At 35.5% G+C, this 68,798-nt stretch overlaps 1 protein-coding gene, 1 long non-coding RNA gene and 1 pseudogene across 2 annotated transcripts; 1 reads left to right on the top strand and 2 right to left on the bottom strand.

Moving 5' to 3' along the window:
• Positions 1–8,910: 8,910 nt before the first annotated feature.
• On the bottom strand, positions 8,911–9,393 carry LOC132062374 (chaperone protein dnaJ 20, chloroplastic-like). Its single transcript, XM_059454954.1, has one exon. The coding sequence runs from the start codon at positions 9,391–9,393 to the stop codon at positions 8,911–8,913; it is 483 nt and encodes a 160-aa protein (XP_059310937.1).
• Positions 9,394–15,971: 6,578 nt separating this feature from the next.
• On the top strand, positions 15,972–52,470 carry LOC132062372 (patatin-like protein 2; annotated as a pseudogene).
• Positions 25,019–28,333, bottom strand: LOC132065742 (uncharacterized). The gene is made up of 2 exons (XR_009416776.1): positions 27,983–28,333; positions 25,019–25,945 (listed from the first exon to the last, which is right to left on the bottom strand). It is a non-coding gene; the product is annotated as an uncharacterized LOC132065742 (long non-coding RNA).
• Positions 52,471–68,798: the final 16,328 nt, after the last annotated feature.

Raw genomic sequence — 68,798 nt, 5'->3', positions numbered from 1 at the left:
CACGTCGCGTTTTCAACTTTTTTTTTTTTCTTTTTTACCACCGGAGGGACCGTTCGGCGGAACCCGATGGGTTTCTGTGGATCATATAGCGTAACATTTCATCGCGCTATAGGTGAGAGAAAGATTTCTATAGCGCAGTAAAATACTTCTAAAGCACTTAGCGGGGCCGTTCACGCTTTAAGTGCTAAAGCGCATTTTTCGTGCTAGAGGTACTTTTGTAACTCTTTTTTTGTTGGGGTATTTTGATTCAAAATGATTTTTTTGGGGGCATTTTGGTTCCGGACTCCTTGGAGATCAAATACATCAAGAAGGCCATCCTACGTTCGAGAAATACTCTACTAACGACCCTCGAATTACGGAGAAAATCTAAGAGAGAAGAATTAAGGGAATAAACAGATCTATACCCGCTTCATCAATAAAATATATGTTTCTTCATATTTTATTTGTGATTGCAATTTATTTTCCGTATAATTTGTTGCAAACAATCTTAATTACTTTCTTCACATTATGTATGTTAAATTAATTACACATCTTTACTTATATAGTGTAGTACTACTAATGACTAGGCACTAGCTACTTATAGAAGCTCATTTTTCATATAATTATAATAGTTATTATTATTTCAACGATTATATCGATGGATTTTCTGGGTTATATTTTCAATCAAGTCGTATTTATGTTTGTTTTATTTATATTCACTAGCATAACAATTTAGCCATCAATTGATCATGTAAGCTTCGAGAACTAAAGCTAATCAAGACTTAATGGGCCGGATTTTGAATGGGCTATTAGCCTTAGATGGACTGTTTGTTTACCCTAAAAAAGAGTACAATTAAATTTATTTGAGGTCTAAATGATACGTGAATTGATTTGTTATAAACAATGAATAATAAAGCCAATAATGACTAGAGAATTGAATAAATTAGTAAAGTAATTGTAAAGCAATAATGAATTAAATTAGCCTGAGCTTTGTTGATCCTTGGAGAGAAACCTTTGATAGGCTTTCCTCTGGTGGAACAGCTGTTTGCTTCGGCTTTGCTAAATTAATGGTAATTCGGTACAAAAGAATGATAAAATAAACTTAATTGGTAGAAATTGGATAGTATGAATGTGTGTAAGTTGCTATTATTCGATGATCCTTTTGAGAGGCCTTCAGGCTCCTTTTATAGTACAAATACATCAGCACTTAAGTTGTGATTAAATTCTAATAATGAGCAATAATAGACAATAAATGTTGTTTTAATTCTAAATCGTAACATCTGCTTCGAGCCCGGACCGGTCACACAACGTTTATCTTAATTAATGACCCGAAACAATTGACTCGGCAAGTTTGCTCCGGGGATAACCGGGGTCTCTCTTTTCCCATCAAGTTAAACGACTAAACGTGTGTTTTCGTCTTCAAATGCCATGTGTTCCTTTCTCGTCATGCCATGTGTCAAGCTATATTTTATCATGTATACAAATAGTTCCCCCCTCCCCCCCCCTCCCCCACTCTTCGGTGGAGGGTAATGACACCGGGGAGTGGATTTAAAACGACACCGGGCCTATCTCCACTTAATGCGGGAAAATGAATCGTCCCGTCGGTTCATTCAAAAAAGAAAACCATTGAACTTTGAATTCAATGCTTGTGTAGCGAAGCGCCGGCAACTTTTCAATCACGATGATTGACATAAAGCTACCGTTTGAATCCTTCATAAATGCTGATATAATCCCCAAAGTTCGAGAGGACTTTCCCCTTCAACTTCACTTTAAGAAGTTTTCTTATCTTCGTCATTTCCTTCTTTTGCTGTTAACTGCGAAGCCGGGATGAACCATCACTTCGAAAGTTTCTCCATGGTTCACACCTATCCCTTTGCGATAGATTTTAATCTCCAATTCCCAAACCATTGAAGACACTTTGCCGATACCGAGTTTGTATCGGCCAAGCTTGCTCCTCAAATTTTGCCGCCGGTATCGGTCCGTATTCAAATTCTAGCAAACCAGCCTGGTATTGCATTCACTCTAGACCACTTGATGCATTTGTACGCTCCCCGGGTGTTCCGTAGAGGGTTGGTTCATTTAAATCCTCGTGAAAGACGTTGTTTGGTCAACCCGAAGGATCATTTTGACAGGGGATGGCTTCATAGGTTCGCAATGATCCAGACTTGTCATCTTCATCATTTTTGGAGGCATGGAATAACACTCGTAAGCCTTTTGTTTACTATTTTTACCTTTCTTCTTCCTACACCATCGTTTTTCCCTTTACTTAATCCCTTTTTTCGTATGCTATTTCATAGTGGTTCCTATAGAGCCTGAACTCCTAGTCGAGATTTTCGAGTGGGTCGTTGCATTGTTGCATGCTACTCCCAACATAACTAGATCTTGGAGAAGCATGACCTCCGATTGGTAGAGGAGAAAAAGCCACGGTATGCTAGCTCTTTTTAATATGGTTTCACACCTCCTCTTTTTGCCTTTTTCTTTCTTATTAATCCTCTCCTTGCAGGTCTTCCTGTGAGGCAGACCACTTCTCGAAGAGTCCCTACTCAAAAAACTGCCTTGTCCAATATTGTCAATGTTGCTTCTTCCATCCGAAAGCATAAGCCAAAGGATGCGTCAACATCTCCGACAGAAATTGATTCTAAAGTGCGGACCCGATGCCGGCTCATGGAAGTGTGGTGCAAAGCATAACGGGACGCACAGCCCGAGGTGGTTTTGATTAATGATAATGACGAGTGGCCTCAAGTTGGCAATCCCCAGGACCCTTTGCATGATGATTCCAGCAAAGCATCTGTGGAACCAAAGGTTTTCCCTTCTGAATTACGTCCAGGAAATCCTGCTGCTCCAGTCTGTGAACCATCATAAAGAAGCTTCATTCCATGGGTTGAAGCTGGAACCTCGGGCTCATCTCCTCATCCAAAACCTCCGGTGATCAGTTTGGAATCCTCCTTGGCTCACCAGGCTAATCTGTTTCTTCATGTGCCTATTTTGTCTTCCTCGTAAATTCACCTGCAAGTCCATGGTATTTCCAGTTGACACTCTTATTTTTCCTCTATCAGGGTCATGTGGCTGCCACATCTACTGCTGTATTTGCACGATCAATTGCTCCCTCCGGTGGAGAAGTTAAGCTCCAAGAAGATAATGATCGTCTAAGGAATGAAGTTAAGAGGCTGCAGGCTGAGATTCGAGACTTGAATTCTCTCCAGGCTTCCCTGAGAATGCGCTTGGAAGATGCGGCTAATTCACTAAGGGACTAGGAGAATTCTCTTCAGATTCTGACTTCCTCTTATGTAGGTCTTCAGAATAAGGCTGCCAGGTTTGAGGAGGATTTGAGCAACATCTGGGGCCAACTTTTCAGTATGGAGGTTTCCCGGGACCGCCTTCGAGCTCGATGCAAAAAATTACGACTTCTTCGTGATCTAGCCATCTTAAAAACTCGGAGGGACACAACGAAAAGTAAGTGCTCATGATTTTGATCTTCCTACGTCACTGCTTGAAGCTGAAATCGATTTGGAGGCTGCGGAGATGGCTCTCAAGGATATCTAGGATCCATAAGTGGACAGACCAGGAGTGAAGATTAAGTCACCTAACTTGCCGAGTCGCCCGAACTCTTAGCTCTCGTACTTGCTCTAAGCTTTAAATTTGGTATTTCCATTCCTTTTTTTTTTCCTTTACGATTATTAATTTTTTATGGAATTTTCCAAGTCTTATTTATAAGCCTAAGCAAGCCATGAGACCGGCCTTTTTTGTGGGTCTGTAACATAGCCTACGGGCACATTTCTTTCTTTTGATAACCACTTGCTTTCATTAATCAAATGTCCACTTTTACTTCCGGTACTTTGTACAATCACCTATTCCATTTTTTCACAGTTGCCACTTCTATTCTTCAGGCTTTTTCTCAACAGAACACGAAAGCGAGGTTACTGGGCAACAATCAAAGAAGAGAACATTTAAGAAGTTTAGCTTCTTGATGCTCTTCTTGACATGTCTACTGATGATCTTGCAAAGTTGTTCCCGGCTTATCCTCGAAGAATGTTCTAGAGAGGTTTGAAGAAGAAGCTCGTAGGCTATCTTCACCGTAATCATATGGGAAGAATTTTCACTATAAGGAGAATTTTTGCTGTGGTGTTACTCACTCTTCAAGTTTTATTCCATTGAAATGATTCAGCCAGAGCTTGTCTTTATGTCTTCTAGTAATACCGACACTTCATTTTTACTGCAATTTTGATGAGAACAATGGATGTTTTGATCGATGTTTAGTTTGAGACTTAGCAACTTGCTGATATATTGTAGCCCTTTCAGCTTTTATACTTGCCTTGGGCTTTTTGTCATATCTTTTCAATTTCCCAACATGTATTTATAAATCTTAATAAACACAATTCTTCACCTTGCTGCATTGTTATAATTCAAACAACTATACCTTATTCTAATGCAAAAGTAAAGATACGCAAATAATCTAACCTTACACGGATGCATTGTACCGGAATTAGCTTTTAATCTTCTGTTCACCCGGACTCCTTTTCTCTTTGAGGCAAATGGACTCTTCCATTTTATTTTGGAAACAACATATAAGTGCAAATTATGCTCACCTTTAGTGCATTTGGATAAATAACTTCCTCGTTTTTTTTTTCTTCTCTGTATTTTATAATCATCCGGATTAAATCGCTCCAAATGGATAATAATCTCATCATGCTTAAACATTGTTGTGCTAAACTTTCTTGGGTTTTAACACCTCCGAATTTGTATTTATTGGGCTTATATATCCTTCAAATTTGTTTTCCTCGGGTTCATATACCCTTAAATTTGATTTTCTCGGCCAAGAATGATACTTCCGACTCCATTTTCTTCTCATGTATAAGGTCTTATAACTATGCTTATGAATTAGACGTCTCTAATTCATTTGGCTATTATTTGCTGAAATGCAAACTTATAATTTGTGTATAATTCAAGTATGCATAACTCTCAATGACAATTTTTTCTTTTTGAAGAGAAAAAGTCTATTTGACTGATACATTTCTCTATTATTGCAACATCAAACTTTTAGGAAATAAATCCATCAAACTTGGACAGTTTTTTGACTGGCCGACTTATAGCTTGGCTAACAACCACCTAAGAAAACTGTATCACACTTTTGTTTTAAAAGCTTTGACTTCCTATGACATTTTCTTCGTCAGTCTCTAGTATCTTGTCTTGCTTCCTCCTTTCAAAAACCTTTTGAATCATTCTTGATTTCCTGTGGCCTCTGACGTTAGAACGATCCAATTTATTTGAGGTAACACGTTTGTTGTTGCCTCATTAAAAACCTTACCGGAAAAACCCTTTGCTTGTTTACAGGGATAAAAACCGGTCGAAGGGTAAAAGAGTACAACACGTGCTTTCTAAGTTCTATTAGTAATCTTGTAATCTTCCGTTGCCTCCGAACTCATTTCTTGCTGGAATCCGCTTTTCCTTTTGATCTTGTAATAAGTGTTGAATTTTCCTTAGAAAAAGCATTCAAAAAATAATAATTAAACTTACCTCGAATGATTTTGACATTGTATGAATTTCTTCCCTGTAATCTTATCTGATCAAATACTCATTCGCTTATTCCTTTTGCTTATTTTTCCATCTTCACCGTTCTTTTTTATTTTTTTTTTTATTTTTTTTACTCTCCTTGCCTAAGCTGCTACCAGACATTCCATTCGTCGAAGCTTTTCGTCGGGACAAACTTTACTCCCTCTGACGTTTGAAATTCTAACCGTCTGAATGGAGCTGCCATCACAGCATTCGTATCTTGAATCCAAGGTCTTCCCAAGATAACCCTGAAATCCGTGCCTCCATTTACTACTTGAAACTTTGTATTCCGCTCTCCGCCTCGGTGATAACTAATAACTCTATAAATCATTTCTCAACTCCTCCAGGTAACACTATTTCACCCATCACTGCTAACTGTTCTATGACTCCCCACTGAATAATGTTCACTGCACTTCTCGAAACAACTGCGACTTCGGAAACTACGCAACTATTAATCAAAGGAGAAATCACCAAATCACTAGGTCGAGATGAAATTTCCTCTTCACTTATGTCGCCAATCGACAAAGCTTTCTTTTGTTTATGATCAAGGGTTCCACAAACTCCTGTCACCTCATCATTTCTATTCGGAGGATTTTCTTGGTTTTTTAGAGCTCGTCAATTATCATGTTGATAATGTGACGTGGTTCGGTCTGAAACTCTTGCTTGACAAAATCCCTATTCTTTCTGTAGTTATCTTTGGCCCTGTCACTTAAGAATTCTCTTAAGTGACCATCCTTTAACAACCGTCCAACCTCGTCCCTGAGGTGCCTGCAGTCAGCAGTCCGGTGACCATGGGTTCCATGGTAATCACAAAATAAGCTCATATCCCTTTGGCTGGGATCTGACCTCATCGGTAGGGGTCGCTTCGCACCGTCAATCTTATTTATTGCTGCAACCAATTCCACCAAATCAACATTGAAGTTATATTCCGACAACCTCGAATTTTCAATATTGTTTGTAACTGAATCCACTGTCACATTTTGGACTGCAATCCTCATCTATTTTGAGTTGAGTCAATTTTTCTGTCAGAATTTGGCCTCTCATATTGATTATTCCGGTTTCGTTCTGGTCTTGAACGGGATTTCTCCTGTTGATCATACGGTTGATACTTTTCTTTCCCATATCTAGGATCGTGATCAGCATTCCTTCTTGGTCTGTCATGGTTCCGATCCTGCCAATAGATCCAGCCGGCAATCCAAACTGATCATCTTCCACTCGGATTTTTAATTCGTACCTGTTATGAACATCCACCCATTTTGTAGGGGGGAATTCCAATAGGCTTTCTTTTAATTTCAATGAGGCGCTCGAGCTTCTTGGGTTTAATCCTTTTGCAAATGCCTCTGCTGCCTATTCATCCGAGACAGTCGACAACAACGTCCGTTCCTTTTGGAATCTTATAACAAACTCACGAAGCAATTCAGCATTGCCCTGGGCAATCTTGAAGTTATCTGCCTTCCTTGTTGACACCTTCTTTGCTCCGGCATGCGCTTTGATAGAAGCATCTGCAAGCATCTTGAAAGAATGAATTGAATCGAGTGCTCCTAAGCAAATGATTACCAAGTCATTGCTCCTTTGGACAACGTTTCACCAAACTTTTTGAGTAGAACGGACTCAACCGCGTCTGGCTGCATATCATTCCCTTTAACGGAACATGTGTATGCAATCACACGTTCTTGTGGATCTGTGGTCCCAACATATTTGGGTAGATCCGGTTGAACCTCTTTGAGATTAATTTACTTAGGTGGATCGCACTCTTAGTGGAATATCGGAAGAATCGCACATATCTCTTCGCATCCGGTCCCTTCAATATCGGAGAGGTTCCTGGAATCTGGTCTATCCGGAAATTGAATGCCTTAAATTCTTCTGATCCAATCGACTATTTAATTCTTTTTCATTCTTTTCAGGCCGATTGGAAAGGGCCTTGAAATATTGCATAATGTCTTTGTCACCTCGGGTCTCACCGCTGCTTTCCCCGTGCTCAACATTCGTATTGGGTAAGTTTGTTCCAACATTATTTCTTCCTATTCGTAACTTAGCAATAGCCTTTTGCTGCTTTTCCAGTAGGTCCAGGATTTTTGCTAACCCTGGGTTTGCAGCGTTACTTCTTCTTCGTGCTCATCATTGGGAGTTACATCGTTTCCCATATGCTTGGATACACGAGGAGAAATCTGGTCTCGAGGATTCCCCGCCTTAACTTCTCATGTTGCCAGATCTCTTTCCTGTGTATTCGTGTTGTTCAATACTCTAACAATTTGGTTTCCAGTGTTTGTCATTGTTAGAACTACCTGGTAAGAGAGATTAAAAATTAATAAGTAAAGTAATTAGATCAACAAAATAATATCACTATTATCCTTAGCCCCACGGTGGGCGCCAAACTGTTTACCTTAAAAAAGAGTACAGTTAAATTTATTTGAGGTCTAAAGGATACGTGAATTGATTTGTTATAAACAGTAAATAATAAATCCAATAATGACTAGAGAAATTGAATAAATTAGTAAAGTAATAATGAATTAAATAAGCCTGGGCTTTGTTAATCCTTGGAGAGAATCCTTTGATAGGCTTTCCTCCGGTGGAACAACTGTTTGCTTCGGCTTTGCTAAACTAATGGTAACCCGGTACAAAAGAATGATAAAATAAACTTAATTGCTAGAAATTGGATAGTATGAATGTGTGTAAGTTGTTGTTATTCGATGATCCTTTTGAGAGGTCTTCAGGCTCCTTTTATACTACAAATACATCAACACTTAAGCTATGGTTAAATTTTAATAATGAGCAATAATAGACAATAAATGTTGTTTTAATTCTAAATCGTAACGTCTGTTTTGATCCCGGACCGGTCACACAACGTTTATCTTTAATTAATGACCCAAAATAATTGACTCGACAAGTTTGCTTTGGGGTTAACCGGAGTCTCTCTTTCCGACCAAGTTATACGACTAAGCATCGTTTCTCCTTCAAATGCCACACATATATTTTCAAGCATATATATATATACCACTATATTTTCTTGGGAGTCTAGACAATATCCAAAGACAATTCTTTTTCCAAGTTTTAAATCCATTTTCATTTTACAAGTAGAGCTTCTCTTTTTAAGTTATGATCTAAAATACATTTGGTAATATTCACAACAAAAGGAAGTAAAAGAAGTGAAAGAACACGATTCACTTAAAGATAAATTTCAAGAACAACCACTCTTGAATGACAATCATACATAGTTGAAAGAATGAGCTCCTGATGATCCTATTCGTTAAAAAAGAATAAGAGTAGAGGAAAAATATCAAAGAATTGATTAATCAAATAAAGAAAGACCAAAATTGAAAGAAAAAATATGTAGGAGTAATTGATATCATCAATCCAAGATATGATGGCCTCTTTCAACAATTAGTTGCTTCTCTTATTCTCCATCCTATGCAAAGATCTTCTTCTCAATCCATTGAGTTGCCTTTCCCACACATCCTTATGAACAATTCTACTATTTTCAGCAGACTTTCTTCCAAATGTTCCTTTAGAATCCCTCAAGCTTAGTTGATAATCATAATTTTCGCGTAAAATGGGATCGGAGAGAGTCTCATAGGCCTTTTGCAACTCAATAAATCGTCTTGTGGACTCCTGTTTGTTTGAGTGATCATGGCAAACATCAGGATGATATTGAAGAGCCATGCATCTATAAGCTCTCTTTATATCATTAATCCCTACATTCTTCTCATAGCATAGAGAGAGTACTTCATACAAATTATTGGATTTTCCAGCCTGAATACTCGATGTGATTCTCAATTTGTTCTTTCCAGCTTTTGGAATATTGAACATTGGAAATATATTATCCACCTTAGTAATATTGTTCATCTTCAAGGAAATAATCTCCATTGTCGTGAATTTTGTGAGGAATGTTTGGAAAAATAAAATAGGAAACACACACACACAGATATATATATATATATATATATATATATATATATATATATATATATTGAGGGTGTATGTATAAGTGTGATTAATTTTTGTGGCCTATTGATGTATTAGGAGGAATAAACTATGCATGTGATTTCTTAATAAAATTAAAAGATTTCTTGTTAAGACGCGGTTTTATTAGTTGGTCGTTGAATGGTAATTTGGCGTGAAGTTATCGTCTTCTTTCATATGTTGGTTTTCATTTCATTTATTAGTTTATTAAATTATACTCATCCGTCTCAAAAAGATTGTCTTAGTTTGACTTAACACGGAGTTTAAGAAATAAAAAAGACTTTTGAAATGTGTGGTCCAAAACAAACCTTAGGTACTTGTGTGGCCGTAAATCATCTCATAAAGTTAAATTGTTTCTAAATATAGAAATGTGTCAATCTTTTTGGGACAAACTAATAAGGAAAGTAAGCCAATCTTTTTGGAACGGAGGAAGTAATAAGTTCGGTATGTTTTTCTAGAAGAACGATTTTACCCAAGTTACCTTCTTCTATTTGCATGGCACTTTTTTAACTTGGTTACGTGGAACGTGATGCGGTAATTTTTTAATCAATTTTTTGGAGTTGTAAGGCATAAGTTTGGCTGTCTTAGTCGCTGAACAAAAAAAATAGGAGAAGATGAAGAGGAGGGAGGGAGGAATTAATTACTTTAAGTATTCATGGGAGTTTTTAAAATTTACATAGTAACATTTTTGTGCAATTTCACTATTTCAGTATATTTTAACTAGTCGCGAGGAGAAGGAGCCTGTTTTATCATTAGACGGGAGGGGGTTGCTGTTTCAACCTCCAATCAAGATTGTGGATTCGAGTCTCCAAGGGAGGAAAAAGAGTGATGCTCCTAGGGGAGGGGTAATTTTTTTTACTAGTAAGTCTTATTATTAGACAAGAGGGGTTGCTCAGATGGTAAGCACCCTCAACCTCTAACCCGAAGGTTGTGGATTCGAGTCACCAAGGGCTAAGTTACTAGGACTCTTCACTTTCGGTGCCGCACCCGTGTCGACATGACATGGGTATGATTGGGTGGATCCGTCTCCAACCACTTCGGAGGAAAAATCAACGGAGTGATGCTCCTATGATTTTATAACAAAAACAAAAGCTAAGATGGACTTGAAGAAAATGGGTATATTTTTCTTTGTCACTCCTTTTCCTTTTATCTCCTTCCGGGACTCTATCAATATTTTCTCCTCAGTTTTTCACATAATATCTCATAATTTAGGTTTTATAATTATATTTTTAGATATTTCAATTATTTTTAGCCGAATCCCCGCACCCGTATCATACCGGATCCGTATCCCCAATCTTAGAATTTAGATCTAAGGATCCGAGCACTAGATCCGCACCCGTATCGAACACCCGCACCCGAGTCCGAGTAACTTAGACCAAGGGAGGAAAAAGAGGGAAGCCCCTGCGATAGGGGTAAATTTTTTTATTAGTGGACTTACTTGAAGTCGTTTTTCATCTTGATATTACATTAGATTTAGTAACTATATTAATTACTGTGGGACTTTGTAATTCTAATCAAAAGTGCATAAAAGAAATGAATTTCCTTTCTACCCTGATTTTTGTTTTTTGTCCGATTTTCTACCTCGATTTGTATGAGGACTTTCAAATTCTACCACTCTATTTATTTTGTTGTTTTTGGGAAATAACTATTGTTTGAGAAGGGAAATAACGAGTAATTTGTATGTTATAGATTGTTGGTACATTGCCGTTTCAATGATATTTATAATAATTAAAGGAGAATCTAATCCACGTAGGTGATTGGTCAAAGCAAACGATATTAGTTCAGCCATGACATGCTCTTGCTCTTAACATATCTAATGTACGTTTTCATAAATCCAGACTATGTTTGCGACACAAAAATCAACCATTATAAGATTATAGTATCTGTTTTGTTTAGCCAACACAAAAATCAACCATTATAAGATTATAGTATCTGTTTCGTTTAGCCATTGGCTTATTTTAGGCGCTTTTAAGTTAAAATTAGCTTTTAAGCATTTTTGGGTAAGATAAAAAAATAATTTTAAGCACTTAAGTAAAAAATCATAAGTTAAGATTCCTTACTTATAGCTAATGCTTATAGGCCGTAGAGGTTTTTGCACAGATTCCTCATATCTATGGTCTTTAATTTTTTCCTCTGTTACTTATTTAATGAAAATATCCAGACCTGCTTAGCTCGGTATAAGTTCTGTCCCATTTTTATCTTCGGAAACTGAACTTTTGCCTCGCTCAGCACAAGTTCTGTAAGAATTAAGTTATGCGGCATAAGTTGTGTAACATTTTTCAGATTATGTTCAGTGTTGAAAGTTTTGCCTTTTCCGGCATAACTTATATGAATATTATGTTACATAATGCCGAAGTCAAATGTAAACTCTGTCGAGCGAAATCGAAACTTATGTCGTTTTTCAGATTATGTTGTGTGTTGAAAGTTTTGCCTTGTCCGACATAACTTGCGGCATGTTTTATGATACATATGCTGAAGCTAAACGTAAAATTTGCCGAACGAAATCTAAGTTATGCCGCGCCAAAAGTGCTGAAGGGCAAACATTAAAGACCACCCCGAAATAGGGGCAATTGTGCGAATGACCCTAAGCCATAAGTTATAAGCCCATCCAAACGAGTTCTAAATACTTGGAGAGGGCTCTATTAGATGGAAAATGATTTTTGTAGATTGGTTAGAAAATTGATAATTAACAACTGATTATCAATCTCGACTTCTTTCATTATGAATCACAGTTCAACCGATTTATTTGAGAGTTGATTTCTCAAACTGTCACTCAACTAATAGTAATTATCTCATAGTCACTTTTCTTTGTTTTATAACAGAAAAGTCACTCAATTATTGTCATTTGACGTGTAAAGTCACTCAACTAATTCAACTGATATTTTTGATATATATATACACACACATACACATATTTGACATGGAATTTTTTTTGGTCAAACTTTTATAAAATAAAAGGCTAACTATTTTAACCAGTAAATTGACCTGCTTCACTTATCTGACTCGATAATGAGTCGAATATATGTATAACTATATATGTGCTCCTCTGATATACACTTGTTTAGGAAGAAGTAAGCAGAGACCAAGGACAAAGACGAAAAAATAGACGTAAAACGAGCTCACTACTAAAACAAGGCGAAAAATTGACGGACTAATTAAACTGACGGAAAAATTGAGGGACTCTGTCGGAAAGTCAATGAATGTTTTTTTTAAGAAAATTGGGGTACTTTCCTCAGTTATTTTCGCGCAAAATATGCAAAACTATAATTGCTTTTAATTTTTTTTTTTAAAGAAAACCGACAAAAGTCCGTCAATTTTTATTTGTTTTTTACGAAAACTGACGGACGTCCATCAATTTTTAAAGTAAAACTAAAATTGAAGTATAAATAAAATAACTGTAGTACTTAACCAAAGAGTATGAGAGGTAGGTGGTGGAATTTTTTTAATGCCATGGTGTTATACCCTATTTTAACCTAAGTCAAAATAGTTTACAACATCCCGGTAATTCCAGTTATTTAAAGTTAAGAGTTAATTATTATGGTGAATTAGACACTTAATTAAAGTTATTCTAAAGTTAATTTTAAAAGTTCCATAAACTTGAGGTTCTAGGTATTCAATTAGTCTAAAGTGGAAGGTATTATGTTTAAGACCCATTAACAATGGTTAACCGACCGACTTATGATTAGTTAGGCTAAGTGTAAATATTATAGAGAAGAAAATAGTTTTGTAAATATTGCTAAAATTATAGACATGTAAGATTTGCTATAAAAAATAAGACTTGTAGGAAAATAGTAATTGATAAGAGCTTGGTTATAAATAAATTGAAGGAAACGAGATGGTGTAACGTTTTAAACGTATTTGAAAAATAACTCAAAAGGAGAGACATTAACTGGTTTTTGTTTTCAGAGTCAAACAAGATGGGATTTTTCTTTCTCCTTTTTATTATTTCCTATTAACTATCTTTAGCTATGCGTGATTAATTCGAAATTGAAGAGTTGTCTATAAAATCTTACTTGAGTTCATTACTTACATCTTATGACGTTTCAAACTTTTTTCTAAAATAATAAGAATAAAAAATATGATCTTGATTCAAAATGGATGTTCACGCTTTTCACGCCAAGATCAATTGTTTTAATAAAAGTAAATACTATAGATACTATAAACAATTTTAAAAACAATGAAAAAAAGGAACAAAACCGGTGGAATTAACTAATAGTTTTCCCTTGAGGTAACTAACCATTGTTTATAAAACTACCCATACTAATTCCCTATAATTCATGTAAGCTAAGAGGCAAAAATAAGGTGTTAATCATACAAAGTAAGTCAAAACACACACAAAAAAATAAGATAGAGGGAAAGAAGAGCGAATGGATCCCATTCTTAAGACCATCAAATTGCTTTTGCTATAAGCTTAAAGTGGGCTTTTTTTTTTTTTTTTTTTTTGCTACGAAAGTACAAGAGAGGAGGATTTTAGCCCAACACCGAATGCGGGAGGGGAGGGGTATCCGTCTCGTGCAACGATTTCACATACAAAGACAAAGAGAAAAGAATTAGTAAATGAATCCCACCATAATCAATACTACTCGAATCTAAACTCCATGCATTATATCAAAAGTAATAAATCCGAATGACTTTAATAAACAACAACAGAGTGGTGATGACTCCTCAACGAATTAGAGCTAAATCTTAAAGCGATTTACAAAAAATTGATTAATCCCAAACGGTGTTACAACCTCAAAATGAATAACAATTCAATTTAAGTAACGAAGCTGAGAGCTCAATGGCACAAATTTTCAAAACGCAATGGTCTATGGCCCGAAATTACAACACCAAAAGTGGCTAAACCGATTTATAGATGGTCTCAGAACAACTTGATTCCTCTCAAGATAGACTTAACCCATGCCTATTCTCATCTTTGGACCCAAACTATACATTTAGCCGGACTCGAGCAACAAATTATTCATATCCAAATAGGTTCACATAATCTAGCTTGTCTAGTATCCCCATTTCTTTAGCTACCGAAAATCAGATTTTAAACATATTCGCCAGATATAAGCAATATCCAAGGACCATTTAAAGGGGACATTTCAACAGTAGCATTCTTACTACCGCATTATACTACCAAGATGAAGTAACCATGTGTCATTGTATTTTCTCTAAATTGCTAAGACAAGAGTTGAATTTAACCATGATAGTTGTTTTTGACATACACACACACACACACTAAACTAAACAAAAGCCTAAATACTTGACATGGAACTAGTTTAATAAAATAGACACGATCAAACAAAGTTAAACAAACAAAGCCCAAAAAGCACATAGAGGGAAAGTAAAAAATGCTGGAAAAAAAGGAAATAGAGTATTAGACAACACAAAGCGTATGAACTCTCATCAACATTTGTCGAACATTCCTTTTTTGACGATATACGGCCCGAAAAGATGACTTTAAATTTAAATAGATGAATATGATTGCAAAGCAACATCCGGAATACAAATCGCATAAAGGCCTCCTCGTAATATTTTGACAACATGATTCAAACACAACAAGGAATAGGATTCCAAATTAACCAAGCTAATTTCAGACGAACTTCAGAATCACAAACACATACAGTAATGCTAAAACAAAGGACTGCATTTCATCAAATCTTCATAGATTTAAGGAAAAAAAATAAAACTTAATTATTTAACACACGGTATCTTAAGGAACAAACAATATTGAAAATAACATAACTACGTGATTTGCCTACGACCTAACCAATGTCTACGGAAAAAGAAAGGACAAGATCGAGTATTACCTATCGTGGGTGCGGTGAATCGGGGCTCAAGTCAGCGGATCTATACTCGACTCCAAAGTAAAAGCCGATTTGATAAGAGTGAATACTAATACTTCAAAAAATATTCCGAGATACAAAGGTCGGAGAATGTATGTCTTTCAAAAGGGTGCTCCCAAATATAGTGATTGTGAAAAGTGTAAACATTTAGGAAGGGTTAAGAAAAACTCCCAGATTTAGAGTAGTAATGAAAAAGATGAAAAAATGTTGAATGTCGTCCAAAATCCCTCCCGTTTCAAAATGAACTTAGAGATCTTTTTATAGGATGATTTGGTAGGTTTTTTTTTAGTTCAAAATTGGGCGGGGTTTTAAAATCAAAATTCGAAATTGAGTCAAAGTTTTGCTAATCCGAACGTTGGGGCCTTTCATGGTTGATTCGACCCTCCTTAAAGTGGTTCGACCTTCTCCATCTTTGAAGATTTCAATTTGTTTGAAGCGAGAAAAGAGCGTCTTTCTCTCGTCAATCGAAAAACTCGACGAAACAGACATAGAGACGTTTTTGTGTGAAAATGGAAAGATGCATCTTCGCGCAAGGCTTTATTTAACCGGAAAGGGAGAGGAGAGAGGGAGGAGGAAAATAAAAAGCCGATTGCACGAAAATGGGGGTGGCAGGATCCGCCATGGGCCGAAAGTGGCTGAGCTTTGGTCAAAATGGAAGAGGAACGAGGAAGACAACGGGGAGAGAGAGAGAGCGAAGGGAGAGAGAGGGAAGAGGAGGCGTTGTTGAAGGAGAGAGAAAGAGAGGGTGATCGTTAGGTTTAGGGAGGAAAAAGAAATGTTGGGCGATGGATTTTAATTGGGCTGATGCATAAAGGGTAGTGGGCTGGTCCGTTGGAATGGATAATAGACTTGATTTTTTGGGCCATTAATTGGTGAAGATATTGATCCTTTCTCTCTATTTAATTATTTTCGGGTTTAATTTAATAACTAGTACAATTTATACTATGATAATTAATGATTAATATGTAAAAAAAAGGACTTGATAAAATATAATTAACTTAACAAAAATAAAGTGACGAAGAACCTTTTTGAAATTTGTGATGAAGTAATACTAGTAATGTTTATAGTAGAATAGTGAAAATGAAAATAACGATGTTAATAGTAGTAAAAAATAAAAATAATAGTGAAAACAAAGTATTTAGCTCGTTAATAAATTTAAAAGCCCCAGGAAATAAATTGGAACAAAGGAGGGACAAAATTGGGTGTCAACACATGGTACATACTTAGATTTGATTCTCAGTTGAAACATTTCATTTTGGTGATTCTTTTATAATTTCTAAGAAATAGTTTTCTATTTATTTTATATCAGTTTTTCAATAAAAAACGATATTTACTTATTTTATATAACCGACAGACATCCCACGGTTTTAATTGAGATAGTCCATCGATTTTTTCCTTCCGATGCACTATTTTTCGACATTGTCAAGTCTGTCCTTTTTTCCTTGATTTTAGTCAAAAGCCGAGCTGTTTTGGCCTTCGATTTTCATCCTATTTTCACTAGTGAAGAGAGACAAAGATAAATCCATGATTATTCTGACATGGAGAGAGAGGGGAGAGGAATCAATATATGTAAAAAAAAAAAAAAAACAAGTCCCCTGCACTATATATTCAGCTAGACTATTTAATTTTATCAGGTTAGACAAGAGAGATAGCCATTTTAATGGTTAAAATGGATTAAAAAAATTGAAGTTCGACTTAAAAAAATTTCACGTCAACAATATCTATGAGAACAACAACAAGTGTAATTCAACAACTGGGTCTGGGGAGATGGGGTATACGCAGACCTTACTCCTACCTTGTGTGAGGTAGAGTGGTTGTTTTCGATAAATCCTCGGCTCAAGAAAGTGTTTTCAAAAACTTGTTTGACAAATGTAAAAGTAAAAGCTACGGTGAAAATATTGTAGAAAAGAAAAGTACTAACAACGGAAACAGTAAAGATAACCCAATTAAAATAAATAACAATAGTAACACTATTTGAAGAATAAGATAGTTGTAGAACAACAATAATGATACTGGTAAGTAGAAGAAGGATCAGACAAGGTGCTCTAAGCTAGAACCATGTTCTCCCACAGGGAAGATATGCTTGACTAGCTTCTAGCCTTCTACCCTAATCCTCGACCTTCATGAGTTTCTATGTCGGGTCTGAAGATGAGTCATGTCATGTCTAAGCACTTATTCCTAATTATTCTTTGGTCTACCTCTACCTCTCCTTTGACCTATCACTGCTAACCTCCCGCAGCTTCTCACTGAGGCATCTGTGCTCCTTCTCTTTACATGCTTAAACCATCTCACTCTGGCTTCCCACATCTTGTCCACTATCGAGACCACTCCCCCTTTACCCTGTATATCTTGGTTTCTAATTTATCTCTTTTAGTGTGCCCACACATCCATGTAAACTTTTTCATCTCCGCTACATTCATCTTCCGAACGTGTGAACTTTGATTGGCCAGCTCTCTGCCCCATATAACATAGCTGGTCTAGAAACCACTATATAGAACTTACCTGTAAGACTTAGTGGAACCTTCTTATCACATAGTACACCGAATGCGAGCCTCAATTTCATCTATCCGCTCTAATATGATTTGACATCCTCGTCGATCTCTCTATTTCCTTGAATTATTGATCCAAGATACCTTGAAGCTTCCTCTCTTGGGGATTACCAGTGTATCAATCCTCATTTCCACATCCGCCTCATATGATGCATCACGAAACTTGCACTTCATATACTATGTGTTAGTCCTGCTCAACCTGAAACCTTTAGACTTTAGGGTTTGTCTCTAAACCTTCGGTCTATCATTAACTATACCGCATGTCTCGTCAATTAATACTATGTCATATGCAAATAACATACACCATCATACCTACCCTTGAATATGTCGTGTTAATTCATCATCACCAAGGGCGGCTCAATGTAATCAGTGGCCTAGAGCCATAGCTTAACAAGATATCATAAATGTTTCAAATAAAATTCGTGTATTTTTTTTCTTTCAAAATTCACCCTTTTTAACCCTTTTAGATCAAGTTATCCTTTTCAGAATTATTTCATTCAACTATTCCTTTTTGCGGACAAATAAAAACAATTGATTCAAAAAACTGAGTTTAAAACGGTATATAAAACGGTCATAAATAGAAGAAAAAACGGATGTACGAAAGAAGGAACAATCAGATCCAACAAGATAGGTATGTGTACTAATTAATGAGAGATAGAAACTTAACCTGATTTGCTCAGTCATTTGAAGAACCCAAACTAAAAATCTAAAAAATGAAACCTTTTATTTATGATAATCAGAAAAATCATATATATTTATATATATTAGAAATTATTTTCAAGTCTTTTTAATATAAAAAATTATAATTTTCTTGTATAGTGACACATGGATGAATTAAATTTTCTTCAATATTAGCAAGTTTTATTTCAATATCTGAAGTCAATATTAATTATAATTCTTTAGCAAAAATCTTCTTATAACCACTAGCAAATTACTATACGTATAACAAATTACAATTAATATTTAGATACATTCATTGTTTCTTTATATAGTTGTGACATTAGGAATGTAGTAAATTTTCTTTTCAATTTTTAAAGTGTTTTAGTTAAACGATAGTAGAACTTTGTTTGATATTTTAGAACTTTGAATTAAACTACTTAAATCTTGATATCTACCAAAAAGATTTTTTGACAACAAGAATTAAGGTATTGTATTGCAACAAATGGCTAACATTTTATTAATTTGAAAGATCCTCCCCCAATTATATAATAAGACATGCGATACTGATTTTTTTACATACAAAGCTATAAACTATAAATACGTAAGCATAAGTAGTTACATAATAACAATAAAAGTTTTGGGGGTCTTTGACTCATGGGGACTTAAAGCAGATGCTTTAGTGACATTACCCTTGAGTCACTCATGTGTCTATTGTTCTGCTTGTTTAGTAATGTCATTACTTTCCCCACCTTAGTTTCTAAATAAAGTAATGTAAGAAAGATGAGTGAAATTTGTAATATAACCATAGTAGTTTCCAAAAAATTATATGGCATGTGCTATAATGTATTAATCCTATTGTGATTAGGAAAGACTTCCCAAAATGAAAACGGGACTTATACGCGCAGTAATAAATCATTTATTAAATTTTGTTTCCAACCAATTCTCCCATATCGTTATAGAAAGGACTTTTACTTATCAATTAGACATAGAAAAACGTCGGTGCATAAACTACTACGAAATTCTAAAGAAAAACAAAATCAAACTATTATAAAAAGCCAACAAAATCGAAACTACGCAAAAGCCTACTTTCTTTTGTCATGCATTATTTTGTTTAAGCACTCATGGATCATTGAGAAAAAAAAAATCATGAAGACAACATTGTTAGATGTTCATAAGTCTCTAACTGATAGATGGAAATCGTGTGACTATTCTTAGTATTGAGGGAGGAGGAATTAGGGAATCATACCTACCACAATTGTTGAATATCTTGAATCTTAACCTCAGGTGAGTCAGTCAACTTGAATTAATGTCATATTCTCTATATTTCTTTAGATTAATTAGAAAGTGATAGAACTATATATTAAAGTTTGGCAACTTAAATTTACAAGTTCTTCGTTAATTTGGATGATAGGAATTGGATGGGGAGGGCACAAGACTCGTCAATTACTTCGACATAACGAGCACGAATGGATTCGTAATTGCCATGTTAACTTCACCAAATGAAGAACGATGTTCTCTTTTTTACACTAAGGATATCACACCCTTCTATCTTGAACATGGCCCAAGGATCTTTCCACATAATGGGTAATTAAGAATGATCCTTTTCATTAATTTATTTACTATTCGATTTGATTATATGTAATTACTAACAATTGAAGTTTCTTAATTTCATGACAGAGGATTACTTGGATCACTAAGAAAGAAAATCAAATCTCTCGTGAGACCAAGGTATAACTGGAAATATCTTCACCAAGCTATAAGGGAGAAACTAGGCGAGACTCGGCTTCTTGAAACATTAACCAACATTTTTATTCCAACTTTTGATATCAAGACTTTGCAATCAATAGTCTTCTCTACTTTGAGGTTGGTTCCTAGCTACATATGTATTCTGACATTTATGTTAATAAAATAGAATTATTTAGAACTTGCTGGGGTCCTTGAAAAGAAATTGATAAGTCGTTGATTTTTATTCTCCATTTTTATTGTGTAATTTTCTGATTTTTTTTAGGTTTTTGGGAATTGAGAGATAAAAAGGGAACAAAATGGCAGAAACAGGGCTAGAAATCGCGCAAATGGGGCATCAGATGCGACGTCGCAAAGTTCAAATGCGACCGCAAGTCGATCGCATAAGCATATCACAAAGATTTCCAAAATCGGCCAAATGCGAAGCAAATGAGGTACCACAAACTACATTGCGGCCGCATGCTTAGAGCCTGAGCAACACACAGAGAAACCCAAATTCGCAGGAAATGCGGGGTCTATGGGAAAATGCGATCGCATACGGGAAATGCGACGCCACAAACATGGTTGAATCAACCACAAAGGAGAAGATCCAAGATCTAGGTTTGTGGAATGCCGTCAGTATGCAACCGCATACTCAAGATGCGGCCAGAGATGCGACCGCATTTTGATCGATGCGTATTGTAACTTTCAACTTTTTGTACTTTTGTTCCTTTAACTATGTCACGACCCAAATTACGGATTGTGCGGGCACCTACCCGATTACCTCCTGGTAGGCGAACCCTTACCAACCAACCCATTAAATAAATCATTTGACAAAGTACAACAGACAATAATTCATAGTGAGTATAAAACATAACTGCCTTTCCTTAAAGGTTTAGAAAATTACAACTTCCCGGGACCTAGTCTAGACGTGTACAATAGCTTCTGTCCTGAGGAGAATGAGCTTAAAATAAAAATGACACAACTTCTCGCCTTGAGCGAGATACACAAAGTCAGGAAGATGCGCCACCTGCAATTAAGTGAGACCGTCAACCAATAACCTGAAACATATCTACACCCCGAAAGGAATGTAGAAAGAGTAGTATCGGTGACAATTATCTTTAGGAATAGGTAAAATCCATAGACGACGTTAAGATTAGTTCACGCAACACGATATAAAATCAACCAGAATAAGCATAGATGAGTACAAGTGGTAACACCTTTTTACATCCTACCCATACTTAAACAAGCTTCGACATAACCCCCGTATCCATTCCATGTTAACGCAACACTAAGAATTAAGGACGACATAAAAACAACAAGCACATTCAAGACAACTCCTGGACCCGATTAAACCAGACAAATTATAAAGAATAGACCTGCACCTTCCTATCCACCGACACTGGAAATACCACCACCTTTTCCCCTTTACTTTAACATACTCGTAGTTCAACGATTAGACTCAATCAGCATACAGCCCACAATGGACACCAGACTCACACCACTTATCCAGTATCAAGTAAGGCAATGCAGTCAATGATAGCAAATCAACATACTCCCAAACACTTAGCCCGCATCTAATGTCAACTCAACCTACAACCCTCTATTTATCCACGGACATGAGGTTATTTGTAAACGTCTCATCTATACAATCGCCGGGGAAATCAATTGTAACTTACTGTAATGAACTATGACTCTGTCGTCTAAACGGAATCGGCTACGGCATCGTCACAATACATGAACACACAGTACAATGCAATCATGATGTTAGTATCATATCCGTGCACACATGATAAACGGTAATGTTTTCCCAAATAGCCATGACCTGCAGGGGACCCATGATGTCCATGTACCACTCACTCTGAAACTGACCTCGAATCACGAGCCCATAACTAGGCCACATCCTCACCCCCGGTCAAATATGCCTTTTCATATTTATTATCTTTCTCATTATAATGTATTTCCGTTCCACAATTAATAAGGAATGTGAGCAATCAATAATGAATATCAAGGAACACAAGTCACCATGTCACGAGTCATAACAAGACTTAGGAAACCAACCTTCTAACATTGTGGATACTACCCGAAGATATATACAATAAGAATACAATTCATTACACAACAGCCATACCAAGACTCGGACTCGACTGATCAATAACGTGAATAAGGAATCACTTCGAATCAACAAGGAAGTAAATATATCGGTTCCCACATGCTTGGTACATAGAATAACGATAACATGACTGCCCAATGAGCACACCTATAATTTAGCAACAGGTCGCCCCCTCCCATGTTACAACGAGACTCCATTATGGTCAACTCAGTAATTGTACATACCCCACCACGCTAACTAGAATCAATAACAAACCGCACTCACCACTTTGCTTCCCTGTTTGGGCCTATTAACTACGCATCTTCGTTCACTTATTTACTTAATGGCACGATGCCCACAGAAATCAGCATTTATCTTACCCTAAATAGTATTCAATCGAACTCTGTGTCCGAAGACCTAATCATGCTTTCTCCCGTCAATTCTATGGCATATGTACGATCTACAAATCAACATCTAACTCAAGTAAATCATAACCTACCTCATTGCCGAGCAGCTATCACGAACGTTCATGAAATATCCACCATTTCGTCTTTGAGCCAGAAACTGTGATAGAGAAATAGTCATCAAGTGTTTTACTCTGGGAATACCCTAATGATGGCTTAGAAAAGGGGTTTTGTGGGCAAAAGGGTTTAAATCCCAAAATAAAGTCATTAAACGCGAGTACTGATCTGCATAGTCCGCTACAGTGGGATCGTTAGAGCGGTCGCTCGCCGCGTCCGCGAGCGAAGACATCCTCCCAGACCACTTTAACTCTTTGCTCTCATCTAATTCAATTACGATTAAATATTACACTTAAAAATCCCCCGTGGAGCAATCTTATAATGATACACTTGGTTTTCATACACGGGTTGCGGAAGGTCCAATAACGACCAGGCGGGTCGTTACAGACTATAAATACTTTGTCTAGGGTATTGAGCTCATTATTCAAGATTCCAAACTTTTAGTTATTGTTCTTAGCATTGAAGACAAAATATTGTTGGTGAAGCTTTTAATTGAGATTCCTCTTTTTGTCATCTTCTCCAAAAACTTTGTAAGCACCATGAATACTTTATCATTTCTTGTCTTTAGTTTAATGAATGACTAGCTAATCCCTTTAGCTAAGGTTGTGGGACCAAAAATGTGTTAGTTACGTGATTGAGTTTTTATACTCAAACTTTATTCATGAGTCATGGATGCTTTCTATTAACTCTTCATACTTTAATGACTCTTAATGGTGTGACATTACTTGTACCTAAGTATCTTTATTTTGCTTGGAAAAGAGAGTAAAGATTAGGAAAAGAATTTAATAGCAAGGATTTAGGGCTTTAAACCCCATCTAATAGTTTGAGCTAGAAATAGGATAGCTAACTTGAGACTAAAATGGGTGTCCCTATTTTCACATTCTAAGGCTTGGAAAACCTTAGCAATGAAATTTATCAATTTTTTGTTGGAAAACTTTTGGTATGGTCAAAGTAACCCATTGTTTATTACATCTGGGCACATAAGTGAGTTGAGTCGATACCCAATTGCATTACTTTTTATTTTGGGACCACAACCCTAGTCCCTTTATCAAGTAGTTACAATCAACAAATATTTCTCTAGCCATTAGTGTGACAATTTACAAACCAAACAATATTCATACCCTTTTCCTTAGAAATATAGACTAATAGTCGAGCGTTACACTTAACAAGTTCATTTCTTCTTAGGTACTTATTCTCTTGTGGGATTCATTTTGACATTGGGTTACATATTTGACCAATGAGCTTCTTCAATGTATATATGTCAAATTACTTAAGACACATCTTTGCTTATATAGTGTAGTACTACTAATGAGTACTCATAGAAGCTCATTTTTCATGTAATTATAAAGTTATAGTATTTTCAGCTATTAAATCGATGAATTTTCTTGGTTATATTTTCAATCCAGTCGTATTTATGTTTGCTTGATTTATATTACTAGACTAGATGAGCCATGAGCACGGGCCCAACATTATAAACTCTTGAAGATTTTTTGGGGTACATTACAACAATCAATCATTTGATCATCTGGGATGTTAGTCACGAATTTGAGATTGGCTCAGTTATGAGCACATAAATCACTACCATTTTCGGATGAGGTAGTTCATACAGATGTAATAATGAAGCACACCACTGAAATTACCATTTGGATAAAGATTACATGCAGTAAAATTTGTACCATTTTGCTTTCATTTGACAAATTGAGATCTCATATGTTTGTATCTCTCTCAATCTTTATAAGACTGTTAAAATCTCTCTCTAATCTTCTCGGAAAGGACATGGCGACCATTTCCTTGATGCTCAATGCTTCTTCGGCTAGAATGTAGCTTTTCCATTCTCTACCATTAACACAAGAAAATTTCAACTACTACTTGAATCACACATTCAACTAGCATGATTGTGTGAATTTAAGTGAGACTAAGTTCATTCACAGTGACTACTTGAAGAATGAAACAAAAAGAAAAGTCTGAAAAGTTTTGGAATATCAATGAAAATATATCATCTACACCTTCTAAGACAACTATGATAAAGTAGAAATCCAAAGGAATTCAGGCGAGTAGAAATAATAGGTGAACTTTGTATTATTTTAGCTTGAAAGTGCGTGTTTGATGGAATAGGTCGACAGAAAAGAACATAAAGACATAGACAAGGAGACATACCAATGAATGGATAAAAATTCTATATATTCTAGCTCTTAGAATGTATTGTTGTATGTATGAAGGGCTTTGAAGATAGAAACACTTTCCTTCACGCTGAGTTGAAAAGAGTTGGTATCAACAACTTGTGACGACCTTGAGCAATTATAGTTAAGTACAGGGCATAATTTCCTTGAGAAATGGTACTGTCATTGATAATTGAAAGCAATATAATTAAATCTAGAGCAGAACTTTCAACAACTGCTTAAAAATTCCTTGCTTTTTGTCTGTGTTAGCAAAACACTGTCAGGGCAGTCCCATTGCTTGAAGTGGATTTATGTTTGTTTGTCTCCTATTGAAGTATCATCGGTAGGTATAACATCAGACCCATCTTCAACCTGAGTGTTTTACTCTTCTTTTCCACATCCCTATTCAATAACTCATCGTCTTCTTTCTCCTCCTCTTAGTACTCTAAATCAAAGTTTGTAGTAGTTGTAGATTTACCATCAGTTTGTCTCCTTTGGAAGTATCACCAATGGTATCATCCTCAACTTGATGTGTTTTTTCTTCCTTTCCACTCCCTATCAAATAAATCTTTGTCTTCTTTCTTCTCCTCCTTATACTCTAAATCAAAGCTTTTTAACCTTGTATTTATGCAAGAAGGGCTCATCAACAACAATGTTCTAATCTAAAAGTCAGTACTATTGCTCCCACGCCTCCTCTTCCTTGCATTCCTCTACATAATCATGTTCATAGCTTTCACCACTTACTTCTCTTCTATATCTTGCCACCAGCTCATTCAATATTTAGTCCTTCTTTGGAGCTCCTTCTTCTTCTTGAGTTCATGAGTGATCAACTCTTGCCCTCGACCTCAAATTCCAAATGCACTTTTTTTGGCTCCTCATAAACAACACCTCTTCACATCTGACTTCAAGAAGAACTGCATATCTGCTCCATATTAACAGCCAAGAATCAATTCATTAGAGTGGGCTATAATTCACTTCTGTTAGTTTTGAGTTATCTGTGCGGCAAAATAATCAGCAAAGAACTATAAGCAATGAGAACTATACATGATTAGCTTGATCGTGGTAACATAACAAACTCTTCAATAGCAGAGAAAACATCAAAGTAGATTGAAGAAACTTGTCTTATGAAGAACATCATAAGAACAAGACAACTTGATAAATATAAGGTGACAGCTCTGCTAGGATGTAACTTGATGGACATGCATCTTAGTCACATTACATAGAGCCTATGAACTGAGTACTGCAATTTTTTTTGTTAATTCCTATATCACATGTACCACGGTTACCACAACCAGACTTCAGTAAGGCAAGAATAGAAATCTTTTCAGCGTGATTGGAGAAACTTAGAAAAAGACAACTGAAATAATATATTTTACGTAATAGTATTCAGTAAGCTAAGGGCATAGGCTACACTACCAAATCATATGGAAATTGTGGTTACTTGGTCTGAGAAGTTCCACATTTGTCTAAAAGTGCATTTTCTTTTCCTCTGACAGAACAAAGGCTTGATGTGGATCATTCTGTATAAATAAATGAAAGTGAAATCTCACATTATTTCAGGACTTCCTAATTGGCTTTCCCATTTTATTATCAGAACTTCAGATCATTGGTCGATCAATGAATTTATGACAAGCTTGACTCATTGGTCTAATTATTATTGGCTAGTACATAGATGAAGAACATACTTATTGAGTTATATTTCAGTACAATTGAACTGATAGAATTGCTGGTTGATTTTGCATCATGAAATTTAACGGCTAATATATTGGCAAGAAAGATTTTGCTCAAACATAAAGTGACCAATATTGCACTAACTTTCATGACCAATAAATAGAAACATGAACCCATAACTTTAAAGATATAATGAGTTACTGCTAAGAACTTTCAAGGCTGAACTCATAAAATTTAAATTGTGGATACGCTCCTACTAATACTATGGACATGTGTTTCACTTAAAAAAGAAACTAAACTATGTTGAGGAGCTTATGGTAGCAAAGTGCAAATACAGACATCACCAATAAGTGGTCAGTAACATCTATCCTATGAAAGCTCTAAATCTTTTGTTATTAGATGGATTTTCGAGTTTTCTTTTCACTTAATAGATATAAGAAAGAAAATATAGTCCAATAAAACTAATCGAAAGAATAATTTCCAAGTAAGAGACAAAGAAAATCGACATAGGCACCTGGTTTTGAGCAAACATGGCCCAGAACGTAAAGGCCACAAAAAATAGTTACAGAAAATTTCTAAATCAAGAATTTAAAACAAAACAGAAGAAGCATATTGAGCTCACCACAAACTAGAATCAAAGAGTCATAGTCGCTATCATCAATTGCCAATGCATCCCATTTAATAGATAGATCAGTAATAATGAGCAAAGGAGATGAAAACAGAGTAAGTTCGAGAACAAAGAAGAAAAGGAGGGTCAAGGTAGAGCACATGATTGCACTTGATTATCTTTAATCTAGATGACACCGACATAGAAAAGAGATTGAAGGAGATGGAGATTGAGAGAGATGATCGAGGAGATAGAAACCTAGACATTTTTACCTCTGGTTAAAGGACAAGCTTCTAGAATTAAGATGCATATCTGAGTAAATGAAGAGACAGACACTTTCGGATATTTAAAAAGAAGTCTAAAGCAAATGAAATTACTGCTATCACATAGGAGTATCTTTTTTGTTTTGTTTGTTTATCTTTATCTACTCCAGTCACACTCTTACATTTTGTACATAACAAAGCCTTCCCTTTCATTTCGCCATATATTTTTCTATTTTGTCACTTTAATGTTTCAATCTTTTCATGCCTCTATGTCGAGTGAAGACCATATGGAAAGACAGAACGATAACAATCATGAAATTGGGAATCTGAAGATAACCCAAAAAGGCCAGGAGTGAAAAAAGATGAAGGAAATAAAGAAGAAGAAGAATTGGGAAAAAAAATTGAAAGATTAGCAGACCTAACATTGTAACCTGCTGTGAAGATAAAGTTCATCGGAAGTCTGGAAAATTGAAAGAGACGGATGTTTCTAAACATATGTTGAACGTGTGTTGGAGTAATACAGCAGAATGACTCTTTTGCCCTTGGTCGTCCTCAACTTGGCTCTTGTACATAGTAGAAACTAGAATAACAATTTAGCCATCCATTGAATCATGTAAGCTTCGAGAATTAAAGCTAATCAAGACTTAATGGGCCGGATTTTGAATGGGCTATTAGCCTTAGATGGACTTTTGTTAGACAGATGTGCTTTCATTAGGGCATAAATTGCTTCTACTTACAATAGTGGAAGACTGCTCAATCTAAGGTTTAATTTTTATGAGTTCAGTTATTAAGGTTTTTAGTATTAAATTAATATATTTAAAGTTATGGGTCCAGATCAATTATTTGTTGTAATTTTAGTTGATTTTTACACATAAATTATGCTTCACGTCAAAAATATTGGATTCAGATTGATCCAATATGAGAAGGCTAGACTCTAAGCTAGCGTTTGGCCATAGATTCCCAAAAAAAAAATAAAAAAAAATTGAAAAACTTGATTTGGGTGAAGTTTTTCAAGTTTTGAAAATGTGTTTGGCCATAGTTTTACAAAATATATTTCAGGTTTGAAAAACATGAAACATTACTTATACCCATAAGTTCTAAAAACTATTAAGACTACCCAACCATACAAAACATACATACTTGCTAATCTCAAATTATGCAGAACATGATATTTTAATAACAATTGCTAATAACACACTTACTAGCTACTACAATTCAAATTACAATACAAAATCCATTCGTTCAAGATAAAAATACAACGGTAGTAACTAGCTTAGCTCGTTCACTTTATAAAAGAGACTGCTTTAATTGTGAAAATATGGTAGATAAGGCTTTAACGGAGGAACATGGTAGATAGAATTAGTTGGTCATAACTAGATGGTTTTCTTTTTATAAAATATAAAAGTTTGGGGTAGTTTTGAAAAGTAAAAGCATAGATCTTGTAAAAAAATTTGAAAGAAAATTTGGGATTTGAAGATTTGTCTTCAAAATTTGTCAAAATTTTATGGCCAAACAAAGATTTGAAAATAAATCTTCAAAATATGCTCCCAAAATCTATTGTCAGGAGTGAATATAGTCTACAACTCTTTAAGGTTTAGGAACAAAAACAGAAGAAAAAATAGCAGAGGACAGATTAATAATATTGGGAATTTGGCACAGCGTATCAACGTGAAGATATTATTGGCAACAAATAGCAACACTTTAAAATCTTGGCAGTAAATAGCCAAAATCCACGTTTTGGGCTATTATTTTTATAGGGGAACTTACACAATTACTAGAAAATAAGTATTAAATTATATAATCTACAATTATTTTTTAATTTACAGAATCTACAATATATACCTTATAAATGAGTAAAGGAGAAAATCTTTAGAGATGGTAATTTTCATATAAATAAGGTAATTAAATTTGATAGGCTATATTTTTTCCTTTATTTAAGTACTATGTCCCTACAAATTATCCTTACAAATTATCCTTTCCTACCTATCAATAAGGAAACATTATCATCTAATCCTCGAAATACTCCATGAATTGAACAATTTGCTCATATACTCTATCTTCTATTAGTTATATTGTAATATTGTGTACTACATATATACAGAAGGTATTATTATACTATATAGTATATACTTTAAATAATATACAAACTTAAATATACTAATTCCTACTATTATACCCACAAATATTTTGTTACCATCTTTTCAATTACGCTTACCAATTTGAGTATACCATATACATGATATTATCATATTATATATTGTCTATCTATATAAAAAATAAATATACTAATTATTACTTTTATACCCACAAAATATTTTATTATCATCTTTTCAATTACATTTGCCAATTTGAATATACCATATATAAAATAGTGTGAAAAGGTGATAAGACATGCTTAGAAAAAAAAATTGAAAAGCTTAAGTAAAAAACCACAAATACGAAATACTTAGTAGTGCAGATCATAAGACTTTGACTATGTATATAAAAGCAAAGTTTGAGAAATTGTATTTCCAAGAGTTTGAGGAGATGGATATGGAAGGAGAGGCATGAAATTGAAGATTAGAGCAACCTTTTGATTGATAAGGTAAGTTTTTAGGTGAGAGAATTAGAATTTATTGTGTACTTAATTAGGAGATATATTTTAGGGTTATGAAAGATAGTATATTAAAGTTAAAAACTTAGAATAAATTGTATTAATGTAATTTTTTGAAAGTAGTTGTAACTTTTGAAAATTGCATATTTAAATCTTGTATTTGTGTAAGTTTTCCAATTTTTATATTACATGACCCATAAACTTCTCAATATCTGAAGTTTCACATTGACGCATCTTTCTTCATTTTTTCATCTCTTTCCTTACCTCTCCTTAAATTTCTCAATCAAAACCGTAAACCCATCAAAATATATCCAAAATTTTACACTATATCCATGTCAATGTTGTTGATACTGTGTTTTTGATATATAGATTCTAAGGTTTTCAATAGTTTTGCGAGATTTCGAATTTTTCTGACGGCTTTCTCAAATTTAATTCACCTCGAATCTCGCCTCTTTGCCCTCCTCTTTTTCGTCTCTTCAAATCCTGACGGCGCACCCAAATTTGGTGCTCTGTTCATTTCTTTTTCTTCAGAACTTCTGTGATTTGTGGTTTCGTCCCGAATTTGGTGTTCTGTTATAATATAATGCTCTTATTCTTCATCCAATAGCGAGAACCCAGTAATTCTTTCATTCATTTTAAGAGAAATCCATATAATAGAATACCCATTTTAAGTTTCTTGGTAGATTACTTTCACATTTCCATTTCTATTTTGGAATATTGTCGTGTATTTACTCATGTTTGGAGAAGAGCACATTTGATCTCTTTGGTATACATTTGTATTGGTATACACTGGGTTGTATTTATCAAATAAACTGGTATACATTTGTTTGCATTAATATCTTTATAATTTTTTAATATACATTGATCCGTATTCACTTAACAAATCTGTATACTTTTGTTTGCATTGGTATATATTGGTTCGTATTCACCTAACAAATTTGTATACATTGTATTGTTATACATTGTTACGTATTCAATTAATAAATTGGCATCCATGTGTATTTGTATACATGTATTCATCTAATAAAACTTGTATACATTTACTTGCATTAGTATCTATATAATTTTGCATTGGTATACATTGATCCGTATTCGCTTAATAAATCTGTATACATTTGTTTGCATTTGTATGCATTGGTTCGTATTCACCAAACAAATTTGTATACATTTCTATTGATATGTATTCACTTAATAAATTGGTATACATGTGTATTTGTATACATATATTCATCTAATAAAAGTTGTATACATTTACTTGCATTAGTATCTTTATAATTATGCATTAGTATACATTGATCAGTATTCACTTAACAAATCTGTATACATTTGTTTGCATTGGTATACATTGGTTTGTATTTACTAAAAAATTGATATGCATTAGTATCTATGGTCCGTATACACGTGTATACATTAGTATAATGCGTAATATACAATAATATGCAGAATGAGTTCTACACAAATCGTGATATAAATGTATGAAGTTAAAGAAAAAACTTTATTGATATGGGAATAATTTCAATGCTGCTGCAAAAACGTGAAATAAAATAATTGAATCCCTAGTTTTAGGGATTTAATGTGAATAAGGAAAAATAAAACTTAAGTATCGGAAAATAGGATCATTATCGATTCATATGATTAATTTCAGCTTATTTAACACTAAAATGTGATTGTCATTCTTGTTGAGAGCTTAGTGACATTTCAATCTATTTTCAAAAAAAAAAAAAAAAAAAAAAAAATCAAAATAAAAATTATATCTAAAGTAGCACTTGGGTTTGGATAAAACTGAAAACTTTTCTCCAATAAGTTTTGGTTGAAAATAATAATTGTTGCAATAGATTTTTTATTTGTTGGGTTCCTGTATAACTACATCCCTAATTTTAGGGATATCCAGTAACAAGATAAGGGGAAAAAATTACATCCCTTAAGGACACAATAACGTGAGATAAGGAAAGAGAAAGATATTCTCCCCTATTTTTGCTCTGGCAGGAAAATTTGGCTAGCTAATACCAATTTTTTTAGGCCTAAATTTTGCTAAATACTTTTGGGTTAAAAAAATGACAATCTTATTTGAAACTTGTACAATCTTATCTGAAACTTGTACCTATATATCAATTCTCCATTAATATTGCCTAGTCAAGTCTTGGAAAGAATGTATGCTCCCTTCAGTTTTGTAACATCCCGTCTTACAACAAAGGTTAGACTAGTATCATTAGAGTTCTGGCGAAAAATTTGAAAGTTTGTGCTGTGAAAGTGGTTGACAAGCCTATTTTAGGCACCCATAATCCCTTGATTCGTTGAGAATTTGGAAAAGGTTCCTTAATGAAAGTTGTAGATCTTTGAAATATCTTTCCAACCATATATTATGGAGCTCAAACGAAGCTCTGTGCTAGAAGTTATGCCCATTTTACTGGACGCGACGCAGTCTGCGTGAAGTGCCCTTCAGCTGCGCGATCGCGCACCAGAGGCAGTGTTACTGCCTTCGCTGCGCCATCACCAGCGTGAAGTGGGCCTCCAGGTGCGCGGCCGCGCACCGAACACGAGTTTTTAAAAGCCTAACTTCGTTATATTCATTCCCACTTCATTTTAAACCAATTTTTCTGAGGAAAAGAACCCTAAAGTGGTCTCTCAAGCCCTAAGGACGAAGCTCTTCTCTCCCAACCTTCAAGACACTTTAAGGTAAGCCTATTCCATGCATTCCAAATCAATTCCAACATGCGTTCATGATCATTAAGCAAGAATTCATCATTCTTAACCTAGGGTTTTCAAGAAAACCCATTCAAAGGAATTCAAGACTAAAGCTTTGGAATTCTTCTTCAAAGATGAGATTTTAATACAAGTTTGGAGCAGTACCAGGTATGTAGGGTTACTATCTATGTGTGGGAACATCTTTATTCTTCCCCACGTCACGTTCTTCCATGACTATACGAAAGTTCTCTAAAAACTAGGGTTTTAGCCATGTTCATGATAACCCTAGGTCCATGTACTATGTTATACTATGTGTTGAATTATTATTATTAATCCATTATTGTGTTCTTGATACATCATTCCGATTATTGAGAATCTGTTCGTAATCTATGAAAACCCATACTTTGCAATCCATGGGTTCTTACATGCAAGTTTTTAAATAAAATGCTTATTTCATGAATATCCTACATGTCTACCGCCTTTTCATAGAATTACATTATGATTATTTTCATGCCATGATACAAGATACATTCATGTTAAATACAAGTCACGCTTTCATGAAATCCATGGGCTTCTTAGCCAACTATATCATGTTCATGTTTTTGGGAGTTGCATAGATTAATGAGAAGGCTTCAAATTCGAAACTACGTTAGCCACCAGGGGATGAGGATCGCTCCGCCCATGTTTAGGACGATTTCTCATAATGATTGGATCCTTTCATGTTATAATTAAATATCATTTCCCTGGCAAGGTGTGGAGTGTTCTCATTGGTAGGACGCATGTACCGATCCATGTTGTTGATTATATTTATTGCTTTCCCTACTTATAATGTTTTATTCATGTTATATATATATATATATATATATATGTTTTCACGTCCATAATCATGTTTCAGTTTCAGTTTCAGCTTCAGTTCTTATCATGTAATTTCCATGTCCCATATTATTTCATTCAGTTGGTTTACATATTAGTATATTCAATGTGCTGACGTCCCTTTTTATTGCCCGGGGTCCTGCATTTCATGATGTAGGTTTAGATTGATAGGATGACGCATCTGCTTAGTAGGATTCACTCATATCTGCTTATTGGTGAGGCCCATCTCCTTCGGGGTTTAGTCAGCCATTTATCTTTTACTTAGTTATGCATTAATGGTATGCTGGGGGTCTTGTCCCAGCAAGTATGTTTTACGATCCAGACTCATGATAGAGGTTTCATAGACTAGTCGGTTATGTTATGTCAGATATTCAGAGTTGTTTAGCCATCTTTGGCTCGATTCATGGTATTTCCACATTCATGTTTTAAACGAGTATTTTATTAATTATGATGACTTCATGTGTTTTCTTAAATCCCATTATGTTTCATATTATATTCCGCTCATGTATGTCTCGTGATGATTCAGCAAGCCATGTGGTTCGCTCGGTCATACGCGTACAGTAAGGCACCGAGTGCCGTGTTTTCGCCTGTGCCGTGGTTCGGCGCGACAAAGCTGGTATCGGCACTAGGTTCAAGTATCTTAGGGAATCTATGAAACCGTGTCCATTGGGGTCACTTTTATATGTGTGTGCGCACCACATATATAAACAGTTGATCACCATGACATTTAGAATTTTCTCACTTCTTTCAACTCTAGATCGTGCAATAAATCTATGTTCTAAGAAATCACTCGAACTCGTGTGTTGTTTTCCATTCTACCGAATATGCCTCGTCTCAATGGATGAGGAAGATGTAAAGCTAATCATTATCAATGTGTTGCTTTCATATAGAGTCATCAGGAATTATTCTAACTCTAACATCCTCTTTCTATCGAATTCCGAACGTATGACTGTGTAAGCGGCGAGAAGAAAGATTCAAGACCAAGACTCGGCAAATGGCGCATGGTGTGCTTATCACCATTTTAAGGACAAGTTTTGGTATGATAGTATATGTAGGTTTTATACCTTACAAAATAAGTTTATTTGGATTATCTGACCATGAAGCTATGGTATAAGGATGATAGTTCAGATTTAAGACCCTACAGGGTAACATGTTATGAAGTTAGCTGCAACAAATATAAATTGTCCGTGGTAGTTTTGAGCAGGAAATAGCCTAAGAGCCAACCACCTGTAATATTAGAAAGTCTTGACTTTTTCAAGGATAAATATATTTTTGCCATGTGAACTATGCACATGACTAAGAAAGGACTGAGTACGATAAGAAAACCACGAGTAGACGATATTGAATTTCTTGGGATAGTTTTAAATTATTTAAGCTTATTCAGATCAGACCTAGAGAGTAGGACGTTAGTAAGTTACTACAAGGTGTAGATACTACTATAAGATGATAAGATGTAATAGTTCCTTCTAAGGTTTGGTGATTAAGTTTTTACCCCCAGATGTGTCTAGTATGATATGATTTTAAAGTGTATAGAAAGTTCAGGGTTAAGTATTCCAATCTATAATTTAAGACTGAATAAAGTTCCCTAAGTGTGATCCATGTCTATAGGACAGAAGAGATAGTGTACCACTGCAGAATATGGTCATATGATGAGGGAAGTTAGGAATAATCTATGTTTCGCTTTAGCGTTCAAAACGAAATCAGAAAATATGATGCTAGTAGGTGTTTAAAAGGGAATGGTAAGTTAGTCAGAGTAGAGTATTTTAATCTTTCCTTCAAAGATGTAGAGTGTGACTGGGTAAGTGACTGAAAGAGGGTAGTGTTCGACCAGAAGATGTGATCATATAATATCGAGTCTCTTGACATAGTTCTAGCTTGTTTATATGGTTTAGGCCGAATTAGAGGGTAGGGTGTAAGTTGCCATAAGAATATTATTATGATAGGTAATAGATGAGGTAGGTAAGGAAATAATGAGACAAGTTTTATGGAGATAGTCTTAGAGGCAGGATGAAATTTAGAGAAAACCAGCGGAATGATTAGATGACCACTTTTCGCTAACTTAAGGGATCTACAGGCTTTAGACGTTTTCTTTTGAACTAAGGGGGAGATCATATGATAAGGTGTCGATATAGATTTTGTGTTTCATAAGTTGATAAGCGATAGAGGATTGTGTCAGAGGATCACAGTTTCATGTAGTTAAGATAAAGCGTGTAGAATTCGTCTTTTGTCACGCCGTTGAGATCAAGTATTAGGTAAATATGTTATAGATCAAGTTTTAGGCGAATAGGGGGTTTAAGAGTGTAATATTTCAAATTCCGTAATAATTCATGCACTATGTAGTACCAATGCCCAGATGTACTCTACGCATGCCTAGCATACCTATATCATGCCCTTGTTAGAGCTTTACACTCCACATTTTAGATATAAGAGATAAGACTCCGTACAAAAGTAGACGATGCAAGGGAAATGTACTTTCATGTTTCGCACATAAGGTTGTACTTATGTTCAAAGTTAAAGACCATATTCATGTCACACGTATCTATCGTGCTTTATATGTCCATGTTCTATCTTCTAAGTGATTTTTGAATATGATGATGATTTTGATAAGGATCGGGGAGAAGGTAATGTCAGTGTTTAAAGGCAAAAAGTCCTATGTGGTCTACACCTATCCTTTGAATAAGAGGAGAATGCCTTAGGTAAATGTCTTATTTTGACCCCAATGATTATGCTATCCACGTTGCCACGTACTCGTACCCCAATTCATCTCTTCATGTATCCCACTTGTAGCGGTATCGTAACAACGATTGTGATAGGTAATGATGAAAGTAGATCAAGATAGATGACCTACCCACAATTCGATGTAATTCATGCTTATGTTCCTCTAGCTAATGTTTTAAACCATCTCGTAGCTTGGCACAAAGGATGCCCTTCTCTTTTCCGAAGTACCTATGCCATGTTTATATTCAAGGTGACTTTATACTCATCTCTTGGGTGCTTGATGCACAAAGTACTCATGCCTATAATCCCTTCCTCCATGAACCTTATTTTATAATGAGGGCGTTTACTCACAGTGATAAGAGTAAGCTATGTTGAACCATGTCCCATTCTGTAAGTACATCTAAGTTCCAAAGGTGATACCTTATCCGTGCCCTGTGTCTCTAAGTACCCAAGAGTGAAGCCTACAAATTGTACTCCATGCAAGTAACACTTATGTCTTATTCTCACTTCAATACTCATGACCTAATGTCCAAACGCCAGGATATATAGCTTCGAAGTACTCATGTAAATGCCATGTTTCTCATGTCCCCATGCACCATGCCATTCTACTCACGTATTCACATTCTATGCCATACTAACCACGTTCCCGTATACGTATGTTCCGTTTTATGTCTTTTATCATTCAATGTACCCATTTCACGTTTATGCTCTGAAATGAAGTGTCTCATATGATTCATACGAACAAATTCCTTTCCTTTATGATCCTTTCACGATAATAAGCAAGGTAAGCCAAGGCATTAGGTTCGAAGTAAGGTATGTTCCAAGTTCAAAGTGAGATCCTTTCAGGTATTCTATGGTAGTTATCTTAGAAGTATTCTACTTAGATTCGACGTATTCATGTCATGCCTACGCTAGAGCTTCATGAATACCTATGTTAGGATCATACTCCTATTATATGACTCAAGTCTGTCTCATTCACATCAGGTTGCACTTTCATTCAAGCCTAAGTCGTACTCATATCTCATATGTCTATCTTGATGGTGATATACGAATATCTATGACCAAGTCTCTAAGTGTTTAGATCCTACCCGCGCTTAGTATTAAACCCTCATGTTGTAACAATTATGTTTTTTGACATTCAGATTTCATGTTATGATATCTATGTTTACACGTATTCGTATCTTACGACAGTTTAGCACTCATGTATTCATGATAGTTAGTCTTCATGTATTTATGTCCCACGTCCAGCTCCTCACGCCTAGGTAATCATGTCATGTTCGTGCCTACTTTCCGGTACTCACATCATTCATTCCTACAAATTCTCTTCCAAACCCCATATATAGTAATCATGTAATCATTCAGCCAATATCCATGTGTTCAGGCCAACTGAATATTCATGTTAGCCACATTCAAGATTCAGTAATCACGTTACATCACGTCATGCGTATTAAGATACCCTATGAGGTTTGAGTTGGTACTTTAGTTAGTTGGAAGGCATTTGAGAAATGTTGTGAAAGTCCGAATTATGAAGGAAGTCCGGCCATAATTCTTGTAAATTCCAGAGTTAGTAGTAATTCTTAACCACTATTCGTAAATCGAGGACAAATGTTTCATGATTCTCATTCATGTAGGTACCACTCAGTTTCATGTTCCCATGTGTATGTTTCTATGTAATCACGTATTCAGTCCTCATGATTCATGACCATGTTCCCACGTAATCTGTCACGCCCCAAAACCCACCCTAGACGTGACCGGCATCCGGCGTCATAAACAATATCGGAAGAACCTTATAGATAAATAACCATCAAGTCCGTTTCTATAATCTTTTATTATTTAATTGAACAGGTCATAAATAGCTAAATAAATCGTGATCATAATTATGAAATAAAATCAGAAATCTAATAAAAATAAGTTATCATCAAACGTAGCAACGCCCAATGAGTCAAGCAATGACTTCACAATTACCCACATTATGACACTTGTCTATGGAGCTTCTATGAAAATTAAACTAACTCGGGACACAACTTGAAACTACTAAGGAGTAATATTTGACTCAATGAAAACCCACGAACAAGTGTGTGGACTCACCAATAATCCGGAAAGCAAGGCACTCCTAATCCGCGAGATCCGTCCGTACCGCTTCTTTCTTCATTACTTAACATACCATCAAAAACAACAATGGTATGCCTGAGTACTGGGTACTCAGTGAGTGTTTCGGGGACAATAAGTAATATAACAAAATATGTATTTCTATAAGATCAGTGATACAATTTCAATAGAAAAAAACAGTTGGAAATCCAGGGATAAGAATAAACCAACAACTTCATAACCATCAATAGAGAAACCATAAATCGGTATACAATTTAGTTCCAACTCATTATGTCATTAAGTACAATTCCAGTCTTTCTAGTTCGAGTTCAACATTTTCAACAAGCCATTCACAGGAAAACGAGTTCATTGTTTTCAATAAGCCACTCACAGGCAAACAAGTTCATTATTATCAATAAGCCACTTACAGGCAAACAAGTTCATTATTATCAATAAGCCACTCACAGGCAACAAGATACGAAACAAGTCACTCACAGGCTAATCAAAGTATAACACATCCAATACATGCCCAAACAAGTGAAACGAAACACTTAAGGCTCCCTAAACCAAGATGAAGCACCACATCGTGGTTCTCATCGAAGGCTATCCTTCCTCCCGAATAGCTGTGGCAAAACCACATCGGGCATGTAACCCTCGATGACCACTCTTCCTCCCGAACGGCTAGGCAAACCCCACCAGATCCATAGTGACTACCCTTCCCTCCCGAGCGAGTATAGGCCAAACAAAACAGAGAATCATAGCAAAAGAGCAAATTCCATAATTCATAGAAGCCGAATCTCAAATCAGGAAGCGAATCACAAGTCATATCATGATAGTCAAATTATTCATTCAGGATCATTTTCATCATCCCATTATAGGGGTACATCAAGTCATTCAATTTTTTAGAAACTGAATTCATTTCTTTAAACCAAGTTTCAAGTTCAACAAAATCTATTATAGAGCATTCCCATGAGATAGTCAAGCTTTCCAATTATCAAGTTTAAACATCCCTCATGGGGTAATTCGAATTCAAACACCAAGCTTTATATCTCAATTTTTCAACCATCCTTTAGAGAGGAATACAATCATGAATATGTATATATAATATAGTACAAACAAGGTTTAATGTGGGCTTGTCCCTCACGCACACAAACCACAACCAAGGAATTCATAAAACCGTGTGAAAGAGTATGTTAAAAAAGAGACATACCTTAAATACCGTTCATATATTCCAAACTTAACCTCTGCACTTCAAAGAGTCACTTTACACCCAATTTGATGATTGCACAACTAAGATTTACAAGGTTTTATCAATTTCGTAGCTACTGTTCATAGCTCAAAATGCACTTCTACGGACCTCCAAATCCGATCTCCACCGTTCAAATTCAAGATCTATATGTGGTAACCACTCAGTTAAAATTTGGGCTCGATCCAACAGTTAAATAAGCTGAAAACACCAATTAAAGCTGACTGGTCGGAGGGAATTTTACAACAAAAATACTAGGGTTTTGTCTTTAATAGAGTGCATCTAAATCAATCCTATTTCATGATTATATTCACCATTCAATGTCTAAAACATAATAAAAATTTCATATAATCCATCAAAGTCAAGGGTTTACCTTTTTGGAGAAATCCCAAAGCTTCATCCCATATTTGACCTTGAATGAAGTTTCCACAATCTAGCGATTTCATGTAATGATTCGATGTTAATCTAGTGTTAAGTTAATGTAATTGACTTAGGGATATGAGTAAAAACTCACCTTAGGGGGTTGGTAGAAGCCTCTGGTCGAAAACCCCTCTCTTTAGACGTTTTTGGGTTGTATTTATAGGTTATCATAAAGGCTTGGGCTTTAAAACCTAATCCTACAAGAATCAGGATTTTCATTTTGCATGTCTTCAGTAAATCGGTCATAACTTTTTGTACAGAACTTTTTTTGACCTCCATAATATATGGTTGGAAAGGTATTTTAAATAACTACAACTTTCATGTTTTGCGTTTTCTAAAATTCCTAGCGCAAGTACCCGAAAACTATCCATAAGTACAGATTGTCTCAGACTTAGACGAATTTAGAAGGGCTTAAGAACTTCACTTTTTGGTTTGACTTCAAAATGACTGTTTATCACCCGAATTCATCTCGAATGGATTCATATGGCTAAAATATCAACTTAATACTAGTTTTCATACATTCACACCTAACTCGGATTTACGAGATGTTACATAATCATGAATATGTTTTAAGTCATATATATTCAAAGCCATATCTCGAGTGGTACCAACAAGAAGATAGCAGACACCCTTCCCAGCCAGCCACAGCACACCCCGCGGAGATCGAGGGTAATGTGGTTCCCGCTTGTCCCTAGGTTCCGGTGGAGGCCGCCCGGCACCTCTCGTGTTCCTACCGTGGGAGGCATCCCCCGAGTGTTACCAAGGTTTTATTCATCATTTCAAGAGAGAGCGTCCGTTCGAGGCGGCCCTCGCCATCGAGTCGGCCGCCGGTTCGTCTTCCCCTTCCGTAGCTATGCGCCCGATCGAGGCACGCCGAGAGACATCGAACCGCCTATATGCGTCGATACGAGATCGGGAGGCGCCACCGTACGCGGGCATATTCCTTTAATTGGTTATGTTGATTGATGTATAAACTTAATTTTAAAGGAAACTCCCCCCACCCCCCCCCCCCAAATGCTTATAAGATCCCGTAAGTTAATTTAACATTCGAGGACGAATGTTCTAAAGGAGGGGACTGACGTTATATCCCGCATTTTTGCACATTATGATAGGTTGGAGATAAAAGCATTCCGGGATGCAAAGTCGAGACTTTTGACCTTCGATTTTATTTTGAGACATAAGTTGTTCATGAATTTGTTGGTATGGAACAATTTGGAAAATTTGGGACCAAAAGTCATATAATTGGAAGTTGGCAAATCATGAAAATGAGCCATGTTGGCCATGTGGCTTGGAGTGGTGCCCACACATTTCGCAAATTCTCCAACCCATGTGTGGGCCATGGACACTTGTGCACAAATATAAGCTCAAAAGATGACTAAGTAGTCATCTTTTCATTCCATACACTTAGAGAAAAACAACAAGAACTTGAAGAACCCCAAAGAGGCTCTCAGCCAAGGACAAGGAAAAACCAAGTCCAAACCTAGCCATCCAAAAATTAATTCCTTGATACAAACCCACTAATTTGAGGTCCCTAAGTAGCGTGGAAGCGTTGTTCGGGTCATCCAACCATCCGTTGTATAGATCGCAAACCCTAGGCAAATTGTGGAGTTGAAGAAGAAAGGTAAGAATCAATTATGTTTTATGTGTTATAAAGGTTGTATGCATGTTTTAGTATGCTAAAATGGATGAAAATCATGAAATATGGCATGTTGGAGTAGAGGTTGTGAATGTTGTGTTTAGCCGTGTAAGTGTGTGTGTGTATTGTGTTGTGTTGAAGCTATGAATTAAAGCTTAGTTAGTATGTTGATGGTTGTAGTGTGAAGAAATGAATGAGAATCATACATATATGGTTGTTGTTGGCCGAATGTAGGCTATTTGTATACAAGAAATGGATTATTGATAATTAGTATTTTGAATATTGTCGTTATGAATTCCATGATGAGAATTATATTCACCGTTGATGTTGTAATTGTCTACTGATTTTGGAAGTTATTGTACATTTAATGTAATTTGTATATTTATGAGAATGATGTTCATTGTTGATACAAATCATGATTCAAAGATCATGGTGGTGTCTCGGTTTGGGTTTACGCTTTTGGGCAAATCGGAGCCTTGTTGGGTTGTTGGAAATATTGTATAAATTGTTTGAAATGTTCTTGAATGATGTTAGTATTTCGGATTGGTAATTGAATGTATAAGCGTTGATGTTGGCTTGAACGTAAGTCGTTGAATCGAATATCAATGATGTAAAGGCGAGTTAATAATGTTATATTGCCTTTCGGATTGATTATTAATGTTGCTAGGTGGTTGTTGTTGTTGTCGTGGTTGATTTGGCCGAGTTAAATGTAATTGGCTTTCGTAGAATTTGATGTTCGTTTTGGAAATGAATTCCTAAATACCTTTGGCTAATGTTTGGCATATTATGACGTTGTGTAGATCTTGGGGAGTCCGAGACGTAGGTTGATATTAGCTTGAGTTTGGAGTAGCTGGAGCGTTTGAGGTAGTAAAGCGTAACCCTTCCTTCTTTTGGCATGCCTTAGTTACAAATAGGCTATGACACGAGCCTCGAGGAAATTCTATTCTCGCAATCCGAGCATGTTTATGACTTTTATTCGTTCTTGGAAATTTGTATGTTGATATGATGAAATATTGGCCTTTATGCCTTTGAAATAATTGATTTTCAACTTTTGCATAAAAAGTTTGGCTTTTAAAAGTTCCGTAACTATGAACGCCCGTATCTTTACGAAAGATTGCCTCGATATGCTCGGATTGTATGGCATATGATAAGTATGTTTTTCATGTCTTCGACTCGGGTCGACACCCATCCGTGGGTCCCGCGACTCTTCTTTCGTAATCCCGACGACTTTTAAAAGAATTTGACCTATTATCCCGATTTCAAGTATATGGTTTACCTACCTTTTAAGTTTATGATAATGATCTTATGCACATGATTTTGGTACGCGACTATGGTTTTTCGGTTTGGTATGTCCCCGAAATATTCTAAGAAAATCGATTTAACTATTGTTTTGGCTTATAAAAGATTTTTTACGTTTTGATTAACCCATAAAATGTTTTAAACTATATTTGGTTACTCACGATTTTGTTCATACATTCTCGTGGTTATACGGTTCGCCAAGTCTCGCCTTATGTTATCGTGTGCACAATGTTGTGTTCGAGGTATGATGTGTTCGCCCGCCGCGCCCCTTTAGGCCGGGAACCGTATATATATTATTCACCGTTATGATGTGTGCACGCCGAGCCCTTTCGTCGGCATACGTATCACGTATATGTTATATGTATGGATTTTCGAATATGTGATTTGTCAAACCCAATGCGGGCAAACCCGGTAGTGAGGTAACATTCCACACCGGGTTTAGGCCAATCCCACATTGGTTTAGGCCAATCCCACATTAGTTTAGGCCAATCCCACATCGGTTAATGGCATCTCATATGACCGGTCATGATGTTATGATGCGCTACGGTATGTTTATGGTTATGGTATTATTTATGGATCGGGCCGTACGTTCCTCGCATTTGGTTAATTGTCACTTTATATGATATGTTTGATTTTCCGTATATATATATGTTTGTGGTTGAAGCCTTGATATAATCAAACGTCTAATATTTGTATACGCGTAAGCTATCTTATTAAAAAAAAAAAAAAAAACGATGGTATCATTCTTTCTATACCGTTTCGATCATGACTCGCATTTGTTACTATATCTTTCTCGCTCGTAACATATTCCGTATCTTACAACAAACGCGTTTTGGTGTTCCTCCGCGTAGATTTCCGTTGTCGATCGCAGTGCTCCCTTTGTTCTCGAGCCAATATTTTGGGTATATACTCTTCCGATGTATATGATTATGTTTATTAATTACGTGGCGGGGGCCCCGTTCCGTCATCCGATTCTCGTTGTTCCGTATTAGAGGTTTGTAGACATATATGTGGGTTATTTTTGTTCGGATGCGACGTGTGACCCCATCCGCCGTATAACCCCTTGTCGCGTGTATATATACTTTGACATGTTATGTATATTATGGTTCCTAATGAGGTGTTTGTATGCGTCCATTTGGAGCCACGTTTGATATTTATAGATATATAAGCCATCCGTATGTGATTATTTGATAAGTGTGTTTGGGTGCCCAGCTCGGGCACTAGTCACGACCCAAGGGGTTGGGTCGTGACACCAAGGGGGAGATATTGTAACATCCCGTATCTTACAACAAAGTTTAGACTTGTATCGTTAGAGTTCTGGCAGAAAATTTGAAAGTTTGTGCGTGTTGTGAAAGTGGTTGAAAAGCCTACTTCGGTTACCCATAACCCCTTGATTCGTTGAGAATTTGGAATAGGTTCCTTAATGAAAGTTGTAGGTCTTTGAATAGCTTTCCAACCATATATTATGAAGCTCAAATGGAGCTCTGTGCTAGAAGTTATGCCCATTTTACTGGACGCTACGCAGTCTGCGCGAAGTGCTGCATGAAGTGCCCTTCAGCTGCGCGATCACCTGCGCGAAGTGGGCCTCCAGCTGCTCGACCGTGCACCAAACACGAGTTCTTAAAAGCCTAACTTCTTTATATTCATTCCCACTACGTTTTAAACCAATTTTTCTGAGAAAAAGAACCTTAAAGAAGTCTCTCAAGCCCTAAAGACGAAGCTCTTCTCTCCCAACCTTCAAGATACTTTAAGGTAAGCCTATTCCATGCATTCCAAGTGAATTCCAACATGCGTTCATGATCATTAAGCAAGAATTCATCATTCTTAACCTAGGGTTTTCAAGAAAACATATTCAAAGGAATTCAAGACTAAAGCTTTGGAATTCTTCTTCAAAGTTGAGATTTTAATACAAGTTTGGAGCAGTACCAGGTATGTAGGGTTACTATCTATGTGTGGGAACATATTTGTTCTTCCCCACGTCACGTTCTTCCATGACTATCCGAAAGTTCTCCAAAAACTAGGGTTTTAGCCATGTTTATGATAACCCTAGGTCCATGTACTATGTTATACTATGTGTTGAATTATTATTATTAATCCATTATTGTGTTCTTGATACATCATTCCGATTATTGAGAATCTGTCCGTAATCCATGAAAACCCATACTTTGCAATCCATGGGTTCTTACATGCAAGTTTTTAAATAAAATGCTTATTTCATGAATATCCTACATGTCTACCAGTTTTCATAGAATTACATTATGATTATTTTCATGCCATGATACAAGATACATTCATGTTAAATACAATCCACGCTTTCATGAAACCCATGGGCTTCTTAGCCAACTATATCATGTTCATGTTTTTGGGAGTTGCATAGATTACCGAGAATGCTTCAAGCAGCCTGAAACTACGTTAGCCGCCGTAGGATAAGGATCGCTCCGCCCATGTTTAGGACGATTTCTCATAATGATTGGATCCTTTCATGTTATAATTAAATCTCATTTCCCTTACAAGGTGTGAGTGGTCTGCTGGTAGGACGCATGTACCAGACCATGTTATCGGTTATATTTATTGCTCTCCCTACTTATAATGTTTTATTCATATATATATATATATATATATATATATATATATATATATATATATATATATATATATATATATATATATATATATATATATATATGTATTCACGTCCATAATCATGTTTCTGTTTCAACTTCAGTTCTTATCATGTTATTTCCATGTTCCATGTTATTTCATTCAGTTGGTTTACATACCGGACATTCAATGTCTTTGACGTCCCTTTTTTGCCGGGGAACTGCATTTCACGATGCAGGTTCAGATTTACAGGACGACGCATCTGCTTAGTAGGATTCACTCGTATCTGCTTATTGGTGAGGCCCATCTCCTTCGGGGTTTAGTCAGCCATTTATCTTCTACTTAGTTATACATTAAAGGTATGCTGGCGGCCTTGTCCCAGCAAGTATGTTTTACGATCCAGACTCATGATAGAGGTTTCATAGACTAGTCAGTTATGTTATGTCAGATATTCAGAGTTGTTTAGCCATCTTTGGCTCAATTCGTGGTATTTCCGCATTCATGTTTTAAACGAGTATTTTATTAATTATTATGAATTCATGTGTTTTCTTAAAGCCCATCATGTGTCATGATATATTCCGCTCATGTATGCCTCATGATGATTCAGCAAGCCATGTGGTTTGCTCGGTCACACGCAGTAAGGCACCGCGTGCCGTGTTTCGCCTAGGCCATGGTTTGGGGCTTGACAAGTTTACAACAGTTAACCACAAAAAAATAAAGAGATCTTTATTAGAGTTCATGTAACATATATATATATATATATATATATATATATATATATATATATATATATATATATTCTAGACAATAGACAAAGACAATTCCTTTTCCAAGTTTTAAATGCATTTTCATTTTACAAGTAGAGCTTTTCTTTTTGAGTTATGATCTAAAATACATTTGGTAATATTCACAACAAAAGGGAGTAAAAGAAGTGAAAGAACACGATTCACTTAAAGATAAATTTCAAGAATAACCACTCTTAAACGACAATAATACATACTAGAAAGAATGAGCTCCTGATAATCCTATTCATTAAAAAAGAATAAGAGTAGACGAAAATTATCAAAGAATTGATTAATCAAATAAAGAAAGACCAAAAATTGAAAGAAAAAAAATATAGGAGTAATTGATATCGATCGGTCCAAGATATGATGGCCTCTTTCAACAATTAGTTGCTTCTCTTTTTCTCCATCCTATGCAGAGATCTTCTTCTCAACCCATTGAGTTGCCTTTCCCACACATCCTTATGAACAATGTTACTATTTTCTGTAGACTTTCTCCCAAATGTTCCTTTAGAATCCCTCAAGCTTAGCTGATAATCATAATTTTCACGTAAAATTGGATCGGAGAGAGTCTCATAGGCCTTTTGCAACTCAATAAATCATCTCGTGGACTCTTGTTTGTTTGAATGATCATGGCAAACATCAGGATGATATTGAAGAGCCATGCATCTATAAGATCTCTTTATATCATTAATTCCTACATCATTTTCCGAGCATAGGGAGAGAACTTCATGCAAATTATTGGATTTTCCAGCCTGAATACTTGATGTGATTCTCAATTTGTTCTTTCCAGCTTTTGGAATATTGAACATTGGAAATATTTTTTCCACCTTAGTAATATTGTTCATCTTCAAGGAAATAATCTCCATTGTCGTGAATTTTTGTGAGGAATGTTTGGAAAAAATGAAATAGTTGAAACATATATATAGTGAGGGTGTATGTATAAGCGTGATCAATTTTTATGACCTATTGATGGCATCAGGTGGAATAAACTATGTACGTGATGTCTTAATAAAATTAAAAGATTTCTTGTTAAGACGCGGTTTTATTGGATGGTCTTGAAAGGTAATTTGGCGTGAAGTTATCGTCTTCTTCATATGTTGGTTTTCTCTTGATTTATTACTTCGTATATAATAAGTTCGGTACGTTTTTCTAGAAGTCCATTTGCATGGCATTTTTTGGAACGTGGTTATGTGGAACGTGATGCAGTAATTTTTAATCACTATTTTTGGAATTGTAAGGCTCAAATTTGGCAGTTCCATTCCGCCCACTCATTTATTTCTTGTTTTAAAGAAAATAGTTTTTTTTTTTTTTTGAGAAGGTAAATAACGAGTAATTTGTATGTCTTAGATTAATTGTTTGTTGCCGTTTCAAATGATGATTATAAAAATTAAAGAAGAATCTATTTCATGTAGGTGATTGGTCAACCAAAGATAGTTCAGCCATGACACGCTCTTCCTCTTAACATATCTGATGTACTTTTAATATATCCATATTATGTTGCGACACAAAAACCAACCGTTAAAATATTATTAATTGTATCTATTCGTTTAGCTAAATACTTGGAGAGGGGGCCCGGCAGACATGCGGAAAATGATCAAACCTACGTTCACAGATTTTCCCCATTCGGAAGAAAATCATGTTATCTTTTCTTATTTCATGAAACTTGCAAGTAAGAAAATTAGAAATATTCATGCTGAAATAATTGTCCGCCTGATTTTGCCGCTTACTGGAAAATGCAATTTAATTGTAAAGTGTATTTTTTTCATTAAGTTGACATGAAAAGATTCAATTTATAGTATCATATGGAAATTCGACAGCACCTTCAATCTAAGGGGCTAAATTCCACAATCCCTTAAATTTGCCAATAAATTTCTTTTAGGCACTCGAACTATACGACTTGTTCCAATTGAGCAACTTGACAGATGATAAAGTATTCACATTAAACATTTTCGGTTCAAATTAAAAAAAAAAAAAAAAAAAAAGTCTTTTAGGTAGTTAAGTTAACTACATAAAATGTGCTACCTCCTTTTATTATACACAACGGCCTCAATAAGCCGTAAAACCTTATGAGGTTAATACGCGTAATTAAAGGATATTTTTGACATATTTTATACATATTAAGCGAAATGATTAACTTATTTACAATGATATATTACGAAACATGACGGATTTTCATATTTTTCATTTTTTTATTTTTTTCCGGAAAATATATTATTTTTTTTAAAAATTATTTAAAAAATAAAAATAAAAAAATTATTTTTTAATATTTTTTTAAATTTTTTATTTTATTTTTTTGCTCAAAATTTGTGTATGAAAGTTGTATGAAATGTGTATGTATGAGCTTTTTAATATAATTTTCATACGCAAAATTGTGACACTTTAAGCTTTGAATATTGTGTTGTTACAATGTTGTTGTAATTCTATTAATTTTCCGGAACATTATATACTGTGAATGAGTTCGAATATCTTTTATACCATTCTCATGCATAAAATTTTGAGTGTAATGTTTAAGCCTTGATGAGATATACACACTTCATACATAAAATTTGAAGGTTTTCGATGATATTTTCAACACAAAAATTTGAATGTCTAAATTTTGATTTCAAAATATCTACAATGTTGTTGTAGTTGTATTAATTTCTGAAAATCTAACATGATTTATAACTTGAGCGAAATTTTAAGACTTGAGTACAAATTTCAAATTAGCTTTTCATACACACAATTTTGAGCGGATTTTTAAAGCCTTGAATGAGATATACACATTTCAAGATACCATTTTTCATACACTATTTTGAGAACTTTTTAAGCCTTGAGTGAGATATACACATTTCATACATAAAATTTTGAGCGAAAAAAATATATCAAAAAAATAAAAAAATATTTTTTTTAAATAAAAAAATATTTAAAAAAATTAAAATTAAAAAATAAAATTAAAAAAATAAAATTAAAAAATTAAAATTAAAAAATATATAAAAATCATGTTTTGTATAGAAATATTATGGAACATAAAACTATGTGTTCGTAAATATAGATGATATATACGATTACCCCTTAACGTAATGTATGGACAAGGATAAGTTATTTTTCAAAATTTGGTGGAGGTGTCGAATACTCTTTTATCATGTGTTCGGTGTCCTTAACAAGTTGTAGTTCATAGTCTTGGGGTTTGAGTATTAACCCTTTTGAATGTCTAAATTTTGATTTCAAAATATCTAGTTGGTCAAATTCAACTTAGCTTCGAAGATTAGTCAAATTAGCTTTTCAAAATAGTCAAATTAGCTTTTCAAAAGAGAAAAGTAAGAAATATTTTGAGACGCTGTAAGTATTATAATAGAATCTTTTTGGTAAGAATTGAATGACAGAAGCATTATATAGTGGAATTGAATATTATGTGTTCAGAAATAGAGATGATTACCAACGATGGGAAACACACACACACACACACACAAAAAAAAAAAAAAAAAAAAAAAAAAAAAAAAAATGATTATTGTACGAGTCAAGAAGGAACACTTCATTCAACAGATATCACCCTTATTTATTACTCCCTCCGTTCACTTTTACTTGTCCACTATTCCAAAAATAGATTTTCACTTTTACTTGTCACTTTTAGCATATCAAGAGAAGATAATTTTATTTTTCCTGTTTTACCCATAGTATTAATTATTCACTTCAAATCATTTTTCAAATCCAATAAAAATATGCACTAATTAATATGAGCACATTGGTAAATTATGCACTTCATTTATTATTTCTTAAACAGTGTGAAAAGTCCAAAGTAGACAAGTAAAACTGAACGGAGGGAGTACAATGATTTTTTTGGTTAAACCCCTATTTATTACTCCGTCCATCCATTTTTACTTGTCCAGTATACTTAAAATAGATGTTCATTTTTTACTGTTCAGTTTGAAAAATTAAGAGATAATTATTATTTTATACCTATTTTACTTTTAGATTAATTATTGGGTTGAAAACTTCAAGGAACTGTTAGTAGCTGCACAAATTTTAAAGTATGTTTGATTGATTTTAATTATTTAATTTATTTATAATAATTAGGGTGATATAGTAAAATTGTCACTTTATTTATTGCTTCTTAAGAGGTGTACCAAATCTAAACAATTAAAAATGAACGGACTGAGTACGACTAACTGTGATATGAATTTAATGGGTCTTAAAGGTCTAATGCTTGCCTATTGTTTATTTATTTCATTATTATTCTTTTCTTTAGTTTCTAAATAGAGTAATTAAGACGAGTGATATTTGTAATATAACTGTTATACTTTTAAAAATATAAGGGGCGGGTTAAGGGTGAGGCTAGTAAATTAAGACGAGTGATATTTGTAATATAACTTTTGTAGCTTTGAAAAAATTATTAGGGGCTGCTCAAGTGTAAGGCTAGTAAAGCCTTTGCTTTAGGCTTCCAAAATTTTGAGGCCCCAAAAATTTTGAATAGTAAAGTTTATGATTTTATTTTCACTTAGACAATATTGAAGAAGATTGTAAAAGAAAAAAGTACAAAATTTAAATAAAAATGGAAAAAGTTTATCTATTTTTTAACAAAAATATTTTAGAATTTTAAATTAAACTATCCAAATCTTCATTTTAATTAAAAAATAAAACAAAACAACATCTAAGGTAATATATTGCAAGCACATGGCTAACATCTTACCAACTTGAATTAGTCCTTACTATTATAAATAATAATATTACTATGTAAAGTTAAATGCTTTAATGTCTTTTAAGAATACTACACTAAGAACAACTATGCAAAAAAGAACTAACAGTAATTATCATTTTTGTGTATGTTACTTAAGGCCTCTTACTAAAATTTGGCTTTTGACCACTAATTTTACTCAGACCAAAGTATAACAAATATACTTTCACAAAGTTATAAAGGAGAAATTAGGTGAGACTCGACTGCCTAGGTTTTACCTTAACCAACATTGTTATTCCAACTTTTGATATCAAGAATTTGCAGTCAACAGTCTTCTCTACTATTGAGAATGGTTCCTAGCTATATAAGTATTCTCTCATTTATGTTAATAATTGATGTGATTCTTGAAAAGAAACAACATTCTTACTTTTAGCTAGTTCATCCTTGATTTTAAGTCTATGTAATTTTTATACATTAATATGTACGTTTCGTGCAGTCCAAAGAAATTTCATTAATGGATGCCTAACTATCAGATATATGCATCATCACATCCGTAACACCAACGTATCTTCCAGCTCATTTTTCAAGAACCAAAACAAAGATGGAAACTTTCAAGAATTCAATCTTGTAGATGGTGGAGTTGCAGGAAAAAATTCGGTAAAATTCTAATTATCTTTTCTGATCTTCTTAATTCGATCTCATGATTAATTCATGTAATTAGGACTAACTATTGATCACATTTGTTATGTATATATGTAGGCCCTTATAACAACAATTGAAGTAACCAAGCAAATTATCCATGGGAACTCAGATTTCTTTCCAGCAAAGCCGGAGGATTATGGTTGACTTTTAGTGATCTCATTAGGTACAAGATTATCAGCAAAGATGAAATCGAAATACAATGCTAAAACAACAACCAAATGGGGTCTTCGTAAATGGCTCATCTATGGTGGTTTACCTCCAATCTTAGACCTTCTTACTCACGTTATTGATGGTATGGTTAATTTTCATATTGTGCCCCCCTCCAAGCATTTCATTCCGAAAATTATTACCTTTGTATTCAGGATGACACACAGGGTGGACAGATTTCTCCGTTGACATATTAATAGAGGTTTGCATGAAGAAATTAGATGAAATTAGATAAATCTGCTGAGAAAAACAGTTTCAAGAATTGATTTGCATACAGATCTACTTGAACCATGTGAACATTGTGGCTCGACTGAAGAAGCTTTGAAAAGGTTCGCCAAGTTGCTTTTAGAAGAAAGAAGACTTAGGAAATCCAATGCAACTTTAACAAACAATAGATTATAGTAGCTGACCATTTGTTATTTTAGTTCAATGTTTGAATTAGAGTTATTTGTTCATTTGTATTATCTTTGAGTTGTAAATCAAATTCATGATGTATATATGTATATGTAGTTGTATTAAATAAATTTATTCTTTAGCAATGGTAAATAGTATTGTTCAGTTGTAACTATATACATAGGATTCTGTGGATAACAACGTTTCTATGGACTTATTTTAGTTTTTCTCCAAAACCATGAGCATTTTTTTTGGTAAATAAAGTCATTGTATTACAAAGTGAAAACATTGTGTGCACGAGTATGGCCTAGCTACTGGAAAAAGTCCCAGTCTTCCGGGCCTGCTAATTTTCATTCAAAACAAAAGCACACCACCAACCACAATAGCAACCTAGCTAAGCATAAAAATTGTGATCATCTAACCACTTGTCAATTTTGCTCCACTTGCTTCCTTTACTGGGCACATCCTAGACAATCTTCTTGAGTATACTAGCAGGTGATTGTCTCTGGTTTTTAAGGATTTTGCTATTCCTTTCAGTCCACACATGATATACAACTACAGCTAACAACATTCGAAAAATTTCAGCTTGTGCAGGCCTTCCATTTGCATTTTGTGTTGCCAACTTCAGCTCTTCCTCCCAAGTCAACAACCCCCTATTCAAATCCACCCATGATAACAGCTTCCTCCACACCTGGTCAGATAAATCACAAGAGAAGAATAGATGAGATATATTCTCATCATGCAGTTCACATAGAGAATAGGTCTTATCAGTAATAATCCCCCACTTGAACAATATGTCCTTGGTTGATAATCTATTTTGCACAGTCAGTTGAAGTGTGAACACCCATCTTGGTAAGCCATAATTGTTGCAAATCAGTCTCCTCCAATGCACTTTTTGAAACTAGCCCCTTAGCTTAAGATAGAATGTCTTTGTTGAAAACTGGTCCATATGCAATATATCATCAAGATCATACCCTGCCTAAGAGAAATAATTAGTAGATTGTAGGATTCTGCATTATCCATGAAGCTTGCTTTGGTACATCCTGAAGCAAGTTTCTATTCCTCCCATAATAGCAGTGGATCCACTTCACCCATAATTTGTCTTTTTTGGTGCAAATACTCCAAAGTAGTTTACTTATGGCAGATTGGCTAGAGCTTCTCCTCTATGTTTTCATCTCTTCCATCCATTAACATGAAAGAGTTATCTATTAAACTAGTAAAATTTTACAAATGCAGGAAAGGACTAAGATCTTAAAGTTGTCATGTTCTTTTATGCCTGTGTTATCAATCAAAATGAATTCTTGGCTAGAAGCTTCAATTCACTAAGCAAATTCTCTGTTCACTTGATCTACTATCCAGTCAAATAAGTTTTCAGAAATGAAACTATAGTGATTATAGCTAGCAAAATTTCGAACAGCTTCATGATGCATAAGTGCAACATCACTTACAGTTCAATGTTCTGCAATGAAAAGAGTTGAACTGCTGAAATTTTTGCATTCTCCAATTCAACCTTTAGCCAGTTGCAATAAATTGTTTCAATGATGCAACAAGTAAACCAAGAAAAATATGAACTCCAATGAGCATTCTCGGAACACAGTGCTTAGCTACATTAGTTCCATTTATGTTCAAGACAAATTCAAATCCTACCCATAATGGTAATGCAATTGCACAAAATGCATTTTTTTCCAGTGCAACATAGTCATTGTAAGAATCAGTCACACCACTGTCCTTGGCTAAAGTTCATGGAATAGCTTCACTATTGCAACAGCTCCGTAATATAGAAAGAGCAACTCTCTAATTTATAATACATGGATGATCTAAGCATGTCTATAGAAGAAGCAGAATGGGGAAAGATACTCTCCAAATTGTTTTGTATGGTATTCTCAATATCTACAACAATAGGGAGTGGTGTATTTGTGTCACGACCCAAATCATAGTCGTGATGGCACCCACATGTCATGGACCAAAATCCACCCTGGGCGCAACGACATTCGATGCTATGACAACACCGGAAGCACCTTATAAAATCGATAAATGTCTAATCTCTTTTGATAATCCTTCGACATTTTTTTAAAATAATCATTTATGGCTAACCAAAAGCATACTCATACTTATTAAAATTAGCGAAAGTTTAATATAGTAAGATGTCATAAAACATGGCAAACACCCCAACAAGTCATACGAGACTTCAACACTCTACCCACAATTCTGACAACTATCTATGGAGCTTCTAGGATAAATAAATGAATAATCTAAATGAATAATCTAACTTCGGGACGTAGCCCGAAAACTCAAAACAATAACTAAAGTAGAGATGTGTCCCACGAACAAGTATGTGGGCTCACCAATAAGTCCGATAAGCAGCAAGTTCTCCTACTCCGTACGCATATCACGAACCTGCTTTTCTTCGTTACCTAACATACCGTCCAAAACAATAATGGTATGCCTGAGTACGGGGTACTTAGTGAGTATCTAAGGAGAAATAGTTAATAAACAAAATAAGATAGTAAAACTCAGTAAAGCAGTACTTGTGTAACAGTTAAAAATCCAGAAGCAGAGTAAAACATCAAACTTAACCAAAATTATCAGAGAGAAACTAATAACAAAGAATAACTTCAGTTTAACTCATTTACCGTTTGCCACATCAAGGCTTTCACTTACAAATTCAAGATCACCACAAGCCACTCATAGGCAACCAAAATATCAACACATGCCAACTCATGGGCAGCCAAAGAAATATCACATGACACCTCACGGGCAACTGAAGAATATCACATGTCAACTCATGGGCGAACAACCATACGATGCACCGGGGTTATGATACCACAGAGGCTAATCATCCTCTGGACTAGCACATCAATAGATACACCAGGGCAATGTTCCCACAGAGGCTAATCGTCCTCCGCACTAGCACAACAATACTCAAAAGTGATATGTTAGGATCGATAACGACTAATCGTCCTCTAGACTAGAACAGCTTGCCCATACAGGCCCAAACATAAACAAATACAAGTCATGACATATCGGCCAGATAATCAATCATGGCTTATAGCCGAATTCACTTATCAAGTCATCTTCTCACAATAGAGGTATTTCAAGTTTGTACTAATTTAGAAAGCTTATTCAAATCACTTATTCAATTTCAAGTTCAAGAAAACCCATTCAAAGGCAAAACACGTTTATCACAATATTATAATTCGTATAAGGTTCGATGCAGGCTTGATCCTACAGACGCGACCTTGTTCAAATATCACCTTTAATTCAAAAATAAGTTCAAAAAAGATCTACCACCAAACTAGGGTTTCAACTTGTACAAACAATCAAGTAGGACTCTCAAAGATTTCGAAAATGGTCATACATCCAAATTTGTTTTCAAAAGAAAGTAGACATACTTCAAAAGAAGATTTTGAAAATAGACATACTTCAAGGAAGATTTTTGAAGTCTATTCATACATCCAAAAACGTTTTCAAAAAGTAGACATACATCAAAAGAAGGTTTTCAAAAGTAGACATACATCAAAAAGAAGGTTTTCAAAAGTAGACATACATCAAAAAGAAGGTTTTCAAAAGTAGACATACATTATAAAAGAAAGTTTTCAAAAGTCGATATACATCAAAAGATGGTTTTCAAAATTAGACATACCTCAATTCCCGCTCAACGTATTCGTCCAAGTTCAACAATTCGTTCTACAATGATTATTAATGATAAAGTTTAGAACTTTAACCAAATTCCTGGAGTTCCTACCCTTATCAAAAAAACTAGGGCTTTTTTCGTGCCCCAAAACGTGTTCTTGAATCCCCCATGAATCACCCATGGATTATTATTGTTTATAATACCCTAAACTAATCCAAATTCTCTAAATAATCTCAGTCAGGATCAAAGAACATAACTTTAAGAAGTTTTCCAAAGTTTCCTTCAACTTCTCTTTCTTCGATTTTCAAGAATCCATGGTTTTGAAGGATGAACTAGGTTAATTTGATGTTAGATTGATGTTGCAATGATGGAAATTTATCAAGAACTTAGCTTATATGTTTTAGGTAAGCATTAGGGTTGTTTCTCTCGAAAAGTCGACCAAAACAAAGTGGGGAAAGGTTTTATGCTTTTATAAAATTCGAAAAAAATCGCTTCAGGCATAAAATGGCTTGGAGCGGTGCGTGGAGCGTCACGGCCCGTGCCGTGCATGGTATATTTTTCAACGGTGTAAAAATTTTGAGTTTTTTGAAAATTTGGCGACACGCTCGCCTAAATTTTCCACCACACTGATGACGTTCAGTAAAATGGGAATAACTCCTAGCACATAGCTCTTCTTGAGCTCCACCATACATCACTGGAAAGGTATTTCAAAGATATACAACTTTTATGCTTTGAGTTTTCTCATATTTCTAATGTAACTACCCGAACACTGGGCATAAGTGAGGACTACCTCAGATTTAGACTAATCCAAGAACTCTTACGAGCTTCACTATTTGGTTTTACTTCAAAACGACTATCTTTCACCCAAATTAATCCTGAAAGGATTCATATAGCTAAAAATTCACCTTAATACCAATTTTACACATTCACACTAACCTCCCTCGTGGGCGAACCATCCCCTTAATCAATACTTAATCAATTTAAGAATCAAACAGAAATAAAACGAGCAAACATTAATAAGTCTAAATCATATCATAAATACTCAATGTGCGGAATAGTAAGTCAAATAAATCTCCCCAAGGATGTGAAGTCACCAGTACAAGAACAACTAATCCAATACAAGTCTAGGAATAATACATCAGTCTGGACATAAAGAAATACTGTCTAGTGAATAGAATAGTAGACAATAATAGATTGGAATCCAGGGTTGCAGGCTGGCAAGTGGCTCACCCTTGAAATATCAAGCAAGATAGCCTCAGGGCTAGAATTGGGGTCTCGACGAAGGTCCTGCCTCAAACTCTGCACTCAGAAAGAGTGCAACAAGAGTAGTATCAGTACACACACGTACCCGTAAGCATCATAGGCTGACTAAGATTAGTTCACGCATATGACTAAGATTAGTTCACGCATATGAAATATAAAAATCAACAAGTCAACAGATAGGACAATCAACAATCATTAACAAACACAAAATATCATAAATAGCCAAGTCACAGCGTAAGGTTAAGCTTCAAATCCATAAGTCTGCCAAGTTGTCAGAAATTCCTCAAAGTAGGCTACAACATAAGTACATACCAACGAATTGAATGAATCAATGTATGATATGATAATGAGAAGTGCAATGCAATGACGTGGGATGCCGTGCAATGCAATGGCCAATACTCAAACCTGTACACACATGTTGTAAGCATTTGTCGCTTCAATAGTCATGACCCATGAGGGACCGGCGGAGTCCATGTAGTAGCCACCCCGGACGGACTACAGGTTGTAGCGTTATCAACATATCCGGTATAAACCTCAGATCATAGTAATAATCACATGTTACTTTCATCTTTCCCTTTCTTTCCATTTCGATACCGTTTCCATAACTCTTTTAATTCCGAATCCATTTTCATAACTCTTTCATCATTATGCATGTATCAATGCAAGAATGAAGTGTCACATGTAATAATTCCAATAAGTATGAGACGATATTCACAACACAACACAACAACCAATTCAATCCTTGCACGAATAAACAAGACTACCATGGAAACGTATCATAAAATCAATCCCAATTACAACAAGTAAAACCAACACATCCCATATCACCACAACCACATAGTCAAGTACACCACATGTCAATAATTGCATAAACAATAGAGACAAGCCCACATAATCAGAAATCATACCAACCTAGTGGATTTAACACCACAACCATGCCCGAAGGCCTATCATGATTTCCCCATCAACAACTACATAACACATGCGATTCACTAATCAAAGTCTAACAAAGGTAAGCCATAACCTACCTCGATTGCCGAATACGAGCCTCGAATGGTCAGATCTGGGATTTCCCCTTTCAGATTGCCTCCGAACGCTCAAAGTCTATCAATTCAAATGATCTATATTAGACTACGAATCTAACGATATTGATATTGCTATGCTATCGAAAAAATCCCAAAAATAACCATAAAAAGGTGACCCCAGGCCCACAAGAGTAAAATGGAAAATTAAAGGTAAACCTACACTACCCGAAGTCTAGATAATCACCATCCTTAATTTCATGAAATTCTAATCACAATAAAGCACATATTTCTTGAAGCAAAAATGATTTTTATAAAAATATTCATATAATATTTTACCATTATCATTTGGTAAAATAATTTCTAAACATTATAGATCGCTTGGGAAATGATTTACATATTGTTATAAATATTAACCGCAAATTATAACACTTATCTTATTGCCTAAATTAGCAAGTATTTGTTTTACTCCATTTAATTCAAGGAAATTGGCTAATTAAAATAAATAACCATTTTACCCCTTAAACTTGGATTTTCTACATAAACAAGTTGTTTGTATAAGTTTCAAATTAATCATAATTAATTTAAAGTAAATTAATTATGATCATATTTGCAAATTTTGCCTATTGGTGTCTAATTACGGCTATATTTGAAATAATCAATTAATTAGCCAATTAGGACCATAATTAAAATAGTTAAAATTCATTATTTAGTTAACTTGAGTCATTTGTTTTTTATTTTTTTAATTGCGACCCTAATTAAGTTTAGTCCAACTTATGGTTTAAATTTAATTAAGAACCATATTTGCCAATTTAGTTTTTAATTGGGTCAATATGGCTATAATTGAAGTGTCCAGCAAATAGACATTTTGGCTATATGTTTAATGTGCCCAATATCCTTCCCATATACATATATACACGGACATACACTCGTGTATACATATACACGTGTATACATGTATATTAGGCCCGCCCTTCCTTTCTTTTTTTTTTTCTTTTTCGAACCAGGCCCAGTCCACTTAGGACCGACCTGGCCCAAAAATCCCTAAATATAAAAACCCTTTCAACGAAGCCAAACAGACCCTATAGGGTCATTTGCACTTCGTTTGCTAGGGTTTCGTTTGCTAGGGTCGTCATACACTATAAGAAAAAAAAGATATTTGGCAACAAATTTTTTTTGTCCACCTCTCTCTCCTCGTCATATTGCCATTTTGTTTGGCAACAAAAAAAGTTTTTGCCAACAATAAAACTATGCGTTTTCTCCGCCAACCCTGTGACCGGTCGAGTAGAACATTTAATGCTCTACTCGTTTCTCACCAAACACCGCCCAAACAAGGTGCTATTCCTCCTTCTCTCTTACTTTTTTCACTTCAACGTCTCTAAAATTCTGCAAATCTTAATGGGTTTTGTTTGCATGTGTTTGAAATGCTTGGTTTTCATTGGTTCACGAAGAACCTCTCGGATCGACCAAGTTTGGGGTCAAATCTGGTCCTCTATATGTTTGTTGGATCGATTTCTGGCCGTGGATACTTTTGAATGTTGAAATCGTGACCCTTGAAACGGTGTGAGGAAACAATTGTTGTTTGTCCCACATCGATTGAAAAGCTAGGGTTTTGAGATTTGGGGTTCTATAAATAGAACCCCCAAATCACATTATTGACAAGTTCGCAACATCGAATATCACAATATTCACGAAAGAAACTCGGAACACTTAAGTTTTTGGGCATATTTTGCTTTCAAAAAACTTTAACTTTTCCTGAGTTAAGTTAAATTTTAAATATTTTTTCTGTTCTTTTGTCTGTGTGGCTGTGAGAAATTTGGAGTTTGAGGAGCAAGAGGCATCTTCCAAAGTCCATTCTCGACGATAGGCTGCACATCAAAAAGGTATGCTTAGTCCCTTTTAGTTTATTTTTTTATTTTCTGCATTTTTGTTACATGTGATTTATTGTTGTTATTTTCTGCATTTTTTGTTATGTGTGATTTATTCCAGTCTTTTATGTGAATTTCTGTAAATTCAAATTTGCCTTTTATTTAGATAATCTGTGTTTTGCTTAATGTTTATCCCTTTGTTTAGTTTTGGTTCTGGTTTAGATTAGTAATTAATTATTTTTTGTATGATTAATTAAGGTTAAATATTCATAGCTTTGTTAAATCTTGTTTAGGGGATGCTTTAGCTTAATATGGCACAGACATTAGTCTTGTTTTAAAATGTATTGATTCTTTGTCAAGCAGTGTAGTATCATTTCATCTTTCCTTACTTATTTATCTGAGAAGTTGTGAGTTTGATAATTGTTGGGACACTCAGTTATGCATTGGAACTTGTTGGTACTTGACTGATTAATCTTGCTCCTATTTTCCTTAATGAGTCATTGACCTTGTTGTTCATCACCCCCTTAATATAATACATCATTGTAAAACTAGAGTGATACCTATAGCTGAATCTATATAATTTTGTCCCTGGATACTTTTAAAAGTGATACTTGCTCTACTTAATTTAAAATATGGAAAATCTAGTTTCTTTATTCCTGTTTGGTGCTATTTGGTATATTGAAACATAATAAGGATACCTAGATTCTCTTCCAACATGTTTCCCCTATTTTGAGACTAAGTATTGCCTCTGAAAACTAAAAAATGTTTATGTGTGTGTTCAGCCTTTTACTGTTTGTTGTTAGGACATGCAATTCCTAGCTTGCTCTAGTTAACCTCAGTATATTAACTTTGGAGTTTACTTGTTTCAAACCTGGATTAGTATTCTGTTAAAGTGTTAACTTGTTGAAAAGAATGTATCCTCATCCACTTAGAACTTTGAAACACTGTAAGTTTAGGATACTTAAATATGTGATTAAGATTCTGGTCATGTGTAGAGAACTGGTTATAGTCCTAAGCTATTATTAAAGGCTGTCACTTGAGGTTTGTTTGGATCATGGGTGTGACTTACCTAGGACTAGAAAGAGAGTGGACAAAGCTTGGAGTTTCTAGCCAAACTCAGCCTAGTCATCCTCCTTTCAAGTTGTTGGGGTTCCCCTGTGTAAGAACACACCTCATGGGACCCTTAGAGACTAAAATGAGTAGAAGTATGTGTAAAATTCATGATACAACTGTCTGCTAATTGGTAAAAATGGCTTAGAGATACTGCCTTAAAAATGGTGTTCTGTATGCTTGAAGTAATCTGTTTGGCTTAATCATATTATCACATAGGAGTTTGGTTTAGCATATCAACTGGTTTATGATTTTTTATCACACTTAGAGTTAAGAAATTTAGTAAAAAATAATTTAGGTTCTCAAACCATTCTTAGGATATAAGGCTGTCTTCTTCAAATGATTTTAAAACTATTGTGCCTTAGGGTCTGGATTGCAGCATTTTAACTATGAGTGGTATATCCTATTTGAGTTGGAGTCTCTTTTTCCTGAAACTTTGTATTTTCCTACTGCTATGTGTTGCAAACAGTTGTTGTTATATGGGGAGTATATGGAATATACTTGTCTTGTATACACCTTGGTGTATACAAGAAGTATACCTCATATATTTCTTTGGGTTGGGTTCTGGCACTTGCTAGGAAAGCCAATGATTTGGGCCTATTTTCTTTTCTTTCTTGTTCAGACATGTTATCATATGGGCCAGTGTTTGAATGTGGTTTAAGTGGAAACTGGATTTATATGGGCTTTGCTTTTGCTGTTTCCAGTCTTTGAATCATATTGATTTTCATTTGGAAACTTGTGACATCTGTTATGTGAAAAATATATGTTTCTCTATGTTTGATGTTTATTTAGGTTTGCTTAAACATTCTTATTGAATTTAGACACCCACTAATCTTTATCCTCTTTGTGTTCTATGTGATTCAACGTGGGCCAATTGGGCCGTCTCATTGCATTAAAATCTATGCCCAACCCCATTCTTGATCGAGTCCGGAGGAGAACTAAAAAGGAAGCTAATATTTATGAAGGCCCATCCATGGGTGAAAATGGAGGCTGGTGGGCTTGGTAGGCCCACCAGTTCAATCTTCTTCTTTCATTTACGTTTTATATATTGTTATGTATATGTATTGTATATGTAAACAAACTGTGTAAATAGTGAAACCCCTATGCATGTGTAGAACCTAGGAAAATCACACTTAGTATTTTAGGAAGTCGCCTAAATCGAATTTCAAACTCGCTTAATTCTATATCCATGCATGAAACTGGTACTGTTTTTCACTATAAAACTGGTTCAACATAAGTGGATTTCGAAATGGTTAAAACGATAAGAATTTGGGCCTTCAGCCTCGCCTTTTTTAAATTTTGTCCAAGATAAAACAAATGAATTTCTAGGTTAATTTTTGGGCCATAGGCCTAACCTCTAAATTTTTGTCTACTTAAACCAAATATAAAAATGGGCTTTTGACTCAGAGACGAACTGGATAACAAAATTGTTTTGGTTAAAACCTTTTCGGGACTTGGAGCAATTTTTGATTTTTAGTTAATTCATAACTTTAAATTTTGCATGATACAAAAATGGATTGATTCTGATTTGGGCCTTGAAAAGATTTTCTATAATAGTTTGGACTAAGTAAAGACCAAAGATTTGTAAATTGTTGGAGGAAGATACACTTTTGGGCCAGGAAGCCCAAACTTTACATGCGGACCGTATCATGACTGATTTGGACTCATTTCTGGAAAAGATTTTGGGCCTGGAAGCCCAACACCTTATTGGACGAAATAATGAGAGGAATAATTTAGACCAAAATGAAGTATGATGGACTTTGGGTGTAGAATATGGTTTGACCTTTATGGGCTTCAAAGATGATAAAATTGGTATAAATAAAAGAAAAGCTGTCCTTTTTTTATATATAAAACGTGTATATATGTATATATATAAATATAGGAGAATACTCCATAATTTCATATAAATTAAAAACCCGTAAGAACTAAACTCATTTTATTAGGTCTAGAATAGTAACGCCTCTACTTGGGAGAATTCCCAGGTGTGTCCTAGTCTAGAAATAAAGTAAGTTGAACACTTACGTAGATTTTCAAGCCCCAAAAATCCCTTTTCTAAAGGGACCTTTTTGCCAAAAAAAATTCTCGAATTAATGACATGAATAAATGACAGTTTTGCAAGAAAAGAAACACTTTAGCAAATATTCACAATTAATCACACATTGAAGCTCGTAGGTCAACCCTATTCTACGAATCTTTAATACTAAAGTGTGTAAAACCTTCCCAAGGGATCACCAGAACCCTTACCTCGAACTTTGGTACTAAAAGATTTCTCTCTTGCTTGAAAAATCTTTTACCCGATTTTCCTAATTTCCCTTAATAAATTAGGTGGCGACTCTAAAAACTAAAATCCAATTTAGAGCAGCAACAACCTCGAAGTAGCTTTTATGCACCCTCGTAAAAGTGAACCGTAACAGATTGCGACTCTGCTGGGGATTTTCTAGGTTCTAACAATAAGAGTTTCAATATATATATATAAATATAGGAGAATACTCCATATTTTCATATAAATTAAAAACCCGTAAAAACTAAACTCATTTTATTAGGACTAGAATAGTAGCGACTCTAGTTGAGAGAATTTTCAGGTATGTCCTAGTCCGGCAATAAAGTGAGTTGAACACTTACGTGGATTTTCAAACCCCAAAAACCCGTTTTCTAAAGGGACCTTTTTGCCAAAAAATTTCTCGGATAAATGATATGAATAAATGACAGTTTTGCAAGAAAAGAAATACTTTAGCAAATATTCACAATTAATCACAAATTGAAGCTCGTACGTCAACGGTATTCTACGGATCTTTAATACTAGGGTGCATAAAACCTTGCCTAGGGGATCACCAGAACCCTTACCTCGAACTTTGGTACTAAAAGATTTCTCTCTTGCTTGAAAAATCTTTTACCCAATTTTTTTAATTTCCCTTAATAAATTAGGTGGCGACTCTAAAAACTAAAATCCAATTTGTGTGAAATAGCTTTTATGCACCCAAAGGCCAAGTGAGAAATGACTCTGTTGGGGATTTTCTAGGTTCTAACCATAAGGGTTTCAATATAATGTGATTTTAACTGTATTTATTTGCTTATGTGTTTAATTTCCTGTCATTCATTCTCATATCATAAACTCCGTCACACCCGGCAAAAAGCATGGTTTCAAAGGGCAAAGGGGACACGCGGATCGCTGTCTTGCCTTCACTAAAAAACCTGAAACACCCTTTCTTTGGAATACGTTAAACGTTAAGTTGGTGTGCGGTCACCCAATGGCAGACAACGGTTTACCCCGAGTAGTCCGCTCGGGTCCAAGGTCAATTCAAAAAACCCACTCTTGCATATGCCTAGGTTAGAGCTAAGCCAAATCCAAATATGAAGTAGACCAGGTGGTATGGATATTGTAAACGTATCCAAACTCAATAGGAATACTACCCCGTGTCAAGTACGGTCTATGACCCGAAAAATACCGCATCTCATATTATGTGCTATTTGGAAACATGTAATGTGCCTATGAATGGAACCATTGCCTAGTGGGGGGGGGGGATAGAAATTAACCTTGACTTATGTTTTATAGATGTCTATCAATTTGAATTTTGACATAGTTTTGACCACACCGGAGTTGCTGCATACTTGGTGGGGCCAAATGTCCCCGGAACAGAAAAAGGGGATTTCATGTCATTCAGGAAATCTGACATCCATCATAACTATGACTAGTTGCAAAGAATTAATAGAAGTAATTATTGGGTTTTGGGACAGAGATAGGATGGTTTTCCGATTTGGGGACGACGTCGAGATGACACCGACTTTAGAAGAGTTCAGGGATGTGTTGACTAGCGTACGGTCGAGATTGAAAAGAAGAAAGAAACCCGACCAAAATGCCTTAATCCCAGAAAAACCCACCTACTCCCAAATTTGTAAAACGCTTTCCTTGAACTACGCCAATTGGGCCGATGGCCCAACCATACCCATTAGAGAGTTATACAAAAGGTTTAGAAGCCCAAATGGATTTGTGGATCATCCCGGGGAGTTCAAGACTTAGGCCGAATGGGCGGCCACCAAACCTTTAGCTTTCTCCATTTGCTTTCTGGGAACAATGGTTTTCCCAAAGATTGGTCTTTAGCCATAGACACCCGAGTCAATTCGGTCACCCATGCCATCTTCTACGGCATAACCCAACAAGAAGAAACTAAATACTTTGACCTAACCTCAATCATCCTAGCTAATTTGTACCGAGCCTTGAGCCTCTGTCGAAACCACTACAAATACTTCCAAGGTTGCAACTTACTCCTACAATGGTGGATCCTCAAGCACATGATCAAAGTTAGGTGTGAACAACACTTAAGTAAGCCAGCTGAAAGGGATGGTCTTTGGGATTTTTGCTAGAACTTCGGAGAACAAAATAGACAAAGTTGGACATTCACCTTTTCCAGGTTGAAAGAGGAAAGCGTTCAATGGATGTTCCACGACTTTGTGTCCAATAAATTTTTGGTTAAAGGTAGAAAGTGTCTATTCTTACTGCTTATGGGAATTTGAGGAATTCGGCCTTATGCGCCTGCTAGGGTCTTGAGACAATTTAGAAGGATCCAAGTCGTATCCCAGGTCAGAGGCATGGGAGACTTTATCAGTGACAATGACATCGATAGACCACCGAGGGCTTTGGATTGAGTACGAGAATGGAAGGGTTGCATGATTTAGGGTCCCGACACCTTAGCCAAAGATAGGTTTTGTCTAGGCTATGTCGTGGAGTATAAAGATTGGTTAAGGGATGACTTACAAGGTACACTTCCTCCCAGATCTATTCTCTATAGTTGTGCGTAAGATAAGGATTTGCAAGCCGAGATTCGAGCCCATCTGGTTCAGAGGAGAGCTGACGACAGAGATGCCAAGTATTTAGAGAGAAAATTGAGCATGACAAAGCCGTCATAGAGAGTCTGAGACATGAGTTGGAGCTTACTAAGACTGTTTGGTTGAGCTCAATGATCGGACGAAGAATACTTTAGATGATGTTGCTCCACTGACTTTCACACAGAAGGATTTCTGATGGAAGCCACTTTGACATCAGCCCATCTTCATATCTAGACTGCCCTCCGAAATGCGAAGAAGGCTCAGATTGATCGAGATCGGGCTTCATCATCCACCACCAAAGGACGCTTTTGCTGATTTACTTTAGGCACTGTCTTTACTTTATCTTTTGTACCCTTTCGGGGAAGAATATTATTATTAATGATTATGGGGAAATGGTTTGATTCAAATGGCACATTTATGTTTCAAACAATTAGCATGTTTAGGAACGCGAGTAGTGTAAATTTTATAAACTGCTTTGTGTTACTTGCTTTCATATGTTTCGTTTAAATGCCTAATTGATCTCAAGTACCGCCCACTCTCCCGAAGAAAAACAATGAACAAAAAATACCCGTACTAAGTCTAGTAGCCTTCTCAGAATCTGAAGATGAATACCAAGAACACATCAGAGTTGAAAGCTATGTGAAAGAATGAGGTCTCGCTTCGCCGAAAGATTCAGGATCTCGAAAAGTAAATTCGAGCAGTCAAAGACAAGATCAGAGAGCCTGATGAGTTAATGGATTCGACGGAAAGTCCACCCAAAGAACCAATTAAAAGTCAAGAAGAGAACGTCCTGGACAAAGGAAAAGGGATCTTTCCCGAATACATCCCGATAATGGAGGAGTCCGAGGAGGAAGAAATGGAATCGGACCCACAGGAACCTACTTGGCCATCAAGGGAAGTTTCCTCCTTTCTTATATTTAGCCCAAAAAGGGAAGGAACTAATCTTTTGGGAAATAGTCAGTCCCGACAGAGCCCAAAACGGATGATCCATATGTCCGACCAACCTCACCTAAATGGTGGGCCATTACGCTTAAGGTATTGGATTGTCCCTACCGCGTCTCGCCTAAGCACATAACCAGCGAAGAGATTCTGGTCTTTGCGCATAAGAGATACCCCTATCACTAGGATCAGGCGGGGCACACCATCAATAAATGTTTGGACTTCAAGAGAAGGCTCATCTAGCTGATAGATAAGAAAAGCATCACCAAGATGTGGCGCCCACAATCACTTTTAGTCCACGGCAACATCTCCCCAACCGAAGGGATTACGCTAAACACTCATATTTGGTGTTATGACTTTACGGTATTTAAGGACTCTTACGCCAGCATCTTCCAGAAGTTGATCAGCATCGGGAAGATTAGCCTTATCAAAACCAGAAGAGCTCAAACTGAAGGAGTTGGCCGCCGCAAAATGTGTCTGTACCATTCTGGAGCTTTGGGGCACGACATAGAAGAGTGCGAGGTATTCTAGTTTGAGGTAGAGAACCTTGTCTACAAAGGCGCCATTTGGTTGGTGCTCCCACCTCAGTATTAGAATTTAGGGCCTTTAGGGCCGGAAAAGGGTTGAACGGATAGACAACCTGTTTTGAACTCAAAAGAAAGGTCACCTTTGGGTAGTTTTAGGGGATCCCATTTTGTGTACTTAATACGGATTTGTCCCCACTATTTTGTGTAAACGGAACTGCGCCGACCTGATGTCCCGAGGAGGGATACACAGGAAGCCCCTATCGGGCCTGGTCATGGGTAGGTTTTAAGGTAGGGAGTCTTATATTATGTAAACCGAACTACGGAAGGGCCTGATTTCCCGCGGAGGGATACGTAGGCAGTCTACGTAAGACTCGATCCCTATATATTATAAATATTATATTTCCCCCACTTAACAAAGCCCAAGTACCCAAGACCTGGTACAAGAGATCAATTGAGCATTTAAATCAAACATATGATTATTTATGTGCTAAGTGTTTTTAACTGCTATCTACGTGTGATATCTTGACTATCTTTCTATTACCTAACGAACTAACTCTGTTTGCCTTGGAGTTATTCTTTTCTTATAAAAAGAGAGATTGATTAGTGCTCACAATGGCATACTTCACAAGATCTAAAGTTACAATAGCATCCCTATCCCTACAAGATAAAGGCAAAGCAAAAATGACTAGTACATCAAAGAACGAAACCACCCCTACTGACATTGCTCTCAGAGAATCGCCTCTGCGTGAACTGCCTGAGTCATCACCTACTGAAGACGCCATGAAAATGATCTTTGAGAAAATTGCCCATCTTCAAGAAGAAGTGCTCAAAACAAAGCTGCTAATATTGTCCGAGAGGCCGCTGCTGAAGAAAGAAAGCCTTCACCGTTTTTTCCATTCTGACTCACCAATACCTGATCACTGTCACACCCAGTCCACTATGACTACCATACCATTCACCCCAATTCACGAGGGTCACATTGGTACTTCTTACCATACCCTAACACCACTTAACACTACCCAAATTCCCGGAACCGTTCACTCTATCCCCTCTTACCCAAAGACCAAAAACCACCCATCCCGGCATCATTATACAACCAAGAATCATCTCACTACCAACCACCAAAACTACCCCTACTCACCGAACTCGC

This window comes from Lycium ferocissimum, chromosome 7 (genome assembly GCF_029784015.1).
Source record: "Lycium ferocissimum isolate CSIRO_LF1 chromosome 7, AGI_CSIRO_Lferr_CH_V1, whole genome shotgun sequence".
Lineage (NCBI taxonomy): Eukaryota > Viridiplantae > Streptophyta > Magnoliopsida > Solanales > Solanaceae > Lycium > Lycium ferocissimum.
Note: the sequence above shows the minus strand (reverse complement) of the source record. Positions and strands in the feature narration are given on the sequence as shown.

Bases quoted from the DNA above. Each gene is read 5' to 3' on its own strand.
- LOC132062374 (XM_059454954.1), bottom strand. From the start codon at position 9,393: ATGGAGATTATTTCCTTGAAGATGAACAATATTACTAAGGTGGATAAT.